The sequence below is a fragment of the Serinus canaria genome, chromosome 1 (assembly GCF_022539315.1).
Source record: "Serinus canaria isolate serCan28SL12 chromosome 1, serCan2020, whole genome shotgun sequence".
Lineage (NCBI taxonomy): Eukaryota > Metazoa > Chordata > Aves > Passeriformes > Fringillidae > Serinus > Serinus canaria.
Genome location: NC_066313.1, coordinates 34,240,193 through 34,294,700, shown reverse-complemented (window position 1 = coordinate 34,294,700; position 54,508 = coordinate 34,240,193). Strand labels below are relative to the sequence as shown.

Genomic DNA, 54,508 nt, shown 5'->3' with positions numbered 1-54,508 from the left:
ATCTCTTGTTTACTAGAATTCTTTTCCCCAGCTTCTACATTTGATTATTTTCACTATTTTTTTGGCTTTGAATTTCCTCAAAAAATTATCTACAAAAATCAGGGTCCATGAATTTCACTGAATATCCCTTCTACTTGCATTATTTTAATCAATCCTTGGTAATTTTGTCTTAGTACTGCCCGTATTATTTTTTTTTTTTACTTAAGCAAAACTGCAGAAAAACAATTCCCAGTTCTAATTAAGCAAATGGGAATTCAGCCATAGAACTACTTAAGCAGTGAGTAAGCCTGGAGTTCATTGTTAAGCCCTCTCTGTGCTGGAGCTGGTAACAGCCCATGTGCATCAGCAGGGGAACCATTCCTGGCCAATAACTGCTGAAGGGGGTAATTTTCTTCAGATTGCATGCTCACAAATATACATCTCCTGACTAGAGCTGGACTTCCTCCTGACTAATACACTGTTTTTTTCTGCACCAATTAACTTTAATGCTGTTTCCTGGGAGGATAAGTTCACTAGGATAGTCAAAGATACTTCATGCCAGTCAATCTCAGCATCAGGAAGTGTTCCCATTATTCTTAAATTTACTAGAACAGAATAGAATAGATATAAAGCCATGCTCTGTTTCAGGACTTACTTACATTTGAAACATGAAAAGAATCAGGATAGAATGCTAAGTGTTCAACACAACTGGATACAAAGATGAATGATCACTGTCTTGTCAAAATCTTTTTGAATTAAATAAATTTCATGCTTCATTTCTTCTGTCCTGTGGGAAAGAGGGGAAGAGTTCCAATGCAGGATTCAAACTCAGCCCCAAGGATTTTTTTCTGCAGCTGCTGGGACATAAAACCGCAGTCACCAATGCAACAGTTAAATTCCATTCTCATCAGGAATGACAGTGTTTTCATTCCAGCTTCCAGGTTGTGGGAGGGTTAAAAACATGTTATTAATTCCTAATACCCCTGGCTCACTCATAAACACATACTTCCTTATATATTATATGCTTTTTTCACTGAGAGTTTTGGTACACAACTGGTCAAGATGGGATTTTATGCAGCCTTTAGCAAAAAACCAGGGCTGGTCTTCCTTATAGCACTTCGTGTTTTCCAGAGTTGCCATTTATGCAAACACCAGAATTGACTTTTTAAATTTATGATATATATTTTTTTACACTAGACAGAAGTGAAAATATTCTATTTGTTCACTGCTTTTTGTTTTCCTATCTCTCTTGACAGCTTCATACCAGAGCAGACTGGTACCTCTGATGCTTTATTTCTACAGCCAGTCATCTCACACTGCACAGCACAGGCAAAGGATGTGACCTGCACTCGGAACCCTGGGCTTTTTCCTCCACCCACACATCAAACCAGAAGGCACAGAATAGGCCAAATGTAATTATGGTTTGTGTGACAAGGTTTCATTCTTCAAACATTTCAGTTTGTTAGTTGTCGATTCAGACTTGACAGATAATAAAATTTCTGGTATTCATAGCCACTGTGACATTATCTATGAAAACAGAGTTTGGTATTTTCAGTGGCTGATTGTATCTGTATTCTCTGAATCATTTTTTGTAATAAATATATTTGCATGAGAGATAGATAGAAAAAGGGAATTTGTTAAGTGGTAGAGTTTTTAAAAGGACTGTTTACTTGTTACAGTAGTGTTTTAATAATTTTGTCTTCAAAAAGTTCCCTCAGTCATAAAGATGGAAAAGATAATGGGGTTTAGCTCATTTCTCTGCAAGATCACTTTAATATTGACATCAATGCACAGAGTTCCCAAGTGGTAAAATGTACTCTTTCAAACATTCTCCCCTGAACTTAAAGTTATATCACAAGTTTAAATCAGACACATGATCTGCTATGCATCAGCCAAAATATAGTAATTCAGCAAGCTGCATGGTGCATGACAACCCCCCCCCAAAAAAGCAGAACAACCAAATTTCTTTCTTTCTAGCATTCCTTTTAACAAGAAAAAAAACATTCTGTCTTTAAACTTTCAACATTATGTGAAGGCAAAAAAATAAGCTGACAAGGCAGAACCAAGTTCCAAATTATTGTCTGCTAAAAAGAAGAAGTTTCTGTTCCACTGTAGAAGAGACCGAAACATGGGGAAAAAGTATGACTAAAATGTGATATGTAACTTCTGCCTTTCTAATTCCCTTAGCTGTGTTTCCACTTCTAAAAATGGTTATAACATTTTGATCTGCACTGATGGAATTAGCACTACAAAAAATCTGGGTGAAGACAAGGCAGTGATAGCTCTTTATGCAGTGCAGAAAACTGAGGTCAAGCCACAGAGGATAATTGAAGGCTGACCTCGAGCACATGCTGTGAGCCACCCCTCATACCTCTCACTCAGTGGGATTTGGCTAATTATTTTTATGACTATTAAAAAGACAATGGGTGAGGATTTAATGGTCAGCCTAAAAGGTCTGAAGCTACCTCATCCATCCTACTTCCTCAGCACAACTCCTTTTAGTTTCAGCTCCACTGGCAAAGTTTCTGACCCAGTGCAATAAATCTTACAGCTAAAACCTTAGCTTTGTCATTTCTACACTTCCTTTCTCAACTGCCACCTGGTTAAGAATTAAAAAAAAAAAAGGCCTCTGAAGAAAAACATCTTCTCAAAGATTTTCCTGAGGGTTTTATTTCTGAATAGGGTTATTTAAGTACTATTTTTCTTCCATCTAGCACAATCCTACTTCCAAATGTCAAAAATCCCTTTGGTGGAACAAGAATGGTGCTGGCTGTCAGCTCTGTGGATTTTACTGTCTTGTCACATCAGAGATAATCCTATTATTTCTTCCTTGAACTTGCTTCATAAGGATGAAGAAAATGAAAAGCTATAAAACAAGAGATATAAAAATGAAATAAACACACAAGACCTTATGGAGTAGAGAAACTTGCAAATATCAGCAAATTTTCAGGTGATACATTTCCTTCTAATCTGCTCAAGTCTTTTTATGCCTTATTACTTATTGAATGATCATTAGCTTCAGCACCTCCTCTGTGTTTCCATCAAACCTCTAATGCAATACAAGAGAGTAAGTTATTTCCCCAAAATTCTTTACAAAGTCTATGCAGGATAAAGAATTTAATTCATCCCAAATTTTAGGCAGCACACTTAACATCTCTTCTCTAACCCAAATAAATCAAAAATACTTTGTCTCCTTTTTGGTTGCTTGGAGCCAGCTAAAAATTATCACTGAATGCCCTACTAAAGGAGCAGATTTTTTCCCATTACACATTTCTAGAACTGCCAATTTAAACTTTATGAAGGAATACAGCAAAATCCTGTCAAAAAGACTGTATCCTGATCAGCAGCTGTTATGTCTCTCTTTCACCCTTTTAGCTACTGTGATTGGTTTTGTCTACTAGAAATACTGCCATTATTTATTCATTTCACAATTGAATAAATACTCCAGTCTCAATGCAAACACATATATGGGCAGTTGAATCCTGGTAGATGTATTGTTTATCCATAGAAGGTTTTAGGTTGGAAAAGAAATCTAAGATTACCAAATCCTAACGTTAACCCACCACTGCTAACCCCACCATTAAACCATGTGTTTAAGTGCCCCATCCATATACTTCCAGGCATGGTGACTCTACCATTTCCCTGGCCACCCTGTTCCAAACCCTGACTCACCCATTCATTGAAAAAATGTTTCCTAATGCCTAATCTATACCTCTACTGGCACAACTCCTCTTGTCCTATCATTGGTTACTTGTGATAAGAGGCTGACCTCTACCTCACTACAACTTCCTTTCAGGTATTTGTAGAGAGCACCTATCATTATTCATCTATATCTACTCATATTATGTCTCATATAAATGGTCCAGACATTCAAATCAAAAAAATAAAACTTCTAAAAACTTTGTACATTGTCCTTCATGCCTATCATGCTCAAGATTATTCACCTCAGAAGACATTGCTAGTTATTATATGTTTTTCAGAGTGAATTAAAATACTTCTGAATTTTGCCCCTCTTTTTTTCCTCTGCATCTATAAAGTTATTGCTGGCAAATGTAGACTGCTGTATGAACTGCTGCCCCTTTACAAATTGCATCATCCACACTGAGTTAATGGACCACGTTTCAGCAGAGGGGGTGGGTGGCAAAACACACAGAGATATTTAGCAGTCAGGGAGCCTTTGCTTTCCTTCATGTGTAAAACTGTTGCTTAAGCCTCTGCAGTGATCAAGAAGCAAGTGCCACTGGATCCTGTTTAGCCTACCTCTCTGGTACATGGGAAAAAATTCAGGAAGGCCAGTGCAACGAAAAGATTGCTTCACAGTTCTTTCTCCACATAGCTGCTAATGCAGCAGAATGGGGAAAAGCATCAAACAAAATTTAAAATGAAATAAAATTGAAAAGGACTGCTGAGAAGAAAAACATCCCCACTGAAGAAATACAAGATATAATACTGTTCTGTTGACATTCTTTGTTCTCATCCATGACACTTATCAGGGGGATCCTGAATTGAGTTTGTAACTCGAGGAAATGGCAGAAAGTACCACTTAATTCACCAGAACTGTATTGATTTACACCAGCTGGGTAATAGAGGAGGAAGTGAGCTCAATTTTGTTAACAACTCTAGTGAAAGACAGCTTGGCTTTCCTTTCTTTCAAGACAGCTTGGCCAAAAAGACTGTAATACATAAATAGGAAAGTCAGGAGGAGAAATAGAAAGCTCACTCTGGGGAAGTGGTATTTCCTCTGTTGTGAAGCAGAGCTGCATTTAGCACTAAGTCTCCTGCTGCTCACAGCACTGAGGTGTTTCTGTATCTGAGAAAGCTAAAACACCAGCCTGAGGACTGGCAGTAGTACATCACAGGTACCACTGGATCCATCTGTGACCATAGCAAGCAGTTAAACATCAGCTCGTGCCATGTTTTTCATCACCACAGCTCATCTGGTATTGAAAAAGCCCTAGGTGGTTGATATCTAGGACAGATGTATCTGTGCCTTACTGCAGGTACACTGGTGATGCTGCCAAGAACAGCAGACACAACTCAGAAGATCAGTTCCAAAAAATAAGGTGGGGTTCTATCTCCCATTGCCCATTGCCAACAACAAACACAGATGTCCAAGTAGATTTGGAAAACTGATTTGTGAGCATGTGGGAAATTTTCTGCCTTTTCTGCATCCACATGGGTTCACCTGAAAGAGATTCTCTGTCATTTAACAAAACAAGATGTCTGAACCTCAGTACTAAACTCCTACCCTTATCACAGCAACAAATACTTTATCAAGAAGCAGACCTTTCTCTAACCTACTGCATTTTTAGTTTCAAAATAATACAAAAAACATCTGCACAATATGAACAGTCAAAACATTTTCCGTGGAAGATTTATTCACACCATGGCTTTTGCCTGGCTCAGAAATGCATATGTTCCATGATAATATGGTATCTCAGATCTTACTGCCTCCACCTGCTTTTTGCCTCTGTACTAGCACTTCCATCTTCAAAGCCTGAAAGAAAAAAAGTGTTTTGAAAAATAACACGGGTAAGTCCAATACCTCTAATAATAATGGGTATTAAAACTAAGAGAGGAATTGAAAGAGCCCCATTTAACTGCCTTTGGCTTTTTTGGAATTTCCAGATGATAGTATATCAACATCAAGCAAGTTAAGGACCCTGTCGCAGCTCCTGCCACATCAGACACAAAGATATTGTTTTCTTAGCTTAGGATACCATTCTGTTATGCATGAAACAAGCAGAGCATGCTGACTTACATCTGTATTTTATTGATGTCATCCCATAGAGACCTGTCAGGAAATTTTCTAGGAGTGATCAAATATTGTATCTATTGATTATGATAAAATGTTAATGTTTAATACTATGTAACTATGTACCTAACACTAAGTAACTCTGCAACCATCATGGGTAATGTATGAAAAGCATCTTGTTTTGATAAAATAGAATGGTAGTTGGTGTTCAATTCTCATTTTCTTTTCTTTTTTTTTATTCCTTCAAATTAATGCCTTCCATCTAAGAAATGTTTCCTTATGTCATGACATTAATAATATTGTATAGCAGAGAGACTTGACCGTGTGCATTCTCTAAAAAAAGAAGACATTTATATAAAATTTCTGGTTCTGATTTTTTTTCCCTACCATTAAAACTGAATGCAATTCTTCATTTCAGCTACTAGGCAACTAAAAATTTTCACAACAGTCATCAGAATTATTCAGAGAGGAGGAAATCTAGTGAGATGTCAGATGGCTATTGCTTATTTAATGCTTTTCTTGCAAGTGAAGAGATTAAAAGTAATTGAAAAAAACACTGAAAGTTTGTGATCATCCATTGCATAGCATATGCTGTCAAAAAATAATTCATAGGCGTTAGGAGAATCAGCAATGTAACTGCTTGGTGGTTTAAATTAAAGGAATAGGGATGAGGAACATGTTCTCCTGGGTTAAATATGCTTCACTGAGACTGTAAATCAAACATAATCAATAGCAAGAAACACTAGTGACAGGTTCACAGGAGTCATAGAAAATTAATGTAAAAGAAGTAGTTTGAAAAGCCCTCCAGCTTGACACTTTAGAAGGTAGATTTTCATGAACATGGATTTTCAGATAGTTTTAGTTGCTGAAAGTTATGCAAAACCACTTGGGTTTGGCAGGAGCAGACATTCAAGCAGCAGTCCATCACAGAGATTGCTAACCTCATAAAATTATTTCTGTGACAAAATCAACAGTAAGTGTCATGATCAATTGTCTGCACAATAGCACTAGCTCCAGGAAACTTCAAATTCTTCTTGTCTTCATTTCCAAATATAGAATGATCATGTATTTACCTTCCTATGAGATATTAGAAAATGTTTGGAAAACATTCTGAATTATAAAAACACTGATATAAGCACAACATGCTTGAGAATATAATGGTGTAATGACTATTATTTTACCATTCTGTTCTTGCTACAGGCAACCTGATGTAGCATCCAGCATTTTAAGACCACTTAAGATTATCTGACCATAAAATCTAACCTGACTACTACAGGCAACACATTTTTTCTCAGATTTTCTTATATTGGGATTGGGAACTTATTTAAAGAAAAAATATTGTCACTGTTAAAACAACTCATCCAATTATCAGAACTTCAGCTCTGGTGAAGCAATTACTTTCACAGACTCTGAATTACGTGTAGGCCTGAAAAAACAATATTTATGATAAGGAATAAAATTCTTTCTCATTCTGCAGCTGAGACTGTATTCTAGTTCACTACTGGGAAAGTGAAAATAGATCATAATTTTGGGATTTATCGTATTCCAGAGCAAGAATGAGTCTTAGAATACATTAGAATCAGGTGGTAGTCTGGTTTAATTGATCTTTATTTATTTGAGTTGGAAATTTAAACAATGCCTGTCTGATTTACATACAATTTCTAACTCATTGTGGAACTGAGAATACCTCTGTCTGATGCTTTACTGGACATTTCAGTAAGTAGAAATGATCTGTGGTTGTTGCTGGATAATTCTGAGCATCCCTTCAGTCCTCTATGCCTCATTGCACCACTCTGCATGGAGATGGATCATACTATGGAAGGGTTTATTTATTTCTCTTAGAAAGAACCTAGACAACTTGGTAGAGAGATTGTTTGAACTGACAAAGTTGACTGAATTCTGCAATTAAATCCTATCACTGAAGGGGTATCGAGGACAGACAGAGGTGATACAGAGACTCCATCATCAGAAGGCATGAAAAGGCACTTTACTATTAGAAATTCACAGTTCTTATAAAAACAATGGTGGATCTAAGACCTGATTGGCCTTTAGGAATCTTCTCTCACCTATTGGTCAAGGAGCAACAACTCTCTCTTGTAAACATCTTTGACAAACAGAGATTACCTGCCAGGTACAGAGATTGAGATAATAATTGTTTTAATTCTTTCTCTGATCTTTCTCACAGCTACTCACAGCTTCCTAGGAGAATCCTGGAAGAGCTATGTCTCTCTCTGTTCAGAGGAGATGTGATTACCACATCATCCCATATCTTGAGACTGACTGATTAAAGGTGAAATAATAAAATAAAAATAATAATAAAAGCTTGGTAGCACAACCAAGTATTTCAAAAACTGTCAAAGATGTGCAAGAAACACTGACCTTGTCCCAAGATTGTTTTACTGGGTGCCTTGTTTAGTCTGAAATGAGATTTGATTTCAGTATGTGTTACAAAAAGTCATGGAATCATGGAATCATTAAATGGCTTAGATTGGAAGGGACACTCAAGGTCATTTAGTTCCATCTCCATGTGGATAGGGACACCTTCCACTGGACCAGGTTTCTAGAGTTCTGTACAATCTAGCCTTAAACTCTTTCAGGGATAGGGAGTCCACAAACCTGTTCCAGTGTCCTCATCACCCTATTTTAATCTTGCTGAAATCCTGGTCTTCTTCTGCTTCTTGGTTAATATTCTGTTGGAGGAATTTTAAAAATCTACCTTCAGATAGAAATCACAGTCTCCACTGTTGCCTGTTGTTTCTACTTCATCTGCTGTGCATTGCACAGTATTTGGATTTGGTTCTGCTTTGTGTTTTTATTTGATGTCATTCCCAGTGCACAACTCTCCTTGGCAGCAATAGGCTGTCCATCATGTGAAACAGACAACCACAGAACTTGTCTGTGTTTTCTGATCCAACAGATGAGTCAACACTGCCTCTTCACTCTTGTCTGTGTTGCCATTCCATCAGTCACTTTACTATCTATGCCATCTTCATGTTTGTTTTGTGAGTACACAAAACAGGACATTTTGTGCTCATGTTCCCATGTGGTGTCAAGCTGTTAAAATTTAGTGGCAGGTTCTATGACTCAGTGCTTCATTAGGATGGATGGGATATGCTGTCCCTGTTGTTCATGCCTTCATATTCTTGATGCCAGCTACAACCTACAACAACAGATTTCTTTCTCATGGTAAAAATACTACCAGTAAAAATCCCAGAACTCTGATTTTTCTCTAGGTGAGGGTGTTCCTCCATTTATATTGACCACCTCCACAACCAAGATGAGATCACAGACTTTTTCATCCAGATGGTCTTGTTCAAAAGAGGAATAGGAAGGTTTGTCATTCAATACACTGTGTGACTTTTATCCTGAGCGAATTTATTGGAATTTCTTTAGTCACTCATGATAAGCCCTGCTTTATTTCATATTGTACATTGTCTTCCCAGGACTGTGACACACCTGTGCAATGTTACACTGCTATCATGCTCAGTGTTAAATTCTACAGGCATATTGTGACCTCTTTGTAAACCTTAAAGTTTCCCTCCAACTTGAAGGAATTGTCATCGTGAGTGAGCCATGGACAGTTTGTGGAGTTTTAACTTTTGTTTGACCTCTGAATTTCCCCACACATTCTATTAAAATTGTGACGAAAGTTACCATGATTTTTCCCCTTCTTCTCTCACACCAAGATTTTAGTTGCACTACTAAACTAGTAATTAACCTGAAAGTTATTGAGTAATAAGCTTTATTGAAGATGCATTTTGCATTTGATGGTACTCTTCCATTTCATCCCTTATGAACTTCAAGGCAGCTTTAACATTTATTGTTCTTCCCCTTTGTTTCTTCTACTAACATCTTCAGTCTGCTTGTATTTTGTATGCCCTTTACTTGACTATATTTTCTCCAATCTAAAATCACTTTTATCATTTTTGTGGGTTAATATTATGGCTAACTGCACCATCTATCAGCAAACAAATTGCTCTTTGATATAAAAACATATCATAAAAAAAGCATTCCTCTTCTTCAGTGCCAAGAGGGCCTTGGGATCTGGCAAGCTTGTAAGATTTTTTTTTCTTTTCCTTCCTTCCTTCCTTCCCAGCTGAAGGACAAGACAGCTAAAAGCTTAGTAAAGTCAAGTAAGGAAAAAAAAATTAAACTTCGGAAAATAAATACAATTATAATGTATTTCCTGGCTTTAATTAGGAGTATAAATTACTATAACAGTCAATAGTAATGGCAATGAATTCACAGCAATTTTTCCCAGGTTAACATCCATGCAAGAAAAGTTAAGTTTATATGGAAGTTGCAGTCTAGATAAGAGCAAAGCACTCTCATCCCTCAGGGATGACTGTTTCACTGTTTTGGACCTTTTAGAGTGCTTTAAACTACCAATAACAGAGAGAGTGTGTCATACACTCGGATCATCAGGCATTCAATATTCATCAATATCAAGAAACACAAAATGTACTGTGGTGCCAACAGTCTTGAAATTGATATGAAAAAGGGACAATCAAAATTTGGAAGATTACCATAATTATTTACAAGAATCCATAGAAAACCAGAACTGAATGTGCATGAAATGCCAACATGTTGTTTGGCCCATGGTAAAAAGGAACCTAGTGAGTATATGCTCTCAAAAATAAGTATGAGCCAAGTGTCCTCCTGCAAAAAAAAACACCTTTAAATAGCTATGGAATTACACATCCTACAATTACCTAAAATTAAGACAGTATGTTTGGTAATTGCATTATCAGAATCAGAAATCACTTCTGCTATGGGGTGGGGGCACAGCTGTGTGCTTTACCCTTCAAACCACATGCTTATGGAAAGTATCTACTGCAGGACAGTAAAGTCCAATAACCAGGAAAGAGGCTTCATTAATTTTTATATGGAAGACAGATTTCTGCAGCATATAGAAATACATTAGGTATTATAGCTTCTTTCATCTTTATGTATTATTGTGTTCCAGTCTTGGCTATTCCAGAATAATATATTCCAGATCTGTCATAGCCTTATTGCAATGGAGAAATTATCTACAATGCTGACCTATTATAACAGACACTAGATGCAATCTCATGCATTTATGTAACATTTAAATGGATTTATTCAAATTGGTGAAAACCTTTCTTTAGTTCCTCCAAATAAAGAACCATTAACTGTTATATTGACAAAAACTTATAGACTCTTCTGTGCTAATGTATTCCATTCTCAGTCTGCAGAGTGAGAACATTTTCATAGCATTTCTTCACAGATTAATTGTTCTAACGGCAATGAGGGCTCTTATCATTCCTCTGCCAGAGATGAATATTGCTGCTAATCATGATGCAATTGGTGCAATTGTGCTTGGCTATGAATAGCAGAGGAGAAATCATGTTTATGATGAGATGGCCCTGAATTTAGTGAGGCCACTGTAAACGGAGGAGAAAAGGAGCAGCAGTAAGCCATTGTCATGGTTTAATCCCAGCTGGCACTCAGCCCCACACAGCCTCTTGCCCACTCTTCCACCACAACAGGATGGAAGAATAAAAGTAAAAAAAGTGTGTATTGAGATAAAGAAAGGTTAATAGGGAAAGCAAAAGCCATACACACAGGCAAAGCAAAACAAGGAAGTCATTAATCTCTTTCCATGGGCAGGCAGGTGTTCAGCCATCCCCAGGAGAGCAGGGACTCACCGCATGTACAAGTGGCTTGGGAAGACAAATGTCATCACCCTGAACCTCCTTCTTTTTCTTCTCCCTCCAACTTTATCTGCTGAGCATGTCACCATGTGGTATGGAACATCCCTTCGATCAATTGGGCAGTGTCCCCTCTTTGTGTACCCCAGCCTCCTCGCTGGTGGGGTGGGGTGAGGAGCAGAACTGGCCCTGACTCTAAGCATTGATCAACAGTAACTAAAACACCCTTGTATTATCAGCCCTGTTTCCAGCACAAGCCTGAAACACAGCTCCATACCAGCCACTATGGAAAAAATTAACTCCAGCATAGCAGTAAAATAGGCAGATAAGAACCTAAAAGTAGGGGCAGCATCTCTGTAGAGAAGGCAGTCTGATGTCTCTCTGTCAGGAAAGCAGCATCACCAGGGCGCCACTTACACTTTCATTGGCAGCATCCATGCTGCAGACACTGTTAGTCAGCTCTGCAGGGAGACCTTTTGCTGTTGTTCCTTTGTTCCCATGCACTGCACAGGGTTGGGCAAATATAAGTGGAGGGATTATTCTCTATATTGTCTGTCCTAGAGGGAAACAATTCTTCTACAGGATCAGAAGTCCATGCCAGTGGCGGGGATTAATTCTCCAAGACTGATACTTTGTCCCTTTCTCCGTTTGCCACAATTATGTGCACAGCATGGTGCCTACATCAGTAGAACAATAAGGATATAAGCATGATTGCACTATTCTTTTATGTAAGGGAGAGGGAAATTTCACTTATCTTCATAAAAACTAAAAGTCTTATTTCATTTGGACTCTATAGATCAGCAGTATAGAGACAACTACTTCCAAGAGGAAATTCATCCTCTTGCCTTAGAAACTTACATCAGGACAGGAAAAGTTGTTGTCCACAGATATCTCACACTCCATTTTTCCACATAACAGGTAAAATATATGACTTGAACTAAAGTCTTCTCTTTAAACATTTAAAATCAAGTGAGGAGAATTACTTTTACTGTCAGTTTTCACTGGGAGGCAAATGTAACCTTTCTGAAAATCTGACAGTAGCATCAATGGGAAGGGAACTGATAACATATAAATCTGACTGCAATTCCCAAACCATTTAACTGTCAATTAGAAAGATTCAGTGTTTTGCAGAGGGAAAAAAAATAACTCAGGTGACTAAATTGACTGCTTCATTGGTGAAGAGGACTCTTCAAAAGGAGAGAGCAGCAGGTGCTTTTTACCTTTAATTCAGCAAGTGTTCCAACCGTGTCTCCCATCATACCCTTACAGACAAACTAGAAAAGAAAGGACTGCATAAGTAAACAGTGAGGTGGGTTGAAAATTGGCTGAGTTCTGGACCTGAAGGGTTGTGATCAGCAGTACAAAGTCCAACTGAAGAACAGTCAGCAGTGGTGTATCCCAGCAGTCTGTACTCAAGTCAGCACTGCCTAACAGCTTTATTTAGGGTTGGCTGATGGGACAGGATGCACCCTCAGCAAGTCTGTAGGGAATAAAATGTGGGAATAGGGCTTGATGTACCAGAGGATTGTGCTAACATTTGAAAGGACCTTACAGGCTGGAGGATTGGGACAAGAAGAACTTCATGAACTCCAAGAAAGGAAATTGTCAACTCCTGCTCCTGGTGAGGAATAACCCCAAGCACCACGGCAAGGTGTGGCTGACAGCTGGACAGCAGCTGTGCAGAGAGGGACCAGGGAGTCCTCATGAACACCAAACTGAACATAAGCCAGTAACCAACTCTCACAGCAAAGGAGGTCAACAGCATTCTGGGCTGAAAGGCACAGAGTGTTGCCAGCAGGTTGAAGGAGGTGATCCCTTCCTTCTGCTCAGCACTGGTAAGACATGTCTGCAGTTCTGTGCTCATTTCTGAGCTTCTCAGTACAACAGATAGGGACAAACTGGAGTGAGTTCAGCAAAGTGCCATGAAGATGTCTGAGACCTTTGGAAAGCTGACATATGAGTAGAGGCTGTGAGAGCTGTGGCTGATCAGGCCAAAAAAGAGAAAGCTCATGGGGAATCTTGACAATGTATAGAAGAACTAGGGATGCAGGAAAAAGAAAGAGCCAAACCCTTCCCAATGACACTGAGAGATAGCACAAAACACAGAGGCCACAAACTCAAATACAGGAAATACTTCAGTGGAAGAAAAACCCCTTTCACAGTGAGGGTGTCAAACAGTGGCAAACAGTGGCACAGGCTGCACACAGAGATTGTGGAGTGCCCACTCCTGAAAATTTTCAAAACCCATCAAGGCAAGATGTTGAGAAACCAGCTTTAGCCAACCCTAGTTTGAACAGAAGGGCTGGGCAGTATCCAGACATGCCGTTCCATCTCAACTGTTCTGTGATTTGAGGTTTGTAGAGTAGAAAAAACATAAAGTCCTCTTTTGTCCTCACTTAAACCATATCTTTGAAGTAAAAAATCTTGAAAGACACAACTCAGAATTTCTAAGAGAAATTAGTTAGACTGTTTTTAACTGCACTTCTAAACACAGACGCACACACTGAGCAGTCAAGCAACAATAATTTGGCTTGTGTCGTTCTTCAAGACTATTTGGCTATTCACTAATGACTGCATCTATTGCTATGCTCTATTGTCTTAGTTCACCCTTAAGTCTTATATATAGTAAAATGTTCTTTAAACCTAATTATTTATCCAGGTTTTGCTTTCATTTTCCTTTAAAAAGGTTTTCAAAAATCTTCTCCATAACATGTCGCCCTTGGCCATAAAAAGTCAAATGAAAAAATGTTTTTGGGAATCTTGGTTATGAACTGTCTCTACTTTCTTACCTGTATCTTTGATCTCTGTCTATCATGGATGTCTGCAGCACTACCACAATTGTTCCCACTGTCTTTTAACCACATAAGCTGTTTTGATCTGTTCTGGCTCTGGTGCACTTTGGACCTCATGCCTCTAGGAAACCAACAGGACTGGATCTCTTACAGAAAGCAATTATTTTAACACCAATTATCCTCACTCTTGGTTTGATTTGATAGAGAAAACATTTTATTTCCTATAAATTTCCACTTTCTAAGTAGCTTGCTGATATTTCTCCAGAAGCCTATTTCTCTTTGTGTTTACTAGATCTCAGCATTATATCCAAATCACTCTCTGCTCTTTGTTACCTGCAAGATCAGAAGTTTGGCTTTAGCTTTTCCAGCTTTCTTTGTTCAGAGCTTGCAGCAACTGCAGTCAGGTGCAGGGGAAGGGAAGAGCTGTGTTTTGTCATTGCCTACTCAAGGATCTGAGCTACAGATAGTTCTTGGACAAGGAAGAAGCAGTCAGTATTCCTCACAAATAAGAAGCAGTCATTATTCTTCACAAATAAATTATGTGGGGAAAAAAAACCACAATAAGTTTTTGGGTTCACCAATAATTTTGTTGAATTAGGTACCACAGAATTTTGTCCCATAATGCCTAGACTGTTTTGGCTCTTTGAAGTCAGCTCCAAACATCTGGAGCCTTTTGTTTTCACGACATTTCCTTTAGTGACAGACCTGAAAATAGCTCATCAAGCTTAATGACAATGGGATAAGTTAAAATATAGTTTTAATGCCTCTTCTGAGATGCTTATGTCTATTTTGTAGCTGATAAATTCCCTGGGTTAAATTACACCCTTGGATAGGAAATGGCTATCACAAAAGCAATGGGAGTTTGACATGGCCATCAAGGGATTATAAATAGCCCTCAAGGAGCACAATATAAACATATTGCTTCCTCTACTGCTTGAATCCACTAATTAGGAAATCAGAATGAGATAGAAAAATGTTGATGGTGAGCAGATGCATTTGCTGAGTGATTATTGCAAGTCTGGTTACTAAAGCTAAAAAATATGGCAGAGCACTCAATATTTTGCTATGAACCTTAGAAGTCTATAAATTCTATGTAAATCACCACAAGTATGGTGAACATTTTGCCAAAGGTCACCTCTATATAGGAAACATTTTGTGTCTGACTTAGATGAAATACAAGTAATACATTGATCTCATTGGCACATTGCATTCTCCCCGTCTGTCCTGTCCATATTTTTTTTCACAGTATATTGTAAATTTTTCAGGATGTTATTGAAGTGGCTGTAATTCCAGCAGACCTGCACACCATACATGAGATTCACTAATTTTAGGTATCTGTGGTATAAGACAGTCACTCCAAATTAAATAGAACTGGGCTAGTCTTCCCAGACAACTAGTAACTGAGGCACACTAAAATTGAAGCTCATAATGAGCATGGACTTGTCACTAACATGCAAGTGATCTTTTTTGTTCTCACATTGAGGTTGCTGAGAATTCCAAGTAGGCACTGAGTATCAGATATGCCATAATGAAGTGTGTAAAAGGCATGAGCTTAAGTTAAGACATTTAGATTAGTAAACCCTCCTCCAAAGCTAAAATCTAACCCATATTCGTCAAATCTGGCTTTGTGGTTTACTGCTTCTGAAGTGTTCTTGCTGTGTGCAATGCCTCTTCAAAACTGCATAGGTCTTCAAGCAATTTAAGAATACATGAAAAAGAGTGAGATGTATTTCCCTGAGCTGCCATAGACCCAATAAAATTTTGACAAATGGTCATTGCTTTTTATATTCATGCACATTTCCTGATCTCTTGACAAGACACCTACTCCTCAGGATGACCTGGATTCTCTTTATTCCAATTCTGTGTTTTTTTTCTTTTAAATTGAGTGTATATAGAAACATATTAATGGAAAATCTAAATATATTCAGTCTGCAGCACTCAGAAAGTCAGTGCCTTGTATTTCTTCCTCCCACTGGAACATGTCAGTATCCACATGGTCCATGGACTTGACACATGTGAGATTCCCTTGCTTCTATAAATTCTGTCAAATGGAATTATTGCTGTTGATATTTGTTTTGCTGAAAGACATAATAGCTGTAAACTTCCACAAAAATGTCTGTCAAAGACAGCTGGAACATTTTGAACACAGATTGATGCTGTAACCATTGATGTAAATTAGGAGCATCTTTACAAGGCTTTGTGTCAGGTCTCTGAAACCAGTTTTACAATGAAGTATATCTGGCCTGTGTGCTGGTAATAAAATATACTGCAACTGAATGTACTTTATGTCAAAAGTTGGACCCAATAATGAGTTAGAATCAATGCTTAGAGTTCAGTCATAGTGGGTCACCTCCTCAAGACTGAGAAATTAACTTCCTACACCAGTAACAACCCACGGGTCCTGATCTTTCTCCAAAGAGTGCACCAGGGAGTTTGTGAAATGTTCCACCTCACTGCATGCAGAGTGTAGTGGAAAATTAGTTCTACCTCTCACCGTGAAGGTGAGGCTGGAATAACCCTAAAAGTCCTAAAACAGAAGTCAGTAAGGTATCACCTTTCAGGAAAGAACAGTGATAAACAAGCACTTCTGTATACAATAGTCTCTTCAGCTGATCAGTTGTTTCTGCACATTTGAAACAGGCATATTGAGGACCTTTGATGACATTACCTTGTGGAGAAAAAAGCAGTTGATATTTAAACCTATCATTTGCTTCAGCAATAAGCTTCTTTTTCTTTAGAAAGAGTAAGATACTGTCCTGGAAAAAACTGACTTAGGATAGAAGCCCTAGTCTTCATAGGGTTTATCTGTGATCTTTCATGTTTTCCTCTGTGTTTTTCTTTTGCTCTCTCAAGGTTAGATTTAAAACTGAATATTCCAGAAGAAAAAAAAGGAAAATAAATTAAATGAACACTATGTAATGAGATAGATTATTGAATTGGTCTAAAAAAGAATTTAATCTAAAACTGAGATCCTTTATTCTTTAAAATACTTAGTTTTGCATCCAGTGTTTTTTTTAAAAAGCTGAAAGCTCATCTACTTTGTAAATCAGTCAACTTCTTAGATCCCAGTGATTTGAAAAGGTTATTAGTTGGATTGGAATTAGTTGGATGAAGCATGGGAAACTGCCAATCTTCCTGAAAAAACAGATCTTATCAGAAGTGGTTTGACTTGGAAGAATAGGTAGAATTAAAAATTGGATCTTTAGTTGACTGGGGGTGCAGTAAATTATTCCTTAGGGACTCAAAATGGAGTCAGTGCCTACTCAGTTCCAGAAAACAAGGTGAATGATCCATGCTCCCTGGCTCCCTCTGCCTCATTGCAATGTAAAGTCCATGTGCACCCGAAGCTGCCCTCTGGCAGCAGTTTATAGGTCTCTATTTATCTGTCTCACCTCCTTTTATTTAGGCTCACATCTTCACTTCCTTTAGAACTCTGCAAGACCCCTTGTGCATTCCAACATCTCACACACAGAACACTGAAACAGATTTTGACAAGACAAGGTAACCTGCAAGATGGGACAAAGGGTTTGGCCCAAGCTGTTCAACAGCCACTTGCTTATACAAAACAAACTCCTTTTGTTCTCTCTTGTCCCCTGTTTTCCCAAGCTTGTTCTTTCCCAGCCCATTTTCATCTCCTTTTTTCTAGCCCCCAGTTCTCCCAAATAAACAACACCCCATGTTACTTTTCTATCTCGGTCCCTGTTTTGCTACCTTTGTACCCAAATTTGGTATCTGTGATGCTGCTATCTCTATCATTTCAGACACATGAGACACTGCTTGAAAGTGTTTTCTAAACCTTGCCACCTCATCTCCCAGAGGTCCCCAGTACCTCTCTGGAGATGTCAGCGGGATCTGGCTGCTTCTCAAACAATTCCCCCTTAAACACCTGTAAAATTTGATTTTTAATCAAGTTTTTAAATTCTTCATAGTGTTACCCACGGTTTTCCCTATCTCCTCTAACTGCTAGTTGTTGCACCCAGAGTTTCTCATGGTCTGTTCAGCTAAGCCTCAAGCTGGGACCTAGCCTGCCCATCTTATCAAGGACATTTTTATTGAAAAAAAGTTAGTGTTGATCTTTAGAAATGAGCCATGGTCTGATGCAAAATTATGAAGCTGTCTGACATCAGAAGATTAGATTTTATCTGCACTTTGTCCTTCTTAGGAGCAAGATTTAGAACTGACAAGAACACGTGATGGAAACTGGTAAAAAAAGAAGTATGAGTGAACAATAAGATCACTTAAAATTTGACTTTAAACCACTGATTAAGACTTCTCTTATTGTTCTTTCATTGTGTGTCACTTCTCTGTTCCTCCCCCCTCCGAACTGCGGCTGCAGGTCATGTGAAGACAGCTCTGAGACTCCTATTATCAGATAACCAGCACAGCCCCAGGCTTCAAAGTAAGGAAATTCTATCAACTTTATTTTGTCCTAAAATAGTGATAGAGAAATTTTGTAGCAGTACATTCTGAGTGATTTCTTTCCGCCACATCACTAATACCATGAACTGCATGTTTTTCCCAGACTAAATAATTTTTTAAAAAATTTTAAAATCCTCCAAATGAGCTTTCAGTTTGATTTAGCAGAAGTATGATTGAGTGAAATGTTTTTCTGCCTCATCCAGTGGTAGTAGGTTCAATAACCAAGAATTCAGATCTTCCATGCTGTTCATGGTTTGGCAACACATTTGCTGTAACAACTCTGCATCAGCCACACTGGCTGCTAAAGAGCCTTTGGCCTCCTACTTCTTCATCTTAAATAACTGGTACTGTACTAAGGACATCAGAAAGATGTGCCCTAGAAATTTCCCTGGAATTTCTAGTCCTTGGAATAACTCTGAGGGAAAGAAACATCCTGTATTTATCAGCACCATTTGCAGAGTTCAATGATAAGCAAAAAGCTCCTTGATGGAACAATTTGAAAACACCCTAGAAAAAGAAAGACAGCCTCACGGGGTAATGCACATCCATCCCACCTATCTTTAGACTCTTAAGAGTAGATCTGTGAAGCTAAACAAGGAACATGAAAAAGTGAGCTGAAGCACTGGACCTATATGGTATGCACTGCTGGCTAACTCTCTCCTCCGTGGTTTCTTCTGTGCCATTCTAACTAGATGTCCCCATGAAATGTCTGCAACACAGAAAGCCAAATCCAAACAGTGCAAAGATGAATCAGTAACAGGTGAATGATTTAGCAGTACAGTTTCATTTATAGATTCAAGGTGATCACATGTTGATGACAGTCAAAAAAGAGCTCTGAATTCTAGGATCTGAGATCCCATCTGATGGTTTCTTCTCCACTAACAAAGGAAAGGAATGTGCTTTACAAACCTGTATTGCCAAGTTTGGATTTTTTTTCCCACTGTATAAGAAGCCATCCCACACACAGAGTTGAGGTATTTGAACTCATGTAATATCTGTGCAGAGATGGGTGGTAGGTAATGAAGCCACCTTCAGCATGCTAAGTGCTAATTTTTATACATTCCCACAATTTTAAAAAAGTCATCTCCTGTATATGTAACAAGTTAAATATACATTGGCTTTTCTTTCTCTGGTCTCTGTTTAGACATAAAGATACAGTGGACACTGATTTTACAGTGCATGCCCTATGACGAAGGAGCTTATGTGAATAAGGGGCAATGACAATCTATCAGTGGGTTCTTTACTGAGCCAATGAACACAAAGTTCAAGCCAAGTTGTTCTTTAGTTTTATAGTTTGATTTACAGTGTTCTCCTGTTCTTTCTTCTTGGGTCTGTTTTTTCTTCTAGGGTCATGGCTCTTAGTTCCTGCAGGTTGGTTATTCCTTCATTTTTCATACCTTCTTTTACTTTTCCTGCACTACAGGGAATTTTTAACCTTTTCATGGTGCTTTATTCAACAAACCTACATACCTTATTCAAGCACACAAACCTATAGCATTAATCTTGTTGTAAGTAATACACTGGCAAAAAAAAAAAAAAAAAGTAGAGATATCATCTTCTCTTTAGCAAATGGTTGTTCATCAAAATTAAAGGCAGTAAATTACCTAGAATAGGCAAACAACCACCTGCCAGCAGTGCAACACAAGTTTTGTGTCCTGTAATAAGCATAAGGGAGGATCTGCTCCATGTGAGTATATGAGCAAGACCAGTGCAAGGAGTAGTAGAAAGCACTTGCAACATTTCTGTGAAAGCATGTAATAAGCACTTTCTGCTCAAAGCAGTGCACTGCACATCAGCACTGTTCCAGAGGAAGTGGCTGTTGGCTGCTGGCCCCAGAGCTATGAGTCAAGAGTTAATCATCCTCCTCAAGTCAGTCACAAGGCATTAAGCTGTGGTTTGAAAGCCTCAGCTCAGAGATCTTCTCTGAAACCTGGCTGCTACTTACCTTATTGTCTTTGAATTGCCTACCTATTTTGAAGGCATTTAAAGTGAGCAGCAATATTTCATATAATTTGTTCTACTTCTCGTAAATGTAGAGTTTTTAGGATGCATTAATCACTTTTTTTTTCCCTTGGACAAGATCTACAAAACTATCTGAAAAAAGAATATTAACATATTTATTACATTGCTCTCTGGTTTCAGTTGCCCTTCTTATTTTCCCAGTTCATTACTAAACCTTCGTTTTGCAAAGCTACTGTAACAAACCTTTGCTCTCAATTTTCCTTTATTTTAAGTGTTCCCTTCTCTGGTTTCTATTATTGCACAGCAGCGATCATCAATGTGCATGAAGGCAGTCATCAGGTTCCAAGAAACACTTTATTTGCAGCTAAACTTGTGTATTTGCCTGAAGCACTAGGGAATGAAGATATTTCATTACCTTTTATGCTATCACTGTCAGAAGACAGCCAAATGTTGCTTGAAAAACAAATAAGCAACAGGTCAGGAGAACCCATGAACAGTATTGAGCAGAGCTGGCTAGTGGAGATGCCATGAATGCCTGCAGCCTGGCCATTCAGCTCTCTCATTAAATGCTTAGGATTGTCTCTGAGAGGCAGAGGTGATGGCTTGGGCTCCAGCAGTGTTGCTATGCTTTTCATAAAATTTTGATAAATTTTGATAAAACTTTTGAAGATTCAGCTCTCAAGCAACAGGCAGAGATCACATTCCCCTGTCATTTCTCCCAGTTTGGGACCACCTATAAGAACATTTTCAGTTTCTCCCTTGATGAATTAAAATGTTATAGCACTGTCCAGCTCCACTAATGGTGAGCTTGCCCAATTATATATGAGTTGTACAAGGTCACATGAGGAGCTTGTGGCCTAGACAGACATCCTTCTCCCACTTCCTCCACCCATCCAAATTAGGATGACTTCATTTTACATGAAGTTTCCATGAAAGCTGTGCTCTGCTAAACACATGGCAGGTGTTTGTGTAGCTCTCATTATTGTGGATGCGAATTGGCAGAGCACTCCAAAGCAGGATGAATTCCCTGAGGTGTTACTCCAAATTGTTTTACAAAAATGATTCTCTGTGCTATATCACTGCACATTTTATCTTAAAACTAAATCATTTTGTCATTATAGTCTTAGCTGGCAGCTCATTCTTTAGAAAAACCTGTGTTCATTCTGATTTTTTGAAATAAAACCAGTGACATTCCCGGCACAGGAAGGACATCAACCTGTTGGAGCAAGGAAGGCCACCAAGGTGATTGGAGGGATAGACAATCTTTCCCAGCAGGAAAGGCTGATAGAATTGGGGCTGTTCAGCCTGGGAAAGTGAAGGTTTAAGAGTGAACTAATTGCTGCCTTCCAGTACCTGAAAACACCCCACAGAAGAAGTGGTGATGAACATTTTAGAAGAGCAGGCAGTGACAGAACAAAGAGAAATGGATTCAAACTGAAAGAGAGTAGGTTTAGAACAGATATTAGGAAAAAACTCATTACTGTGAGAGTGGCAAGGCCATGGTGCAGGCTGCCCAGAGAAGTTGTATACACCCCAACCCTGGAAGTGTTCAAGACTAGATTGTACAGAACTCTGAGAAATTTGGTTCAGTGAAACTTGTCCCCATCCATGGCAGCCGGATTAGAACTAGATGATCTTGAAGATCCTTTCCAATCCAGGCCATTTTGTGACTCTAGAAATATAGTTTAACTGAAAACAATCTTCCACAGGGGTATCCTGGGATCATATTCTTGGTACCCTAGAAGTCAGCACGACCCGTAACTGTGATCTGGTTCCAGCTCCATGAGAAAAAGATCCAGCAGCAAATCAGGCACTGAGACTTTCTCAGCAAGGCACATGAACCATAAAACCACACAGCCTTCTGTGACGGCAGGGCAGCAACCAGAAACTTCACACTTAGTTGTTTGCACCAATACTCATGCTGTCTTTTGTTTCTCCAATAGGAATTTAAAAACTCACCAGATTGATGTTTCATATTCTCTGTGTACTGGTAAAAGTAAAAAGTATGGGAACATCCAGACCAAAGCAGTTTTACCGAACAAACACTATTTTTAACTATAAAATAAATTAAAAAACACACTACCCAAAGAATCATCCACTGTTGACCTTCATAACAGAAAAAGTGGAATCTCTAGAAAGCAAAATAATTATTTAAGGAAGGGGTTAATTATGTGCTTTCATGTACTACTAAAAAAAGTTCAGATTTTCTAATCTAAATAGCTCAAATTCTTCTTTGAGGGCTTCATTTCTACATTCTACCAAACACCCTGCCAAAATTCAGTCTGAGAACCATTTGTCAAGATTGTATGAAATCAGTTCAGAAGTTATTAAGATTGTTTCAGAATTAGTTTAGGGTTTTTTCTGCATGCAAAAAAGAGAAAGGCAAAAGCTTCAGGCTTATTCCTTAGAGTGAAATTTTTTTACTCTGTGTTAATGAGTGATTCCAAGCCTCTGTGCTTCCCCCCACACACTGCAAATGTTAACTTTGTGTTAACCTAATGGACTTTGTCCAATCTGGCTGCTAGGTAACTACAGCTGCTTCTGACAAGCCAAGAAAACAAAAGAAGCCAATGCCACTGGATGAATTTTGCTTTCAGCAGCAGCTCACTCCATCATCAGTGAGTGGTATTTTAAACCCCAGGCACTCTACTTTGCCCAAGACTTTGGAGCAGAGCTTGGCACTGCACTCTGGTTTTGTGCCTCTCGTGCCAGGCTTTCCTTGCAAAGGAGGGAGCAACAGGAGAGCTCAGCCCAGGTGAGCAGCTCTTCAGACAGAGCCATGGGCAATTCTCTGCTCGCATAAATATCAGTGCTTCTCAAAGGCTGCTCAGCAATGTGCCTGGAAATTCAAATATCAAGTATCATCCAGTACCACTTCAGCACTTTAGTGCTAGGCAATATTTTAAGGAGAAAAAAATGTATAGCATTTTTATTGACTGCTTTAGGGAAACAAATCTCTCATATGCACTTCTTTCTTGAGAAGGGCCATTATATTGAACATTAAATCCATGGAAACATGTTTGGGCTCACATCTATCTGAAAGCTTTAAGCCATTCCTGAAGTTGAACTGAATGTTTTAATATGAAGTTGGATTATCTGAGCACTACACTTTCCTTGATGCTTGTGTCAAACCTTCTGTCCTGGGTAACCCACCCCTGCCCCTCCAGTCCCAGTCTGAGCTCATATGCCAGCCTGTGGTGGAGCTAGCCTGTGCTGTGTGTGCTGGGTGTGTGTATCACACATGTCTGCCCTGCCAGCTCAGCTGAAACAGCAACAGTAACACCAGTGACATTCATCAGAGCACTCACACCTTTTTTTTTTCTTCTTAAAAAGTTACACCTTTTTTTTTCTTCTTCTTCCACCTCTTGTTTGTCCCAAATGTCTCTTTGGGTAATGAGATATCTGGGCACAGCAGTTTGCCTGTAGCATCCAGATTCTGACAAGATAATAATAATCTTCAAACTTCTTTGAGGCCTATGTCTGAGAACAAAATACTGGTCTTTCTTGTCCTGCACTTCTGGAATTTTGTGGTTTTCATCATTTTGTGCATTGTGAAACCAGTCTGACCTGGACTCTGGTGACTGTCCTGGACAGATGAAGTGAGCTCTCTGCACAGGCACTCTAGGCAGAGGATGCAACCTAATCACCACCCCAAAGCCTCAACTGTAAGCTAGTAGCCAGCAAAAGTATAGATGACTGATAAGAAGTTGATCTGGTGTTGATAACACACGTACATGTCTTCTAAATTTTGGGTTTTTTCATCCTTTTTAAAAAAAAAAACTCAGGCCAAAGGCAGCAACTGCTAAATAAGTGCAGTGGAAACACTGAAGTGAATGATATCCTGGAGAACAAAAATAAATATATTGCAAAATTAGTCATGAGAAAGTTCTTAGTTTGCAATATGTATGTTTTTCTAAACAAGATCTTGCTTAATAAGTGTGTGTCCAACTGGCTAAAAAATTTCCTTATGATCTTCCTAAAATGCCGGGTTTAACAGACTTTAGCTTTTAATGCCAATTATTAACAAATACTTCCAACTAGGCAAGGAGCAATCATAGGATTTTAAAAGTAATCCTGATTGCTTAAATATTCTAATACATCACACACACACACAAACTGTATTTTTGGTACCTATGCTAACCTTACTGTAGCAAAGAGGAGATAAGATCACTTGATGTGGCATGTCATTGGACAGAAGTACCCTTTATTTTTGTAAAAATGAAGCACACAGCCAGATTCACTGCCTTCTGCTATAAAAGAGTCTTTGGAGATGCCAAAGCTGGGACTGCACTTTTTCTCTTCTGTGAATGGGAGAGGACAGCCTTGCAGCTGAAATATCACCCAAGCTGAGGGTTTGCAATACTGCTGCATCAACACTGCTAATCTCAGTACAAACCTCCCAGCTGGGGTTTCTTTCTTTGCTTTACAACTGTTATCACATGGAGGTTTAACCCTTCTGTTCTTATCCACACAAAGCTGTGGGTAAGAGCTGTCACAGGGAAAAACGCTTGCAGTACGGAACTGGCAATGTCCTCTCCACCCCGAAATCTCAGACCAACCAAAAAGCAAGGCATCACACACAGGGTAATCCCACTAGCCTGACAGGACACACCAGAAAACCTCCAGAGAACTGTGCTTCAGGGACCAGATGGACACTTTTCTAGAGAGCAGGGCAGGAAGTTCAGGTGTCTGGTTTCCATTCCCAGCACTGGAGAAAGCACTCTCCTGTCCACAGGATGACAACAGTAAAAGAGATCTGATTGGTTTTCCATATCATCAGCAATTTCAGGACTGCTTAAAACTCACAGGCCTTCCTACAATCTCTTTCTGCATTCAATCTGTCACTGTCCCATGGATATAGGGTAAAGAGATCACTGCAGTTCTGAATCAGGCAGGAATCATATGCCCTATGTGATATGCCCCCCATCTTTGCAGGGGGCTAAGTAGAATGGTTTCATTGCCCCTTACAGCACTGCAGAAAGGTATTGGGCAAAGCTTTTCCTGAAAACAGAGCCAAGGTTGCCATACATGGTGGGAGAAGGGCAGACAATATTCAGACTGGATATTAGGAACAGTTTTTTTCACCACGAGGACAGTCAGGCAGTGGAACAGGGGCCCAGAGTTTCTGAACACCCTGTCCTTGCAGGTTTTTAAGACCCAACTGCCTAAAGCCCTGAGCAACCTGATCTCATTCAAGGATGATTTTGCTTTGGCCAGGTTGCTGGAAGTGTAGATACTCAAAGCCCTTCCCACCTTGAATTGTTCCATGATCCTACATATTTTGGACATCTTCTTTTCCAAGGGAATGGAAGAGATGTCCCCGAGTGCTGTTCATCAAAGACTGCAATCTCCCTGTCCATGCTGTTGCTCAGAAAGACAAGCTTTTCTGTGCATGGACATGGTCTCCTGTTCCTGCAGGAACTTACTGTCAGATTTTCATCTCCACCTGAAAATGTTGAAGAGACCACAGTATTCAAGCAGAAAGCAGAGAAATCTCTGCTGAGATTTATTTTGTCTGATATATTTGGGAAGGAAGAGAGAAGAAAGAGAAGCCAACTTAGTCCAAGTGGTCACAAGCCTTAAAAGCAGTAACTTCTGCAGAAGTAGGCAGGAGATAAACTATCTCCTTGCTTCCTTGCTCTAGAAACTCACTCCTCCCACCCACAGCGAGGACTTTGGGCCACAACTGCAAGAGGCATGGATGCATCCTTATGGACATGAGAGTGCTCAAATGAGATTGCTCTGAGGTGATAAAAATAAATATGTTTAGCAATCAAGTGCTTCCTTGCATACATGCAACTCCTGAGCAGAGCTTGACTGTTCTTTAAAATTATCTCATCCAAAAACTATGGCATCAAAGCAGTGCAAAACTCAGTGAGGAAAACCCAAACAAAGCTTCAAATAGCCATTTCCGAAATATACCCTATCAGGCATTACATTAATTTAAGTGAGAAATTAAACTGTTGGGATATGAACTAGCTATTGTCTTGAATTAGGACTATCAGGTAGCCTGGTCATCTTCTGGGGACATTCAACTTTTCTACCTTGTTTAGAAAAGTTTGGCCCATTCCTGTATTTGTGCTGTGCTGATAAAGGGCAGACACCTCGTTTAAAAGCAAGATTAGATAATTGCAATAAGATTATGGGAGCAGAGGCAAAAGGGCTTCCTTCAGGGGCTGCAGAGCTGAGCAGGGTGACTGCAAGCCCTGGGCCTGGGCCAGCCCCTGTGTCCTCTGTGCATGTCCCCTGTGCTGGCTTGAGGCTGCTGTTAAGCAGGAGTTCAAGGCTGCAAGTCCCAGAGCTCTGGCACAATGGATATCGGCGCTATTTTGGAAGCATTGCTTTGTTGGTGCCTCCTTGAAGAGATATTCATACTGCCTTGAGGAAGTGCTAATTCTACTGTGCAAATTTGAAGAGACAAGAGGTTTTCTCTTTTGAACAGAGAAATGTTACATTAATTCCAAATTATTCCAAATAACTTGAAAATCTCAAAGTGCCCTTTCAAGAGGCATTCAGCACACAAAAGAAAGTTGTTTTCATTTTCTGTGAGCAGAGTTTTTGAGCAAAGTTGTGGACTACCTGGAGAGAATGTCTGATTTCTTACTGCTTTGGTGACTAGGAAATCAGATTGTAAAACCAGGAAGGAGGTCTGCATCATTTATGCAAGATTTGGTTTCATCAGAACAAAAAATCCCTATACTTTGTTAAACAGTGTCAGTGTTCAGAAAGGGAATCACCAAACTTATGTACTAAAATCAGTCATGGCCTTGGAATCACCATACTGAAATCATCATCAGTTGGGGCAACTATGAATCAAGTGATATTTGATGCAAGCCAAAAAGATGTCCCTGCCAGTGCCTTTCAGAGGTTTCTACAATGGAAAGTATTTCAAGATTGTGTTAAGTTATTCTGCATTTTTAACTTCTCATGCAAGTAGTCGTGTACGGTGGGGCAGAGTGAAAAGATGGATTTATACTGTGTCTTAAACAGATGGGCCAGACTCTGCTCCAGATTGCAGCTTCTTTAGACTCGAATCTCTTTAGACTCGGGTAAAATGGAAGTCAGATGCAAAAAACTTTACCAGGGTGTGGCTCAATGTTTCAGGCCTCATTCCTCTTCTCCCGTTTCAACACTGCTGTTTTAGAAAATAAGGTAAGTGCAAATAAATATAAATTCTCTATGAGATCATCACTGCACGTCTCCAGAGGACACTGGGAGTTTCTAGTAGGGGATGCCTTTTGAAGGCATCTCTACTGAATGTGGATCAACACAAGAACATTATCACTATGAAAACAATCAGGTCTGCAGGGTGAAAAGCTGGAAAAGTTATGGATTTTCACTCTTACAGAAACCTCCTTTTCCTGTTTTGTAATTTTCAAACTTACATGTTATCCAATTTATGAAACACATTAAAAAATGCATTGTTTATAGTGCAACAGTACCTAGGAGTTGGACTCTGTTGGAGGAGGTCCTTGACAAGATTAAAATCAAGTGACAATTCCTAACCTTTGAGCTCTGTATCCCTGTGATTATTCATGTGCTAGACGAGAGGAAAGATAATGTCTTTATAAATAATTCAGTGGATGAAAGAATGGGTGTTAACATCTTTGAAATGGGTCTTAATGTCTCTACTGGCTTTGGGCAGCAGGTTCATTACAGAGCCCGGACAGCTTGGCTCCTGAAACAGCCACGTGGGCCTGCACACAAGCCTGAACTTCTGAACTTTGGGGTAAAATACTAAGTTCAAGGAGGGAATATGTGGTAGGCACTTCAGGAAGGCTGTACCTTCCAAGCACTTCAGCAATGGGGAAAGGAAGAGGGCAACATGCAGCAGGGAGTTTGGGATAAAAGGAGGATGCACCCTCTGAAACCTCAAGAGAGAAAACCCTGCAGGTGTGTGCCCCAGAGGACTCTCTCCCTTTATTTAAATAAAGGTGCAGGACTCCTCTGTCTCCTTTTTGGACACGAACCTCAGGTGTTTGTGGATTTTCCTGTCAAAGACAATAATTAGAGATAATAGATGGGGAGTGCAAAGACATGAAACTGTCCCTCAGTTTCTTACCCAAAGTGGTGTGAAGCAATCCTAAAGTTAATGCAAGCCCTGCAGCTCTGTAATAGGTCTGATATTGCTTCCAATAAAGCAAAAATTGCTTGCAAGAGGGAGCAATATAAGGAGAATCAAAGCAGAAATGAGAAGTAGAAAACTAGAACAACATGATGAAGAAAAATCCACAAATTAAACCAAACAAACAAACCATACAAACAAACAAAAAGCAAAACAAAATGCACAAGGCAGAAGAGGGAAAAAACCAGAGGTGGTTGTTTTATAATTTTTAAGGTTCAAAATGATGTTGTGACATATAACTCCAACTGCTGGAAAAAATTATATGAAAAATCCATAATTTCTCCTTTTTTTTTCTAAAAGAGTGAATCAAAAAAAGGCAGGGGTCTATCTTGGTGGGGGTGGTACATCTGCTTTGTGGTGACTAAAACATCTCTGCTGCACTAGGGACAAGTGAGGGTCTGTAGAACTTCCCCCGCTTTTGACATGGTACCAACTTCCACCTCCTGAACTGGCTCACACCTGACATGACTTGGAAAACAGGCTCAAATTTGGAGACTCCTCTGCCCCATCCCTGCCTCCTCCTGACTAATCAACCATATTGATTTTAACAGAAAGGCTTCCTTTGCTTATGTGCTGTATTTTTATGACAACTTCAGACTAAATCACTTTTGACTCCTGTTACCTCAAGCTATATAATGCAGATGTGCTAATTCAGAGTTTTTCAACTCAATGCATTTGGGTAAGTTTGCATTTATGAAAGTTAAAGCACCCCTATTCATATGGATATTATCCAAAACTGTGTGAATTGTGATTGCCAAAAATCTTGTGTGTGTGCTGATGTTCTAAAGACTTCTGTGGCACAAATTCAGAGCGTTGGCATGTATTAAGATGACTGGCATCTCAACATGGGTGGAAATTTCTTTTAACTATGTCAGACATAACATTTTTGTTGATATTTTAGAAAATACATTTAGATAATATGGGACCATTTCCTTTTTTTGCAAGAAAGCTGAATGAATATTCACTGAATGGCTTCCTTCAAGTGTATTTGAAACTAAAAAATCTCATGTTTAAAGATGAGACAGACTCATGACAATTTTTACAGATTAAAAACAGAAGCAGCAGCTTCTGATACTCAATTTATTCTATTAAAATCAACACTAACTCAGTTATGATTATCCCTGAAGAGAAAATTTGGTCTCTTTAAAGGAAAAAAAAAATCAGCTATTGAATAACAGAAATGAACAGCCTACTCTGATTTACTTATTTTAGCAGTATTTTAACCAGTGGCACAAGTTAGCATGATTCTTTAGGTTCCCAGTTTAGGAAAGAGTGGGAACAGAAAGCAAGAGGCTCTTTCAAAGGGTAATTCAAAACAGTAGCCTAAATTAGGCTATTTGCTCTCCATATGTTTTACATACTTGCTGAGTTGAAAGCCTGGAGATGGGCCTTTGGGTCACTGAGTTCAGATTGAGCTGAGGCAAACAGGCTCCCTGTAATCCTCCTAAAACATGGCACTCCAAGTCATCCCCCTTTCTTTAGGATAACCCAACAGCTTTGAGGTTAGGAATTGCTTTCTGATTTCCAAACTGAATTTTGACCTGGCCAGTATGTGCCCATCTGCTGCTCTGCCAGTAGTCATTTGGCTTCAGGTTACACATGTCCTTGTCTCTGGTGTTACCTCCTCCAGCACTGGAACAGCCAGCAAAGTTGTATCCTGCATTTTGTAATTGCCTGGATGCAAGGAGTGACTGGCAGAGCTGATAATAGACTCCTTTATCCCCCGTAAATGGAGACAAGCAAAGTGCACTTGCAAAACCTGCAATTTGGATTGAAGTCTGATTGCATCTCTGTCTCAAAAGAGCTAAGGAACACTCTCAGATAAGAAGCTTTTTAATTTCATATGTAAAACAAGGTGAAAGAGAAAGAGTGGAAGACAAGACTGGGGTTTTTTGTGGCCTGGTAACAAATGAGTGAAAAACAATTAGAAAATGAAATTATTGATAAACAGGAAAACAACGACAAAAAGTTTTCTGGGAGAAGACATTACATTTTATCCCTACCAGACTTCAGGTCTGATCAAAAAATTGTAATATTCTGGGTTGCTGGGATTTCAGAAAAAAGTGCTACAAACTGACAAGCTCTTGACACACTTTAAAATGCGTTGATTTTATAATCCCCAGGCATCTTGGAGTAAGAAGGGAGTAAATAAAAGGAAAAAAAAAAAAGAAAAGAAAAACATTCAGTGTTTGTTTTCAAAACTCATTGTGGAAAAGCAATACTAAATACTTGTCATATGCACAAGGTTCTTTGGTACACAAATAGTTTAACTGGCATTTTACTTGGCAGTCACACCACCAAGTCACACCAGGCAGTTGCAATAGGTCTGCAGACCTTTTTCAAAACTAGGCAAGGACTTCAGCTGCATTACAGACAGCAATAATAGAAGGAATGGCTGCTAAGCATTTCTGATCACAAATACCTTTTGGTTTTCACCCTTCCTCAAATAGGAGCATACCCGATCCAGCCCTGGAAAGTTTCTCATGGCCTACAGGCAGCAATACATAGCAATAAACAGAGAATAGGGAGGTTTGGAATGGGAACTTACCTTGTTTCACTTCACTTTAACAATTGATAGAGAAATTACATTTGACAGTCTGCAGTTCCCAGCTCCTACAGGGCAGTAACAGCCTGTGGTGCACTGGAAATACCTTGTTACCTGCCAAGTTCACAGAGTGCCCCCACCTCACTGCACTAAACATGTCCTTGTCCCTGTCTTGTGCAGGTGCTCAGCTGGCAGAGCAAGCACTAAGTCTGCCTTCTGGGTGCTATGACAACACCTTGCATGGCCACAACTGAGGCAGCACTCAAACTCCATGGCACAAAACTGAGTTGGCTTTGCAATAGACAGAAGAGCACCTCTCTAGAGCTAGGATATAAACCTCACCTCAAAGGTGCAGTGGATGAATGACCATTTTGCCTGGAATAAGAAAAACTATGTACCTAAATAAGTGATTTTAGCAAACTGCTGACTTACATCTCAGAATAAGAAAACCTGCCAGAAGACTAGGATCATTAATTCATCATTAATTAATTAGTCCTATTTTGGAGGGTAGTTCAGCTCCACCACTCTTATGGTAGTGAAAGAGATCCTGCTGTTCCCCTCCTGCTTCTGCCTTCCATTGTGCTCAGGGATTATCTAGACATGGGTTCAGTGATCTGATGCAATAGAAAAATCCTTTTTTTTTCTTTTTTTTTTTTCTGTGAGAGTGTGCTTTTCTTTTTTTTTTTTTTTTTTTTTTTTGGTCTGATCACCTTGCTTGTGACTGCTCAGTCTCTGTTTTTGATGGTCTGATGGAAGAGGTAGGAAGAGGCAGAGCAGGACTGTTTTTTGCATTGACAGCCTGAAATTACACCAGCTAAAGCTGAACATCAAATTGCAAACACACACCAGGAAAGGGAAATGAGTTACCATTTTAGTTGTTTGCCTGTTTGAAAGTCAACTGAAAATCCTAAGTATAATGGATTTTCTTATTTTATTTCAAAATGATACAGCTACATTGCTATCAGAATTTCTGCTTTTTGTGGCCATTCAATTTCCCATCTGATCTACACATTGTAAAATCAACTTCCAGGACATGAAATTAATTTAACTTCTCTCTATTTTTTTTCCAGTTCCTAACAGTGGAAATAATAGTGTTTTGCCATGGGATGTGTAGATATTTAATTATTTCAGGTTTGTAAATTCCTTTACTCTTTGAAGATTAAAAATGCTCATAGGTACCAAGCACTCAGACAGAAAAGCTGTTCATTTATAAAATGAAATATTTCTGAAAAATGATATTTGTTTCAGAGAAGGCACCTCTGAGAAGGTCACTTAAACTGTTTCGATCTTCTTCATCTTCTTTCAGTGTACTACAGGGCTGGAGAACCTCCCAAGAGGACACCATCTGTTCAATACCAGCTTATGTCTTCCAGTATATGCATGACATGCTATGGGGTGATGCTTGTGAACTCTCAGCAGTTCACTCACATCTTCCTGCAAGTGACTACTCCAAACTCTTCCAGCTGACACCTTCCTGATTTCTTGATGTTGTAATATTCTACACGTCAAAATACCTGAAGGAAAAAAGATTTCTAAGGTCAAGTATCTTTATGTTTAAACTTACTTATTACATTCCTCCAGTTTTGAAGACAAGAGGATTTTCATGTTGATTTTAATTACAGTGACATTTCCTGTTTCTTTCCCCCAGCTGGAACATTATCTAGATATTTCAATAGTGTCTTAACCAACATGGAATTAACACTGTTATTTTAACAGTCATTACAAAAATCAAAGTAATAGTTTCCAGGGAGATTTCAATAAATTTCCTAAGTTTTTAAAAAGGAGGAAAAAACACTATTAAAACTATAAAATGTTTTTCCAGGAACAAAACACTTATATTTGTGCACACAAATACATATACACACAGGGTGTGCAGACAAGTATTCTGTGTATCATCTTTCAGAAAAAGTTGGCAGAAAAAAATGTCCTCAGTGGACAAAAAGCCAAGCAAACTAACTGAAAGGTGATATTTATGTTTGAGTTGTAGAATCAGATTCCAGTATGATTTTCAACTTTGCAGTGTGCTGTGGAAAAAAATCCAAACTCTGCTGACATCCTTCTACAGTTTGGGTGTTTCTACAGCATTGTAGTAAATAGAGTCTCTTTTCCCCTACATGCAGCTATTCCCAGCTCTGTGCTTCAGCAGGATGGTCTTCCAGGGGAACTAACACAACTTTTTGCCCACTAGAGCCAGTGAAGAAAATAATTAAAGAACACCAAAAGAATATGAGGAAATATATGGTTGTTTCTAAAAAGAAAAAGTGAATAGAATTAATCAACACTTCTTTTGTTTGTTTTATTACTAATTCCTGCACCAAAATAAATAATGAATTCCCAGAAAAACCTTCAAAACCAACTTTCTGAAAAAAAAAACGTTTTTTTTCCAGACAGCTGCAAGCTTCAGTTGTTAATTTAGATCCCCTAGACAAAGTGCTGTACATCAAGCTGTACATGTATGTACATCAGGCTCATTCTGTTCACAAAATTAACTTACATAGTTGCTAGAAACTGCTTGATTTGTTCTGCAGAGCGTCCTCCCTTAAAACCCTTTAAGTTTATAGTTGCAACAAATGAATACATATTATCTACCCACCTCCCAGAAACAGCCAGAAACAATTTCACTGTGAAGTAAACAGGATGTGCTCAATCATGAACAGAAGTATATTAGTGCTAGCTAATACTGGGGTAAGTACTCTGCAATAAAACAAAATGGTCAAATTTTATAGTGAGATAATGATCATATATTAATTAATGCTCTGAAAAATATGTCTTTGAGTACAGCTCAAAGGCTTTCTAAAGGCACATAAGTAGGACATTGCTCTTGCAAAGCTACCTACTGTCTCAGTAAGGAGTTAATTTCAGAGCCTACACAGGACCCTGCAAATGCTCATATTCTCACACCTTTCCAAAACAAGAAAATGAATAAGCAGTCCTCCGAATTTTTTTTTTTAAATTACTCCTGTTATACTGTGCTAATAGCTTCATCAGAGGTAGGGATGGTGACATGCCAATGAAAGTGCAGCAGGGTTTGTAAGGAGATTTCTTTTTTCTTAGACAGATACCACTGAAATACATGGGCAGCTCTTGTGCACAAGGATCCTTTTTCTTTAATTTCATTCACCCTAAAATCAACCTTCTGTGAACCACTCCAGGAATGTAATCTTTGTGTTTACCCCCGCAAAGTGGATGGCTTATTACCACCTAGGTCATGGTTAGCTCCTAGATTGGGGAACTGACTTGACTGAATAACAACCACCCCTGGGACTTCTGCTCCCAGGATTCTCTTCAGCCAGTTCATTTCCCAGCACTTCACTAGCCACTCACACACCACTTCCAGTTGTACAGACAGTGATAGGTCAAAGTGGCCAGGACTGAGTCTTGAAGTAAAAGGTTTCTTTGTCATTATTTGCCAAAATTCTGTTTACAAGCACTCAACATGTGGTTAGCCCATCTTCTCACATGTTGACACTGAAGGAAAATTTGCCTTTTCCCCAAGCAATTCCTGCTGATTGCTGTGAGCAAGGAGTCCTGGATCCTTTGTTGTGCTGATTCAACTCTCTTACCCGCCAGAAAGCTATTCACCTTTTGGAGGGAAGATTTTCGTTGTTTATCTTTGAGGGTTTCTCCCCACCCTGTGACAGTGACTTCAATTACCTTACAAATAAGACCAGCGCATACCATAGCTATCAGGGGGTTAGTAGACCAACCACTCCCCTTGGGAGGGGTTTATTATATAATGGTTTATTGGGGACAATAAACCATCATACTGCCTTGGTCACTCTTTATCTAACTCTCCTCTCCGACAAAATACAGTTCTAGGGAGATCTTATAAGTGGTAAAATTTTGGCTCCAAGAAAGCAGTAAGAGCATGACAACCAAACAACAAATCTGTCACCAAACACAGATGTCCCTTCTGATGGGTCCTACACACAGGGCAATACTAATTTAAGGCTGTATTTCACTGACAAATCCAGATATGTCAGTGCTTTTGAGCAAGGAAGACTTTTTCCCATGGAAGTAATTAGCTTAGAATTGGAGAGAAGGCACAGGGAGTGCCTTTACCTTACACAAGTGAAATAAGGTACCGATGAAGAGTAGAACTGGAGTGAACTCAACAGGTCAGACTGAACCATCTCTGCCTGGTCACAGTGACCATGGTACAACCTCATTACATAAAATACACCTCTATTTTCTATAATCTATTCTTACTCTAAGGCAATCACAGAGAAACCCATATGGTTTTGTGCAATGACAGCCTGCAGTGGCTACAATTTGAAACTGAAAATTGAGACTCCAGAGAGGCAAGATCATCTAACCGATGTCATGGGGACGAGATAGAGATACCACAGACCTTTTCAGCTCCTGCCCATAAAACCAGAAGAGTAACGGAGGCTTTTTTCTTCTGTCATGGGGAAATTTTGGGTGGATCTCTGAAAATGTGGAGCCAGCAGAAAAAAATCATTGGTAAAGAAAGGAGACAGGATGATATAGCCACATCTGTTTAGAGAGGCTTGATCAGGAACAGTAAGGTGCATGCACTTGCATGGCATGACCAGCAAATGTCCAGCTTGTATGTCATGTCCAGCTACCCTTGCAAAAAAACTAACTTAGAGCTATTTTTTTTTTAATGCCATAGCACTACAGGACAACAGAATCTTAGTGAACAGAAACAGCATTTGTTTGAAACACAGAGGAAATTCTGCTCCTCCAATTAAGTCAGTGCCTTATAATCCTCAAAACACTGTCTTAAACAAGAGCTTTTATCTCTTTGCTGGTATGAGTAAGAGCATCTATCAGCTGGTTGCTCTAAGAATCAGCAGCAAAATGTCAAATTAATCCCTCCCCAAAAGGCTGAGAAGATGGCATAAAAAGAATGTGGTGGTGCTAAAATAATGTATTACTTAAAAACAGTTTAAATTTACTGATGCAATTCCTAATCTCCTGATTTAAATCAACACAAAAATAGATCGGGATACTTACAGTTTTAACCTAGTTTAGCTCCTGAGTTATTTAAAGCTACACTTTTGAAATCTGTGATGAGCATCTACGTGTAGATTTATACCAGTTTTACAACATGTATTTTAAATTTATATCCATAGCCAAGCTAGTGCATCATTTTCATAGCCAAAATTTTCATGCTATATGCATTTATTGTTCCCCAGAAAGGGGTTATTTTTCATATAACTCTTTTTTAAATGAGGGTATATTTACTCATTAGCAAGTCTTTTGGCCTTCTTGATTGCACATATATCTTTGGCAATGTGAAAGCGGACACATTTTACTTTTGGAGAGACAGAGGAAAAAGAGCCACTTCCCTGCACATCCAAGCCATGCACCCAGGGCCTCCTAGTTCGCTGGAGACATCTCTGTCCCCAACAGCACCTGTGCCCTGCAAACACTCTGCTTCTTGGACAAGGAAGATTTTGCAGGTCACCATAGCTTCTACTTTCCGGATGGGTTTTCTGTGCTTTTTGCCAACTGCTCATGTGTGCAAGGGTCTCACAGGTGGCGCAGGGTTTTGGGGTTGCACCCCTAGCAGGGTTTGTGCCCCATGGTTTCCCGCCTGTGACACGCAGCTGCTGCGGAAACTCTGAGTCACTTTGTGCTGCTAAACCATGGCGAACAAGTGGCCCAGTCCTCCAGGGCAGCAAGACATAGGCTTGCAGTGACACCGGGAACAAGCCATGTTGGGGACTCGCCGAGGCATGGGGCTGGGCAGGGGGGCTGGGCAGGGGGATGCCCTCTGGGGAGGTAGATGGGTTTTGGGGAAGGGGATGCCCTTTGTGGGGGAGGATGCCATATGGGGAGGTGTATGCGCTCTGCAGAAGAGGACGACCTTCGCGAAGGACACCCTGCGGGGAGGAGGCCCGGCCGGGGCGGGTCCGGGGGCGGGGAGGCGGCGGCGGCCGGGCGCATTTGAGCGGCGCGGCGGCGGCGGCGGTGGCGGTGGGGAGTGTGGGGCTATGGCGGGCTGGGCGCTGCGGGGCTTGGCGCTGGCGCTGCTGGCGGCGCTGCCCGCGGCCGTGCTGGGCGACACGCCGGCGAACTGCTCCTTCGCCGACCTGCTGGGCGCCTGGGAGCTCCGCGTCTGGCGGGCCGGCGGCCGCCACGGCAACTGCTCGCAGGCGGGTGAGAGCGCGGCGGGCCCCGGGCAGCTCCCGCCCCGCGGTGTTCCCGGGAGCGGGCGGGGGGAGCGGCCGCTCCGTGCCCGGAGCCCCCGGAGCCGGCATGGGCGGCGGGGAGGCGGCTTTCTGCGCTGCTGCAGTTCCGCTTTACTGTGCGGTTTTTTTCTCTTCTGCTTGTTCCGATGAGGACTTGACTAGGCCTCTCCGCGGGCCCCTGGCTCATGCCGGCTACCTGCCCCTCTCTCACGGTGCCTTCCTGCGAGGCTCTGCCCGCCCGGGCCCTGGCTGCTCCCAGCAGGAGAGGGTGGCAATGCTGGTGACATCTGGGCACCCCCTGAGAGGCTGTCAGGGAAGCCTAACAGCATCCAAAAAGATGGAAATGCCACTTCCTTCGAGAGGATAATAGTAGTGGGGAGTTACTATTTAATGATTCTATGTCAGTGTCATTTTAAAAATAGTAGATGCTTTGCATTTTTCTGTGTCATCTGCTTTTTGATCAGATTCAGTACTAGCAGTGGAGGTGAGGGGTGGTAGGGTTGGAGCACTGGTGTGAAGGAGTGTGTAGGATGGGTGATGCCTCATCCCAGATGTTGTAGCGGAAGAGTTGTCATTACAGACACAGTGCCTAAGTGACACAGCATCCAACACCTTTGCAGCTCTGCAGCAAGTTGTGTTTCAATAAGCTGGAGTTTCCCAGTCACAGCTGCTTGGTGCTGCTGCTAATAAAATGTGCAGATACTGGGTAGCAGTGGAAAAAATGAGCATGTAGACCCACTGACAAGTAAGTGGAGGTCCTGAAATATCTCAATGCCCTTTTGCAGTAGAGTGTATTCAACGTACTGTAGCATCTTCAGGAATAAATGTTGCATCCTTTATACATTTTTTGTATTATTTTTCTCTTCCATACAGTAATCATGCCCTAATGTTTCTTTCTTTTAGGGCCTGTGGAGAAAAAGGTGGTTGTCAATCTTCAGAAGCTAGATGTGGCTCAGGATAGTCTGGGCAACTATGGTTTCTTCACTTTGATTTACAATCAAGGCTTTGAAATTGTGATAAATGACTACAAGTGGTTTGCGTTTTTTAAGGTGAGTTAACCTGGTGTGTTTTACAGCACTGGCTATTGCCAAAATGGCCTGGATTTAGACTTCTCTTTAGTCCCTGGGTTCCACACTGGGTGTCAGTTGGGATACTTGATTATCTTTGGCTCTAAGGTTTGCCTGGATTAACAGAGAAAGGATTTCTTCTTTTCATTTTTGAACATAAGGAAACAGCAATCAGCGATTGGGTAGGGAGCAGAGAGAGGGAAGAGGTATTCCACACTGGCCATTCTCTGAAAAAATACAGATGCTGCTACTTTCCCTTCTAGGCATGCTTAAAGTAATTGAAGGCCTTCATGAAACTAACTTTCCTGGTAGCCTGGAATTTCTTTTATTTTTTTTTTCTTTTTCTTTTTTTGGCTCTGTGGACCCAAGTCAAATAGCAAATACCATTGCTTTTATCTTTCCTTACAGATGTTATCAAATGCATGGACACTTTAGAGCCATCTATCCTCCTTGATGGAGGATTTCTGGGATCTATAAATTTTATTTCAGAATACTACTCTAATATCTAAGGAACCTTTCTTCTGCCTGTAATTACTTCTTTGGAGTAATACTGTTCTCTTCAGTCCCCGTTAATACCTTCAGGTCAAGCTGAAAACCGTGATGGTAGGTAGGGATTAGACAGGAGAAAATACTTGTTAGGAGCACTCTGCTGCTATCCTGGTGAGTGGCAGGATGAATCTGAGGGGTGGTTTGAAGTAATCTCTGCAGGATGGCTTTACTACCTGAAAGACAGATGCTTTGTGCAGCAGGGCTTCTCAGCTGGCAAGTGCAGCCCTGGGCAGGTACAATGAATGTGGTTTTGGTTGTTTCAGGAAGCATGGTCTTGTGAGTCAATAGTAAACATCCAGGCCCTGTCCAAGCAAAAAATCTCTGAATTTTGGCTAGTACTAAGGAGGGTGAAGAAATAACTTTCGCTCTAAATTGTCTTTCTGGGAGCCATGGTAGATGGTTTATTTTAGAGCAAGTATTTTAAAGTCAGTGTTTTCAGGTGTTAACAAAAGCAAGTGATCCGCTCTTTCAGGAGAACTGGAATCCTTACTGAATAGAAATTATGTAGAAGGCTCCAGTTTAACTGCAACCTCCTTGCAGCTTCCATCCATGCTATTTTGAGCTCATGTAAGGAAAAGGACTGTATAGACGACTTAGCACAACTACTGGCAAAGTTATTTACATGCTCATTGTTGTAGGTTAACCCCAGTAAAGACCAAAGCACCACTCAGCCATCAGTGCATTGGGGGAGTGGATTGGAAGGATAGAAGTGCAAAAACTAGTAGGCTGAGATCAAGGTCCTTTAACAGGTAAAGCAAAAGCTGTGTGTGTATGCAAGCGAAACAAAATGAGGAATTCATTCACTACTTGCCAGCAGGATGACTTGCCACCATAATGAGCAGGTGTTCAGCAATTTCCAGGAAAGCAGGGCTTCATCATGCACAACTGTGACATAGGAAGGCAGATGATATGATTCTGAATGTCCCTCTTTTCTCCTTTCCCCAGCTTTTGTTTCTATGCATGATACTTTTTGGCATGAAATATCTCTTTGGTCAGTTGGGGTCAGCTTTCCAGCTGTGTTCCCTCCCAATTTCTTTTTTGCACCCCCAGTCTACCTGCTGTCAGAGCTGTCTGAAGAGCAGATGAGGCCTTGGTGCTGTGTTAGCACTGCTCAGCTAAACTAAAACATCCCTGCATTAACAACACCGTTTTCTTCACAAATCTGAAATGTGGCATTGTATGAGCTACTATAAATGAAATGAACTGTCAAGACCTAGTGCACTCTTATAACTGGAAATTTTTGAAATAAGAATTCAATCTTTTAAACAAGACAGGGTCTTGTACTTGAGCAGAAGCAAAGTATGAGAGGGAAACACCTGATTTGACATTCTCATCTGTATAAAATAGTGAAATTATATTGCTGTGATGTTCATTCCTCATAGGTTTGGCAGGTGATACAGCAAAGAATGCACATCTACTGAAGGGTAATCTAACTGAGCAGAATTACTCTGAAACTTCTCAGGCAGGGACACCTCTATGAGCTCACCTGCAGTGGGAGGACCTGCCTCAAAAGTGGCAGGAGTTGCTGCCTCTGTGAGGACAGCAGAGCACTGTATGCTATAGTCTTGTCCATGAACTTGGTTTTTCAGTGTCATCTCTGGCAGGGAGAATTTAGCAGTCATTGTTGGACTCATCTGAGAAGAATATAGTTGAACTAGCAGACTTTGGGCTGATATTTTACACTGAAATACAGAGTTGCTTTACAAGCCAATATGCTAGGCAGTAAAAGAGTTGCTGATTATCTAACAAATTCCTGAGTGTGAGGAATTTAATCATAGAAACAGTGTGGCCTGCTCTGGGATATAAATGGATCTGTTAGTTGCCAACTTGAAGACAGCTGAGAGTCATTGAAGGCTGCTGCTCTCCACACCTTGTGAAATACATCTCCAGAAGATGAGCGCTAAGTCAAGTGACTCATAAGCACTGATGTCATGAATTACATTGATTTGCAAAGTACTCTTAAAACAACATACCAAAACTGTTGCAGAATAGTTTGAGCTGAAAGGAGCTTCAAGTGGTCATCTGATTCATCTTGTTGCTCAAAACAAAGTAAGACAAATACACACCTGAACTGTAGCATACACAATAGCTTGCATTTTGTGGTCATTAAATGTGTCTCAGCCCTTTGTAAGCTGATGGATTAGTTCTTAGTTTTGAAGTTGGATTCAGTGTTAAGAAATAGCAAGCTTGTTTGGGTCATTACTCAGTAATGGGGGATTCATGAGCAAGACATATTTAAATTAAAGACTTCTTTCCTTAACCACGATAGGGAGGATTAGAGCTCAGGCCAGTTACCCTCTCTAATAATTTGCTGCTATAAAAAGAGCAACAGATTACCAAGATGCAAGTCAGATGCTGAGAATCTTGAGGAAATACCACAGCACTTACTAAATGCATTTTTTGCTGCAGACAGCTACTTGCTGTTATTAGGCAACAACATGCAATGTGTCTATCTGCAAAAACTCCCCATTTCACAACTGTTAGTGGGCACTTAGAGGGAAGAAGTGGTTCCTTACAAATTGTTTGACCTTGTGACATATTTAACTGTGTATATCTGTTTACTTTTAATCCAGTAAATGTTGCATTACATATGAAATAGAAATACAACAAGTCTGAGATTGAGCAGAGGGAGGATTTACCAGGTACAATGAGCAGCAGTGTTCAAGCCAATACAGTACTTTGTGAGTTGCAGGCATAGAAGTGCCACTTCTGCTAATTGAACCTCCAGTGTATTTTTCCTAGTGTTAAAGAATTAAGCTGTTAATTACTGACAGGAATGCTGTGGGCTTGTCTAAGTGGTGACTTTATCAGAGCTACTGCACTGTGTAGATACAGACACAGCCTGTTTGGCTGTGCATGTTTCAATGAGTTTTTAATAGCTTTTTGTTCTTGTGGCTTACTAAACAGACACCCACAGAAACTTCTGTAGGGTCTCATAGCCTTTACACGATATTTCTTCTTTCACTTGAGGCCTGTGGGGAAAGGACTTTATAGATCAGAGGAATGGATTTGGGTGAGCTTATCAATCCTATTTTTTCCTCAGTTTACTTTAGTGTCTGAAATAAAGATGCTTTAACAGTGTTTTTTTCTGTCTATTGTTATACATACATTTAAAGTTTGCCAAATTAAATGCAGCATCCTACTGCATTCTTACATTCTGCTTCTAGCACAAAATAAATTGTTTAATGTGTGCTTTGGAAAGTACATTCCCTGTACTGAACTTGGATGTGAAGTTAGTGTACTTGCTCTTGGCAGAAGCTTGATCATGTGCTTCTGCTGGATGATACAAGGATTTCTTAGGGTTATGCAATATATAAAGCTTTAGCGATTTCTTTCTTTTTTTTTTTTTATCCCCAAGGGATGGCAAAAGAAATAGGAACAGCATAACATGAAAAGCTAGAGGGAGGCTGAAGGGAAAGTTGAGGCCCACTTGTTTCAATTACTTGATGTCTTTGAGGTATTTATTTATTGTTAAGGCTACTACTTTTGACACGAAACACTCTCATAAGTTTCTCACTGTTTGTCCCTTAAGTGAAGTGGTTCTACTTCAGACTCCTGAGATGCTCTTTAGCAAATACCATAAGTCTGGCTTTTTTTTTTTTTTTTCATATTGAAGCATTACAACTACTTTAGCAAAACAAAAAAAAAAAAAAAAAGAGATTTTAGAATATTTCACCACTCAAGTTACTAATCTTTTCCAGACTTGGTGACATCTTTGTCATATCTTTTTCTCTCTTCCCCAGTGCTCCCAAATTTGGTTAAAATCAAGGACTGCAGTTCTGAAACAAACAGAAACAAGCTAGAACAGTGACAGCAGTTAATGTTTAGATTTTCAGGATATGGAAAAAAAACCCAGACCTGGATGCATTTTATTTCATGTCACTAGAAGTAGAACAGCTAATGCTGTTTAATCATCCTGCAAATCAATTGAAAGTCAGATTTTAACCTGTCTAATTTGGGCTTGCTTAACTGGCAGTGAGCAACTGCTGCTTTCCTAAACTGTAAATCTAAAAGCACAAAACTCAGAATTGCAGAATGTTTCCAGAAAGTAAAGAAAATCCACCTGGAGTAGGTATTTGCTTGCATTTTGTATTGTGGAGCAAGATGCAGTAGTTTTTTCTGGTAATATCATCTACTGTATTTTTGTGTAGTAGGGCAGCTGCAAGTCTGCAGCTCTGTTCTCGTTCAATGTGTGCTTCCCATAGTAAAATGCATAGCCACACTTGTAAACTTGAGAGATAAGTCTCTCCAGAAGGTTTAATGTGTATGGTAGCCCTGCCTCCTGGAACTCAAGTTGGCTTATTGCCTAGGCATTGCTTAAATTGAGGACAATAGGTTTCAAAGAGGATGGGATGGCTGCCTCTCTATGTGGCACTGCTGAATTCTCATTAAAATGCTGTGACTAATAAGGTCTCCATCCTTTCTTGCTTTTCCTCTTAGGGAGATTAAAGATTTTGAAAAAGCTTTAAACAATTATGATTTTTACTAGGACTAGAATTGAACATACAATTAGATTGTCACGATGACCGACACAGGAAAGGCGTTATTAAAAGCATACTTCACTGAAAAGCTTACCTGGGTTCAGTTACCTAACAGCAAGCTTTGAAGTTTAGCTACATGAAGGTTAATGCTGGCGTGGCTTGGCTAAATTTTGGCATTAGGCAAAACCACATGAGTTGTCAGGAGTGAGAAAAATATGTATTTGAAATAGAATTAAATTTTTCAAAGCTCAGACTATGAACTATGACTATAGTTTTGGTGCCTTTCTAAAGGAGTTCTCCTAGATTGGTCAGGTCTCTGGATGGAGTTAATGCTGCAGATTTCATCGGCTTATGACATTACCACATGACACAGCTGCAGTCATCTTGACTCAAAACTGAAAACCATCTTTAAAGTCTGCAGAGAAATGTGTGAGAGCAGTTGTCCAGCAGTTGCTGGTGATCACAGCTGTATGGCTGTTAACCTGCATGAAGGATGCTGTTCTGGAGTGGGCTCTGTGGATATTTTGGGTACTGTGCTGGCACCTTCTGCCGAGTCTGTCATTGTAATTCACATCCACCTGAGTCAGGTGTTGCTTGTGCAATGGTGCCATATCCCTGCCATATCACTTGCTGTTAGTTGTGCAGGTGTACTCGTAATCAGTCCTCTAAAACTGGTACAGTCAAATTTCCTAGATCCCAGCTGCCAGTCCTTCACTAGTAGAAATAAGAAATGCTGCATTTCTTAGCAAAGTTGTTTTAGCAATGATTTTATGGTGTACATTCTGGTACTCAGTGGTCTCATTGTTATGGCACAGATGAGGTTTTTTTAAAGGCTTGCTGCAACTTGTCTACATCAGTGGTTCTTGATTAAAAGTCGAGAGGTGGGGGGGAAGCAATTGTGACCTTATGTAAGTATATTTTCATTTCCTAGATACATTGTTGTTTGGAGTTGAAATTCCTTTTATCCAAATGTCTTTCATGTGTAATGGTCTCAAAGTATCCATGTCCACTTTTCAAAGTCATTTCAGTAGTAGCTTAGTCTGGCACTCTACAAAAATGTACCTACAGAGGACTAGAATTGCTTAATTTTAGGCTTCTACACAGACTGTCTGAAATTGGCTTTTATGTCTTGTTTATGTTGAAGATAGCTACTGGCTGTCTTTTCACCTACTTTCTAAATTTTGTTGATACACGTGAACTGAAAGAAGAGTGCAAGAAATTCACTGCATTCACTTTTCTGAAAGATAAGTTGCATAAATGATGTGAATGCTGTTGTGGTTATCTCTCTGTGTCTTTAAAAAAAGACACAGAGAATTTTGTCTCTGTAAGGGGAGAGGAATTTCTAGGAGAAAAACACCTTTTTTCTTGTTGTTTTTGTTGTTTTAATTTGCTAGTTAGCAGATAACTCATTGCCTTTTTTTTTCCATTAAGATAAGCCCCAAATCTTTGTTACTTGTTTTAATTCAGAATATCATTTTGCAAGGCAGCATTGTTGCAGGAAGCAGGCCTGTTCCTCTGATAATCTTCAGTTTTTTGGATTTAAGGCCTATGCTTATTGAGAATAGCTGTACTGTTTTAATCTGGGGCAGCTTTTAGGAAAAAAAACCCAGGTATTAATTTCTACGGTCATGTAGAGCCAGAAAAGTGATCTTACAGTAACTTAGATGTAAAGTCACTTCCTGTTACTTTTGGAAGTGTCTGGATTTCTAATTCTGCTGTTGTGAAGAGTGTGTGTCTCAAAAGTCCTCTCTGGACCTTGGTATTTGGCCAAGTGTAGTTATTTCCCACACTGAACAATCTTGCACAGTAAGACAGGAAGAACAGAACAAGCTCAGCCTTCTAGTGCCCCCACCCTGCTCCTGGCAGCAAACACACTTGCTGGTTGTAGCTATGTTGCCACTGCATCCTCCAGACTGGGAACAAAGCAAATTCCCATTGTTCCAAAACAGTCAGAGGATTAACCTTTAATTTTATTCTGCTGATCGATAAACCTAATTATTTCACTGTAAGTTCTCCTTCAGATTTCTCAAAAAGCCTCAACATAGACACAAACCTCTCAGTCTCTTTAATTATTCTTTTCCATCTTGGGGCATTTCCATCATTGTACGCCACCACCTTCTTCAGTAAAGCTGAGCAAACATTTTATTGAAACATAGTTACAGAATCCCACTAGGAATGTACATGTGCATTTCAAATAGGATGAGATTTAATGAAGTTTTTTTGGACTAGGAAAACTTTTTTTTGTTGGTTTTTTTTTTTTTTTTTGTGTGTGTGTGAATACAAGAGTAAAGTTAAAGCCTTTGTTGCATCAGGTTTTCAGGGGCCTTTGTAGTGTAACACAAAACACTACAACCTTACACAAAACACTAACCTTAAGAGATGAGTAAAAAGCCACACACCTCCCCACAGTGAGACATTCTGCTGTCAGAGAATTACTAATCCAGAAAGTTTATGTAGCTAGGCAAAGTATTAGTGGTACCTGTTGCATGAAGACACATTTTGCTGAATATATTGGGTTACTGCTCTTCAGTGGTAAAATGAAGACTTGTGTGGCTGAATAAGGAAGTATTAGGACTCAGGACTTGAGGCTTTAGTGGCAGTCTCTACTGCAATCTTTAAATGAGCTGTTCTCAAGGGATCATCATTTCTCACTGTCTCATTTTGATAGTTCCTGTGAAATTGTTTCATGATGCTTTGCCATCACAGCTCAACCATAAAAAAGTGGCTGGAAGTTTCATGTTTGGTTTTGACTTATGGAACAATAACAGTGCATAAATAGTACCTAAATTTTAAAACAGAAATAGTGCATGTCTTCCTGTGAGGTTACTGGATGACAAACTTGCCATTTTCCCTCTGCTTGAGTCTTAGTTTTTCCAGCTTCTGTGGTAATCCAGAGTTAGCTTGACTGGTCACATATTTGGCATAATAAATCTCAAGGCCTTGAGGAGAAGGTTGAGTACTAAGACGTCTTACACCTTGCTGAGAAAGTAGCTGTTGGACTGAAATGATTAGCACAGGTTAGTTGATAGTGATATGAATGCATACTTTGTTGCTAAAAGTGCAAGTCACAACCCAATTGTCTTTTACAGCTATTTGGTAAATAGCAGTTTCTCTCATCTTCTTAACCTCTGGAGTGTGCTTGGCCACTTCCTGTGCAACACAGGCAGGAAGAAGCAGCTGTGAGTGGGTGGGGAACTACGGCTATGCTAACAAATGCATCTGCTCAACACAAGCATAACTTCTTCACATTCCAGTACAAAAAGGAAGGCCAGAATGTAACCAGCTATTGCAATGAGACCCTGCCAGGATGGGTACATGATGTACTTGGCCGCAACTGGGCTTGTTTCATAGGACACAAGATTTCTTCATCTCCATCCGATGTTCACATCAACGAGCTACCTCTCCAGAAGCCTGGGGGAAGGTAAGCAACAGATAAGTGACCTTTTACTGGAATAAAATGTCTCATAACAGTGCTTGAGGTTTAGCTAAAATCATAAGAAACAATTCTAGTACTGGGGACAAAGTTAATGGCAGTGATAAGGTTGGAAATAAACCTGAATGCAGAATAACAGAGGAGGGTTTGTCTGCTGCATCACAGTCTCTTTAGTCTGCGATGAAGCCCTGTTTTAAATCTGGTGTGTCTAAGGAAGATGGTTATATCTAGTCTGTTTTAAGTTTTAGAAACCTTGCTTTGATCCAGTAATTCCATGTTTCTTTATCAGTACCTACCAGAAGACCATTCCAGAGTTACAAAGGTGCTTAGAGAGCACCTTTAGTTTCAATCTCAGTCCTTTTCTTACTGTTTTACTTGGTTGGTTCCTTTTGTTTGCAGACTCTCCCACAGACGTTACGTTCACAACGTCGACTTTGTAAATGCTATCAATGCTCACCAGAAGTCATGGAGAGCGACAAGATACGAGGAGTATGAGAATTTTGCCCTGGAAGAACTAACTAAAAGAGCTGGGGGTCTCTCTTCCAGAGCTTCGAGGTAATAAGGCACTTTGTTCTGCAACAAATCCCACTGCTTCCAAGAGTCTGTTTGTATTTCTCCTGGCTTTTAGCTGTGCTTAGTTCAGATGTTTAATCAAGTTTCAAGGCCTCCAGTTCATGTTCGTGGGGTGCAAACATATTTTTCATTTGAATGATTATTCTGAGCATCTGTTGTCTCAAGCAGTTGGGACAAATAGAGTCACCTACCTTTTAGTCTTGCTCAGTAACTCGCTTCTGAACTCATATATGCAGGGAAGCAGTTATCATCTCAGTGCAGTCTCAGTTATCATTTCATTATCCTGTCTGCTCATCAGCTGCTTGCCACAGTCAGGAGTTTCTGCTTGTGCTTCATCTTGGTTCTGCTAGTCCGTAATTGCAGTAAAAAAGCTGTGAACTGCTCTCTGCTCCTAAACATGAATATCAACGATTTCTGAGGGAATTCCCTGGTTACTTTGATAATTTGCCACACCTGCAACAAGAGTCCTCTAGCAGGAGTAGAGTGTTTCAGTGAAGAAGCATGAAAGTAGCTCTGAGAATGCCTTCAGGGTCTTGCAGATCACTTAGCTGAGAGTGGTAATGGGGATGGGTACATCATGCTCTACAAAATCTGAGAACTAGAGTTTAAAGATTCCCCTCTTTATAGCTGTCTTAGCATCCTCATAGTTTTACTTTTTCAGCTCTTGGTATTTCTGTGAGTAGGAATGCTACTTTTCCAAACTGCGGCAATCATATGTTTGTTGAAGAAGGTCCTACTGTAGAATAAAAATGCTGATGTACATGGGAATATCATGCAGATGTGTAGATAAAAGTCACCTTGAAGATGATCTTAAATGCAGTAACCTATTTGGAAGCTCTCTTCCCCTTATGCAGTACCATGACAGTATTTGGCCCTCTCAGGCTTTCAAAACAGACTCCAGAGTCTGGTGTTTGTGAATGGCACTGAGGAAGAGCATCAGGTTATGTAAAAGTTGAATGCAGGAAGCTCTTTTTTTGCTGATAGGAGCATCACTTGGCTGCAGGTGGTAGATGAGGACAGGTAAAATTCAATACTTCAAGTCACAGTAAAAACTTTCCCCAGAGAAGTCTCCAGGGCAGGTGGGACTACAATTGGTGAATTGTCAGTGTAAGCCATGCCTGTGCCTGAAGTGAAACTGTAGTTGCAGTCAGTGCATGCTGCCAAGGCAAGATTGTTTCTGCAGTCAGATATTCTACATACTTTGTAATTGTAGTAAAATAACTGTTGTAGAACTGTGTTGCTATAATCTCTGAGAGTTACCTCAGCTCTTCAGATCGGTGCAAAAGTATTTGACCTCAGCAGCTCATGGATTTTAAGGAAACTCCCCCATTGGACCCCCCAGGAGCCACTCTGGCAGTCACACACACACCACCTGAGCTGGGACCAAAGCCCCTTTGCAGCCACAGCCCACACTCACAGTCACACCAGCATTCTTTACCTGCTTGATGCCAGGGTTCCAATAGCTGAGTCTCAGATGTCCAGATGCTTTAAATAATTTTATCTTGGTGCAATAACTAAATAATAAAACAGCTGTTCGTACTGTGTTCCTCTGAGGAGGGGCCGCAAGCAAAGGAGCCCCTGGGATTTTGTACCCCCAGTATTAAGTGTGGGAAGGTCTGGGGTCCTTTTTGAGTGTCCTGTCGCCTGGCTGGGCTGCAGGTCCCTCCTCCCTTTGTTATGCAAAGGCATTTTGCCACCCAGAGCTCTTTGAAGCTCACACTGCAGCTTGCCAACTGAACTACCTGTGCTGAATGTATTCCTCAGCAGTGGATAGTTAATAATATAGTTCCCTCAGGGAGCAATTTGAGTAGGTCTTGAATCCTGCTCAAGCCTATCTCTTCATATTGACACCCACTCAGTTTAGATGGAGACTATTTTAAATTGCATAGTGTGAAGCAAGTCCAACTAGTAGAAGCCAAAGATGAAAACTGAGTGTTACGTAATTGTTTCCTTGCCTACAGTGTGATATGTTTTTCAAAAGCATTTTCTCCTCTTTAGACCAAAGCCTGCACCTCTAACACCTGAGTTACTCAAGAAAGTTTCAAGCTTGCCAGAATCCTGGGACTGGAGAAATGTGAATGGTATCAATTATGTCAGTCCTGTTCGGAATCAAGGTAAAAATGAAAACCTCTGAATTCAAAGTTCTAGAGCTTCTTTGATGTAGTTTGTAATTTGCTGCTAACCAGAAGGTTTTGCCTAGTGTCTTGCAGCTGACAGGTTGCACCTTTACTGTAAATAACCTGTGGAAACTGGGTGGAGTCCTGGCTAACAATGCTGTACCAAAATAGGTGGTGGTACTGGCTTGTCCAGACAGTGCTGACTTGCTGGAGAGAAAGCCTATTACCACAGGGTCCTATTACCACAGGACCCTGCATAAACACAGCTGTTAGGTTTTGTCCAAACAATCTTAGCATGGTTTTTTGCACACTGATGTACAATTAATGTTTTTCCTGATTTTGCTTGATGGCAAATTATCATACAGCTTTAATGAATAAACCCATAAAAATGCCTCCAAATCTTATCACCCTGATAAATCCAGATGTTACTTAACTGGGTAGTTGCAAGAGGAGATATTAGTCACTACGAAAATTGCAGACAATGATAAATATAAAAAACTGGTAAGAACTTAAAAGGGTACCATGCAGGTATGTGTTGATTCTGTAGGGAGTGTTTATAGCACTGTGGTGTGAGATGCCTAAATTATATGTTCATATAATGGAGGCCAGGAGTGAGCTCTGTTAATGTGTCCCTTCCCTGTGTCACCATAAACTTGCATCTAACTGGTAGCTATCTGGTGGCAGCTTTTGGGGAAGAAGCATAATATTAGCAAGGTGGGAAAGGGATGACTTAAATCACCAATCCCTCATTTATGACTTAGTTATTCTAACAAATTCTGCCAGCTGTACTCCTGGTAGCAGAAGCAGCATAGGAAGGCTTATGGTATTTCTAGCTATGTGGAAGCACTGGAAGATGGCAGCAGGAAATTATATCGTCCTCTGTAGGTGTGAGTCCTGTACTTTCTCCTAGTGTGAACTATGAATGTCCTGAGGGCTCTTTTTATCTTCCAAACAATTGAACATTCAGTTCCAGACTTACCCTTTCTCTGTGGTGTTGCTTCAGAGTTTCTCTAAATGAGAACTAGTCTGTTGTTTCCAATAAAAGAGCTTCCTACACTTTTTATGTAATCTGAGGGTCCATGCTGAGTATGTTAAATGTCTGCGGAACATGCATTCTGCTCCATCAAATTAGAATTTTAGCTTTAAGGCTTAAAAAAAACCAAAACAAACAAAACCTACAAAAGAGGTCATTCTGTGGACTTTATAAATACCACTGTGGTAACAGGAAAGAAATTTAGCAGCCTGTCCAGCAGACTTCAGGCTGAAATGATTGAGTGAATTGTATTTTTCATGTTTTTGCACATATAATGCAACAATGTGTTCTACAGTGTGGCCCATCTCAGATGCTGTGACTGTGCAGTGAGTGGGAGGCATCTTTCACTGCTTCACTTTGCCCTGCTGGGAAAAATGTGTTCCTGTTCAGGCTGATTTTGTCCCTTTTCTTCAGAGGTGCATCTAGCTGAGTGAAGGTGCAATTTCACAAAGTCTTGCTGTTGTAATAGCTCTGCTTTTATACACCTACACAGTTCAAGAGAAAGTATTTTGTTTTGTTCCTCAAGGCTCCCACATTTTCATAGCTCTGCAATATTTGACTTTCCCACCATCAGGAAACAAAAGGAAATCAGGCACCTTGATGACAATCAGTAGATAAAATGGGACCTAATCCAAGTATTCGTTCTTCCTGTGAAGCTTGTCATTCCATTTCCAAAGGCTTTTAATGAGTGAAAGGAAGGTCCTAGAGAGTGCAGAGGGCCTAAAGCTAGAAGGAATACTAAAGTTTGATGCAAAAGTAAGGAGATTTAACTATCTGCCAGGAAGCAGAAGGGAAATTAAGGTGTTTCTGAAAAGCCAGTGTACAATTACATGCCCTTGGGAAGCAAGGGGAGCAGGATGAATCCATTATATTAAACATGCTATTTATACCACTATTCTCTTAAAAGTCAGTTATTTTAGAGGTAGCTGTAGAGGTGGAATATTTTTTCAACTGGAAATTACGGGACTAAATCCATTGGTAGGTTGAAATAAGAACAATATTGTCAGCATTCACTTCAAATAGCTCATTGCCCCATAGCATATGTGCTCCATAAAGGGTAGATAGAGCCTTCTCAGCCCTGCTAATGTGGTCCCTGAAGGTTCATTCTGAAGGAATAGGGTAATTGGATAGCTCTTAAGTGCTACTGCTGAAAAACACTGAAGCAGTACTTTGCCTCTTATTCTTGAAAATAAGCTCAGTGTTCCCTGAGAAGTTGTTAGAAGTGGGTTTTGAATTGCATGCATGAAAGCTAAATGAAGATTTAAAGTTTTTGTTCGATTGGTGTTCAAGTTCTAATCACTGTCTGGTAGGGTTTAACTCTTTTTCAGTGGACTTTAGGAATAGATGTACCTATGGCAGGTGACTAGCCTTGTTTATGTTACTGACTGCTCCTTGTGGTTCCTTTTTCTCCCCTCTCAGGCTCATGTGGCAGCTGTTACGCATTTTCCTCCATGGGCATGCTGGAGGCAAGGATACGTATCCTCACAAACAACACTCAGAAACCAGTCTTCAGTCCCCAGCAGGTTGTGTCTTGCAGCCAGTATTCTCAGGGTAAGGATGATGGTGTATATGGACACCTTTCAATTAATGGCAATGCTGGAGAAGGAGCAGGGAGTTTGAAAATTTCCATCCCTTCCCCATCAAGTTACTTTTTTCATAAAACGTTTTCATACATCTACCTGTGAGATGGGAAATATCTAAGGAGTAGAATTCAAAATGGAGCTGCTTACCTAGAAGGAATGGAATTAAATATTCTACCAGTGGTATATTCAGAGGGAGAGGGAAATGAGCAAAAGCAATGACTAAAGCTTTCCAGAGGACTGTATCCTTTTTAAGACAGGTCCTTATATAGCATGTAACTAGCTGTTTTTTCTGACGGGGATTGTCAGCAGCCCTTTCTGACAGGGATTGTCAGGATGAGAAGAGGTCCAAGTGTTAATGTTCCAAATATAGCTCCCAGAGATGTGAATTTTGCCCTGAGTGTTTCAGAAAGCTGACTGTAGCTAACTGTAATATTAGGATGATCTGAGTCAGTGAAGTATGTTCAATACTGTATCAGAAAGAATTATTAAAGATTGAAGTGGGGGAGTCTCCCACCTCAAATAAGAGAATTTCCAATGGAAGAAGCACTTTTTTTGGTTTATTTTGTTTTGGTTTTTTTTTATAATCAGGTTGTGATGGTGGCTTCCCATATCTCATTGGTGGAAAGTATGTCCAAGACTTTGGTGTGGTGGAAGAGGACTGCTTCCCTTACACAGGCCATGACTCTCAGTGCCTTTTCAAGCGCAGCTGTTACCACTACTACACGTCTGAGTACCACTATGTTGGTGGTTTCTATGGAGGCTGCAATGAAGCCCTGATGAAACTTGAGCTTGTTCTGCATGGCCCAATGGCTGTTGCCTTTGAGGTTTATAATGATTTCATGCTGTATAAAGAAGGGATCTACCATCACACCGGGTTACAAGATGATTTAAATCCTTTTGAATTGACCAATCATGCTGTTTTACTGGTGGGCTATGGTAAAGACCCAGAAAGTGGTGAGAAATTCTGGATTGTGAAGAACAGCTGGGGCACCTCATGGGGAGAAGATGGCTTCTTCAGAATCCGCCGTGGCACTGATGAATGTGCAATTGAAAGCATTGCAGTGGCTGCAACTCCTATTCCAAAGTTATAATGTAAATGTCTTCATCCAGTGTCTCAGTGTCCTGAGCCATGAGAATGCACTGATGCTTGAAGATTCTGGTTAAAATCTGTTCCCTGGCTTGAAAAGACAGCTTTAAAGAATTTTTCAAAAACAGAGCAGTTTCCATATGTTGAGAAGATGAAGATTATTAAATTATTAATATTATAGATTAATAAATCTGCTCTGGAGGTGCACTGGAGGCTTCCTCTCAAGTGTGACAGTAGATCACCCAGAAGAGCTGTTTTGGCAGCAGTGGTGATTAGTTACTCATTGTTGGATATGCCTTCAATTACCAGTTGCATTTTTTTCCATGGGCAATCTTGACCTTCAGATCTGAGGGAAGTGTCTGCTATGATAGTCTGTAACTGCTTTGAAGGGACGCTGTAGTGCCTTACTTCTCAGAAATCAGGGAGTCGCTGCTATTTGGAACATAAATGTGTATTGGGTAGTGAATGAGCAATTATGCCAATGAAAATAAAATTCTAAAGCTCTAAGTGTCCTGTGAAAACTGCATGTCAAATGCTTATGACAAAAAAAATCAATTCTATGTTTCAGGCTGTTACTAAATGGTCTGGTTCTGGATTCTATTGCTGTGCTTCACTGTTCATCATTTCAGAGTTAAATAAAGAACACCCCACTCTTTGGTGACCTGTCTATGAGTTTTGAGCTTCCTGTCAAGAACTTTTTACTTCAGCAGAAACTGGTGGGAAAGAAGGATGAGAGGGCAGAAGAGCTAGTAAAATCTTGCATGTGAAGCTGAGATTATCACAGCAGCATCAAGCAAGTTGTCCAGAAGTACAGTATGTGAATGTAGAACAATTCATTGAGTAAATTTGCTACCTCCCCAGTAATCCTGTTTAAATCCTTTCTGTTAATCTGTTACTCTATTTCTTTCAAATATACAAGGTAAAAACATAGGGTTGAGAGGAGGGTTTGCAACACCTGGAATTAACCATTTCTCAGCAGCAGCAGCACAGTACTTTGTTAGAGCAGCACTGGTCTTTGCTCTTCACCTGAGGAAACAAAAATGGCTTAAAGGTGAGTGCCAGTTTAATACATAGAAGCTAACTTCTTTAGTAACCATCTATTAAAATGTGACCAAAGTTACTTGGTATTTTTTGTGTGAAATATGGTCTCATGAGTGTTTTTTCTAGGTGTAGGG

At 40.0% G+C, this 54,508-nt stretch overlaps 1 protein-coding gene across 1 annotated transcript; it reads left to right on the top strand.

Annotated features, from left to right (window-relative positions):
• Positions 1-37,202: 37,202 nt before the first annotated feature.
• Positions 37,203-54,000, top strand: CTSC (cathepsin C). The gene is made up of 7 exons (XM_050975982.1): positions 37,203-37,378; positions 38,314-38,459; positions 46,762-46,928; positions 47,340-47,495; positions 49,512-49,627; positions 52,083-52,214; positions 52,835-54,000. Exons 1-7 carry the CDS (start codon positions 37,213-37,215, stop codon positions 53,335-53,337), a joined length of 1,386 nt encoding a protein of 461 aa, XP_050831939.1. The 5' UTR covers positions 37,203-37,212; the 3' UTR covers positions 53,338-54,000.
• The last annotated feature ends 508 nt before the right edge of the window (positions 54,001-54,508 follow it).

Coding starts and splice junctions, on each gene's coding strand:
- CTSC (XM_050975982.1), top strand. CDS start 37,213: ATGGCGGGCTGGGCGCTGCGGGGCTTGGCGCTGGCGCTGCTGGCGGCG. Junction 37,379..38,313: donor CGGCAACTGCTCGCAGGCGG/GTGAGAGCGCGG, acceptor TCTTTCTTTTAG/GGCCTGTGGAGAAAAAGGTG. Junction 46,929..47,339: donor CTCCAGAAGCCTGGGGGAAG/GTAAGCAACAGA, acceptor TTTTGTTTGCAG/ACTCTCCCACAGACGTTACG.